A 58,522-nucleotide genomic window follows, 5' to 3' on the forward strand; every position below is an offset into this window, starting at 1 on the left:
TCAAACGCATGAAGAAGCTCCATGCAGATGGACTTTTAGAGTCTCTTGATTACGAATCATTTGACATGTGCGAACCATGCCTCATGGGTAAAATGACCAAGACTCCATTCTCAGGCACAATGGAGCGAGCAACCAACTTATTGGAAATCATACATACCGATGTGTGCGGTCCAATGAGTGTTGAGGCTCGCGGTGGCTATCGTTATGTTCTCACCCTCACTGATGACTTGAGTAGATATGGGTATGTCTACTTAATGAAACACAAGTCTGAGACCTTTGAAAAGTTCAAGGAATTTCAGAGTGAGGTTGAGAATCAACGTGACAGGAAAATCAAGTTCTTGCGATCAGATCGTGGGGGAGAATATTTGAGTCACGAATTTGGCACACACTTAAGAAAATGTGGAATAGTTTCACAACTCACGCCGCCTGGAACACCTCAGCGTAATGGTGTGTCCGAACGTCGTAATCGCACTCTATTAGATATGGTGCGATCTATGATGTCTCTTACCGATTTACTGCTATCATTTTGGGGCTATGCTTTAGAGACTGCCTCATTCACTTTAAATAGGGCTCCGTCAAAATCCGTTGAGACGACACCGTACGAATTATGGTTTGGGAACAAACCTAAGCTGTTGTTTCTAAAAGTTTGGGGATGCGATGCTTATGTCAAGAAACTTTAACCTGAAAAGCTCGAACCCAAGTCGAAAAAATGCGTCTTCATAGGATACCCTAAAGAAACTGTTGGGTATACCTTCTACCTCAGATCCGAAGGCAAGATCTTTGTTGCCAAGAATGGGTCCTTTCTAGAGAAAGAGTTTCTCTCGAAAGAAATAAGTGGGAGGAAGGTAGAACTTGATGAAGTATTACCTCTTGAACCGGTAAGTGGCGCAGCTCAAGAAAATGTTCCTGAGGTGCCTGCACCGACTAGAGAGGAAGTTGTTGATGATGATCATGAAACTTCAGATCAAGTTGCTACTGAACTTCGTAGGTCCACAAGGACACGTTCCGCACCAAACTGGTACGGCAACCCTGTCTTGGAAATCATGTTGTTAGACAACGATGAACCTTCTAACTATGAAGAAGCGATGGCGGGCCCGGATTCCGACAAATGGCTGGAAGCCATGAAATCCGAGATAGGATCCATGTATGAAAACGAAGTATGGACTTTGACTGACTTGCCCGTTGATCGGGGAGCCATAGAAAGTAAATGGATCTTTAACAAGAAGACACACGCGGATGGTAATGTGACCATCTATAAAGCACGGCTTGTCGCTAAGGGTTATCGACAAGTTCAAGGGGTTGACTATGATGAGACTTTCTCACTCGTAGCGAAGCTGAAGTCCGTCCGAATCATGTTAGCAATTGCCGCATTCTATGATTATGAAATATGGAAAATGGACGTCAAAACGGCATTCCTTAATGGTTTCCTTAAGGAAGAATTGTATATGATGCAACCGGAAGGTTTTGTCGATCCTAAGAATGCTGACAAGGTGTGCAAGCTCCAACGCTCGATTTATGGGCTGGTGCAAGCATCTCGGAGTTGGAACATTCGCTTTGATGAGATGATCAAAGCGTTTGGGTTTATGCAGACTTATGGAGAAGCCTGCATTTACAAGAAAGTGAGTGGGAGCTCTGTAGCATTTCTCATATTGTATGTGGATGACATAATGTTGATGGGAAATGATATAGAATTCTTGGAAAGCATAAAGGCCTATTTGAACAAGTGTTTTTCAATGAAGGACCTTGGAGAAGCTGCTTATATATTAGGCATCAAGATCTATAGAGATAGATCGAGACGCCTCATTGGTCTTTCACAGAGTACGTACCTTGACAAGATATTGAAGAAGTTCAAAATGGATCAGTCAAAGAAGGGGTTCTTGCCTGTATTGCAAGGTACCAGATTGAGCTTGGCTCAATGCCCGACCACGACAGAAGATAGAGAAAAGATGAGTGTCGTCCCCTATGCCTCGGCCATAGGGTCTATCATGTATGCTATGTTGTGTACCAGACCTGATGTAAACCTTGTCGTGAGTTTGGTAGGAAGGTACCAAAGTAATCCCGGCATGGAACACTGGACAGCGGTCAAAAATATCCTGAAGTACCTGAAAAGGACTAAGGAAATGTTTCTCGTTTATGGAGGTGACGAAGAGCTTGTCGTAAAGGGTTATGTCGATGCTAGCTTCGACATAGATCTGGATGACTCTAAGTCACAAACCGGATACGTGTATATTTTGAATGGTGGGGCAGTAAGCTGGTGCAGTTGCAAGCAAAGCGTTGTGGCGGGATCTACATGTGAAGCGGAGTACATGGCAGCCTCGGAGGCAGCACACGAAGCAGTCTGGGTGAAGGAGTTCATTACCGACCTAGGAGTCATACCCAATGCGTCAGGCCCGATGACTCTCTTCTGTGACAACACTGGAGCTATTGCCCTTTCCAAGGAGCCCAGGTTTCATAGGAAGACCAGGCATATCAAGCGTCGCTTCAACTCCATTCGTGAAAGTGTTCAAAATGGAGACATAGAGATTTGTAAAGTACATGCGGACCTGAATGTAGCAGATCCGTTGACTAAACCTCTCCCTAGAGCAAAACATGATCAACACCAGAATTCCATGGGTGTTCGATTCATCACAATGTAACTAGATGATTGACTCTAGTGCAAGTGGGAGACTGTTGGAAATATGCCCTAGAGGCAATAATAAAATGATTATTATATTTCCTTGTTCATGATAATTATCTATTATTCATGCTATAATTGTATTGTGCGGAAATCGTAATACATGTGTGAATACATAGACCATAATGTGTCCCTAGTGAGCCTCTAGTTGACTAGCTCGTTGATCAACAGATAGTCATGGTTTCCTGACTATGGACATGGGGATGTCATTGATAACGGGATCACATCATTAGGAGAATGATGTGATGGACAAGACCCAAACCTAAGCATAGCACAAAGATCGTGTAGTTCGTTTGCTGTAGCTTTTCTGGATGTCAAGTATCATTTCCTTAGACCATGAGATTGTGCAACTCCCGGATACCATAGGAGTGCCTTGGGTGTGCCAAACGTCACAATGTAACTGGGTGACTATAAAGGTACATTACAGGTATCTCCGAAAGTGTCTGTTGGGTTGGCACGAATCGAGACTGGGATTTGTCACTCCGTATGACGGAGAGGTATCTCTGGGCCCACTCGGTAATGCATCATCATAATGAGCTCAATGTGATCAAGTGGTTGATCACGGGATCATGCATTACGGTACGAGTAAAGTGACTTGCCGGTAACGAGACTGAACAAGGTATTGGGATACCGACGATCGAGTCTCGGGCAAGTAACGTACCGATTGACAAAGCGAATTGAGTACGGGATTGATTAGGTCCTCGACATCGTGGTTCATCCGATGAGATCATCGAGGAGCATGTGGGAGCCAACATGGGTATCCAGATCCCGATGTTGGTTATTGACGAGAGAGTCATCTCGGTCATGTCTGCTTGTCTCCCAAACCCGTAGGGTCTACACACTTAAGGTTCGGTGACGCTAGGGTTGTATAGATATGAGTATGCAGTAATCCGAAAGTTGTTCAGAGTCCCAGATGAGATCCTGGACGTCACGAGGAGTTCCGGAATAATCCGGAGGTAAAGAATTATATATGGGAAGTTGTCATACGGTCACCGGAAAGGTTCGGGGGCATATCGGTATTGTGCCGGGGCCACCGGAGGGGTTCCGGGGGTCCACCGGGAGGGGCCACCTCTCCCGGAGGGCCTTATGGGCTGTATGAGGAAGGGATCCAGCCCAAAGTGGGCTGGGGCGCCACTCCCCCTAGGGCCCATGCGCCTAGGGTTGGGGGAAACCCTAAGGGGGGCGCCCCCTTGCTTGGGGGGCAAGCCCCCCTCCCCTTGGCCGCCGCCCCCCCTCTAGATCTCATCTAGAGGGGGCCGGCCCCCTTCCCCCTTCCCCTATAAATAGAGGGGTGAGGGGAGGGCTGCAAAGCACATCCAAGGCGCAGCCCCTCCCCTCCCCAACACATCTCCTCCTCCGTCACGAGCTTGGCGAAGCCCTGCCGGAGTACTGCTGCTCCACCACCACCACGCCGTCGTGCTGCTGCTGGAGCCATCTTCCTCAACCTCTCCTTCCCCCTTGCTGGATCAAGAAGGAGGAGACGTCACGCTGACCGTACGTGTGTTGAACGCGGAGGTGCCGTCCGTTTGGCGCTACGATCTCCGGTGATTTGGATCACGTCGAGTACGACTTCCTCATCCCCGTTCTTTGAACGCTTCCGCATGTGATCTACAAAGGTATGTAGATGCAATCCGATCACTCGTTGCTAGATGAACTCATAGATGGATCTTGGTGAAACCGTAGGAAAATTTTTGTTTTCTGCAATGTTCCCCAACAGTAGTAGTAGTAGATGCAGAATCGTTTCGGTTTACTTGTCGTGGACATGATGCCTATATACATGATCATGCCTAGATATTCTCATAACTATGCGCTTTTCTATCAATTGCTCGACAGTAATTTGTTCACCCACCGTAGAATTTGCTATCTTGAGAGAAGCCACTAGTGAAACCTATGGCCCCCGGGTCTATTTTCCATCATATTATTTTCCTATCAACTTGCTATTGCTATCATTGTTTATTTTGCAATCTTTATTTTCCAATATATACAACAAAAATACCAAAAATATTTATCTCATTATCTCTATCAGACCGTGAAGGGATTGACAACCCCTTTATCACATTGGTTGCGAGGTTCTTGTTTGTTTGTGTAGGTACGAGGGACTTGCATGTAATCTCCTACTGGATTGATACCCTGGTTCTCAAAAACTGAGGAAAATACTTATGCTACTTTGCTGCATTACCCTTTCCTCTTTAAAGGAAAACCAACGCATGCTCAAGAGGTAGCAAGAAGGATTTATGGCGTCATTGCCGGGGAGATTTGCACCAAGTACCCATCACAAACTCTTATCCCTCGCATTACATTATTTGCCATTTGCCACTCGTTTTCCTCTCCCCCACTTCACCCTTGCTGTTTTATTCGCCCTCTTTTCCGTTCGCCTCTTTTCCGTCCGTCTCTTTTCGCCTGCTTCTTGTGTGCTTGTGTGTTGGATTGTTTGTCACGATGGCTCAAGACAATACTAAATTGTGTGATTTTTCCAATACCAACAATGATGATTTTATTAGCACTCCGATTGCTCCTCTTACCGATGCTGGATCTTGTTAAATTAATACTGCTATGCTGAACCTTGTTATGAAAGATCCGTTTTCTAGCCTTCCTAGTGAAGATGCCGCTACCCATCTAAATAACTTTGTTGATTTATGTGATATGCAAAAGAAGAAAGATGTGGATAATGATATTGTTAAATTGAAGTTATTTCCGTTTTCGCTTAGAGATCGTTCTAAAACTTGGTTTTCCTCTTTGCCTAAAAATAGTATTGATTCATGGAATAAGTGCAAAGATGCTTTTATCTCTAAGTATTTTCCTCCCGCTACTCTCTTAGAAACGATATTATGAATATTAAGCAACTTGATCACGAGCATGTTGCACAGTCTTGGGAGAGGATGAAATTAATGATACGTAATTGCCCTACTCATGGACTAAATTTATGGATGATCATACAAAAAATTTATGCTGGATTGAATTTTTCTTCTAGAAATCTTTTAGATTCGGCCGCGGGAGGCACTTTTATGGAAATCACTTTAAGAGAAGCTACTAACCTCCTAGATAATATTATGGTTAATTATTCTCAATGGCACACCGAAAGATCTACTAGTAAAAAGGTTCATGCTATAGAAGAAATTAATATTTTGAGTGGAAAGATGGATGAACTTATGAAATTGTTTGCTAATAAGAGTGTTTCTTCTGATCCTAATGATATGCCTTTGTCTACTTTGATTGAGAATAATAATGAATCTATGGATGTGAATTTTGTTGGTAGGAACAATTTTGGTAACAACGCGTATAGAGAAAACTTTAATCCTAGGCAGTTTCCTAGTAATTCCTCTAATAATTATGGTAATTCCTACAAAAACTCTTATGGAAATTTTAATAAGATGCCCTCTGATTTTGAGACTAGTGTTAAAGAATTTATGATTTCGCAAAAGAATTTCAATGCTTTGCTTTTATAAAAATTGCCTAAGATTGATGAGTTGGCTAGGAACGTGGATAGAATTTCTCTTGATGTTGATTCTTTGAAACTTAGATCTATTCCGCCTAAGCATGATATCAATGAGTCTCTCAAATCTATGAGAATTTCCATTGAAGACTGCAAAGAAAGAACCGCTAGGATGCGTGCTAAAAAAGATTGTTTATAAAAGCGTGTTCTTCTAGTTTTCACGATAATAAGGATGAAGATCTAAAAGTGATTGATGTGTCTCCTATTAAATCTTTGTTTTGCAATATGAATCTTGATAATGATGGGACTGGAGATGAGTCAACTTTAGTTAAAAGGCGTCCCAATGATTCAGAGTTTTTAGATCTTGATGAAAAAATTGGTAAAAGTGGCATTGAAGAGGTTAAAACTTTACATAGCAATGAACCCACTATTTTGGATTTCAAAGAATTTAATTATGATAATTTCTCTCTGATAGATTGTATTTCCTTGTTGCAATCCGTGCTAAATTCTCCTCATGCTTATGATCAAAATAAAGCTTTTACCAAACATATCGTTGATGCTTTAATGCAATCTTATGAAGAAAAGCTTGAATTACAACTTTCTATCCCTAGAAAACTTTATGATGAGTGGTAACCTACTATTAAAATTAAAATTAAAGATCATGAATGCTATGCTTTATGTGATTTGGGTGCTAGTGTTTCCATGATTCCAAAAACTTTGTGTGATGTGTTAGGTTTCCATGAATTTGATGATTGTTCTTTAAATTTGCATCTTGCGGATTCCACTATTAAGAAACCTATGGGAAGGATTAATGATGTTCTTATTGTTGCAAATAAGAATTATGTGCCCATAGATTTCATTGTTCTTGATATAGATTGCAATCGTACATGTCCTATTATTCTTGGTAGACCTTTCCTTAGAACGATTGGTGCAATTATTGATATGAAAGTAGGAAATATTAGATTCCAATTTCCGTTAGGAAAGGCATGGAACACTTTCCTAGAAAGAAAATTAAATTACCTTATGAATCTATTATGAGAGCCACTTATGGATTGCATACGAAAGATGACAATACCTAGATCTATTCTTGTTTTGATGCCTAGGTAGGGGCATTAAGCGATAGCGCTTGTTGGGAGGCAACCCAATTTTATTTTTGTTTCTTGTTTTTTGTTCCTGTTTAGTAATAAATAATTCATCTAGCTTCTGTTTAGAGTTGGTTTTATGTTTTTAATTAGTGTTTGTGCCAAGTAGAACCTTTGGGAAGACTTGGGGGGAGTCTTTGTGATCTTGCTGTAAACAACAGAAACTTTAGCGCTCACGAGATTTGCTGCCATTTCTTACTGGAGAGTGCAATTAGGTTGATTCTTTTTGCAGATGCTTAATAGACAAATTCCTCGCGTCCACCAATTTATTTCAAAATTGTTGGGGTTACATAAGTATCCGAAACCTACGGATTACTACAGACTGTTATGTTTTTGACAGATTCTGCTACACATTACTACAGACTGTTCTGTTTTTGACAGATTCTATTTTTCGTGTGTTGTTCGCTTTATTTTGATGAATCTGTGGCTACTATCGGGGGGTATGAACCATGGAGAAGTTGGAATACAGTAGGTTTAACACCAATATAAATAAAGAATGAGTTCATTACAGTGCCTTGAAGTGGTGGTTTGTTTTCTTATAATAACGGAGCTCGTGAGATTTTCTGTTGAGTTTTGTGTTGTGAAGTTTTCAAGTTTTGGGTAAAGATTTGATGGATTTTGGAATAAGGAGTGGCAAGAGACTAAGCTTGGGGATGGCCAAGGCACCCCAAGGTAAAATTCAAGTACAACCAAAAGCCTAAGCTTGGGGATGCCCCGGAAGGCATCCCCTTTTTCGTCTTCGTCCATCGGTAACTTTACTTGAGGCTATATTTTTATTCACCACATGATATGTGTTTTGCTTGGAGCGTCTTGTATGATTTGAGTCTTTGTCTTTTAGTTTACCACAATCATCCTTGCTGTACACATCTTTTGGAGAGACACACATGAATCGGAATTTATTAGAATACTCTATGTGCTTCACTTATATCTTTTGAGCTAGAAAATTTTGCTCTAGTACTTCACTTATACCTTTTTAAGAGCATGGTGATGGTTTTATTTTATAGAAATTATTCATCTCTCGTGCTTCACTTATATTATTTTGAGACTCTATTAGAACAACATGGTAATTTGCTTTGGTTATAAAATTAGTCCTAATATGATAGGCATCCAAGATGGGTATAATAAAAACTTTCATAAAATGTGCATTGAATACTATGAGAAGTTTGATACTTGATGATTGTTTTGAGATATGAAGATGGTGATATTAGAGTCATGCTAGTTGAGTAGTTGTGAATTTAAGAAATACTTGTTCTAAAGTTTGTGATTCCTGTAGCATGCACGTATGGTGAACCGTTATGTGATGAAGTCGGAGCATGATTTATTTATTGATTGTCTTCCTTATGAGTGGTGGTCGGGGACGAGCGATGGTCTTTTCCTACCAATCTATTGTAACTCCCCGAGAATCATGCTACAGTAATCTCATGCCTAATGATTTCATGTCATCATTATTAAGTTGCTAAACCTCACTTTGTTTCAACCAAGCTCAATTTCAAATTTAAAATAAAGTCAAATAAATTATTTCCTCAAAAAGTAAAACAAAAATGTTGGTCGTGTTGAAAATACTCGCTCAGGAATTATCATGTAGAAAGCAACATCATTTGACTCACAGATAAAATCTTAGGAAAATAATAAATTGTCCATCATCAATTATTTTGGCCTTCTCAAAATAAACAAATAGATAAGCCTTTCAAAATAATTTGAGAACTTGTGGGTGGTCCCTAAACTTTGTGCTTGAATTATGTGCTAAATTCCGTTCATAACAAAATTCATTTGGTACTAAACTAAAATACAAAACAATGGCAGAAAATACAAAATAGGAAAGAATTAAAGAAAATGAGAAATGGAAATGACACTAAGCACTTAAGCCCACAGCCTTAAAGAGGAGGCCCAGCCCACCCCCTCTCTCCTTCAACCTCCTGCTACAGGAGCAGAGGGAGGTCGTGGAGGCCATCCGCACGCCATGGTCGTGCATTGGGTGCCATGCCGGCCATCCAGCCCCTCCTCGACGCCCTACAAGTCGCTGCAAACCCCCTCGTCCGAACCCTAGCATTCTTTCCCTCTCCACCTCGCGCCTCTTTCCTCTTCCGCATGCATGGCCGAACCACAGCCGCCAAGCTCATCGTCGTTGTCGTGGCCACCGGCCTCCCCTCTCCGTGTTAGCAAGACGAGAAGAACCGCCACATCGCGCTGGCTGTCTCCACCCCTTGGGTTCATCGCCTCGCTGCCCCAACTCGTCGCCATCATCCCGTCTTCGTCGTTGGTGCCCGGAGCTACTCGTCGGCGATTCGCTGCGACCAAGTCGTCCCCGGCCTCGCCGTCCCCTATCCGCCATCGTAGTGAGCCCTTGCACCTTTCCCCTTTATACTCGCCGTCTCTTTCGTCCTCTAGGGCGTAGCTCCGCCATGACCGCAAGGTCCCTGTCTCCGTCCATGTCGTCGTCGTGGGGAGTGCATGACCTGGGCCAAATCGAGCACACAAGGGTGCTCATGGTGGTCCGTAGACGTCACCTAGCTGCTCCGCTTGCTCGGATTCGACTGCAGCACCACGCCCGCGTACATCCGAGTCTGCTCCCTCCTTGCAGCATCCCCGCCAGCCGCACCCCTCGGGCTCCCTTGCCGCACTCTGCGGCCGCCCTGGGCTCGCGCGCCCCCTACCTGGCCCGCTCACCACCACTACGCACCGCCGCTGCTTGCTGCCGTCGCCCGCGCTGCGCTTGCCCGGGCTCGCCGGCCGCGCCCGGGGCGTGCCCCGCGTCCCCTGCCGACTCGCCGGACGCGCCCTCACCCCCGCCCGCTGGCTCCCTTCTTCGGTCGCCCGGGCGTGCCTCCAGCCGTGGCCGCCGGCGACCATATGCGCCCACCCGCATATGGCCTCGTTTGCCGCTGTCGCACCACGCCTCCGCCTCAGGCCCCCGCGCTCCCGCCCGCTCGTCGGCCGTCGCTCGCGCTGGCCGTGCCCGTCGCCGCTCCGACGTGCCTCCATGCGTGCTCGCCGCCTCGGCCATGGCCTTTGCTGGCCGTGTGCGGCTGGCCAGCCGGCCCCCTGTTCATTAGTGGGGGGGCTAATCCCCCACTTTTACACTAACCCTACCCCACTGACCCACTTACCCGCGGGCCCTGCACTATTAGTTAAAATAAATGGCCATGTCAGTTTAGTCACTGTGCATGACAAGTGGGACCCCTTGTTAATTAAACCCTTTTAATTAAAACCTACTCCCTCCGTCCTATAATATAAGAACGGTTTTAACACTACTATTAGTTAAAGACTCATGGCCCCCTGTCAGTTTAACCAGTCAACTGGTCCATAGTTGACTGTTGACTAAGCAGTCAACTAGGCCCATTGTCAGCCACATATGCATCTCTCTGGGTACACTCTCTATGTACCCATAGCATTTTATTCTTTTATTTCGAAATAATATTTATTCCAAAAATTTGAGAAAATCATTTAAAACTTCAATAAATCATATAAAATAAACCATAACTCCGATGAAAAGGTTTTATATACGAAAGTTGCTCAGAACGACGAGACGAATCCGAATATGTTGCCCGTTCGTCCGCCACGCACCCCTAGCGTAGAAAACGTGCAACTTTCTCCCTCCGGTTCATTTGTCCGAAAACGCGAAACATCGGGGATACTTTCTCGGTTGTTTCCCCCCTTCGCCGGTATCACCTCCTACTGTGTTAGGGAACACATGGCACCGTTACTTGTCATGTCATGCATCGATATGCATATGTTTGCATCGTATTCATTGTTTCTTCCCCCTCTTCTCTCTGGTAGACTACGAGACTGACGCTGCTGCTGGTGCCCCGGTCGACTACGTTGTTAACGACCCCTACTTGCTAGAGCAACCAGGCAAGCCCCCCCTGATCACCAGATATCGCCTATTTTTCTCTCTACTGCTTGCATTAGAGTAGCGTAGCATGTTACTGCTTTCCGTTAATCCTATCTTGATGCATAGTCTGTCCTTGCTACTACTGTTGATACCTTTACCTGCAATCCTACATGCTTAGTATAGGATGCTAGTATTCCATTTGTGGCCCTACATTCTTGTCCGTCTGCCATGCTAGACTATCGGGCCGTGATCACTCAGGAGGTGATCACGGGTATATACTTATACATAATATATGATACTTGTGGTGACTAAAGTCGGGTCGGCTCGTAGAGTACCCACGAGTGATTCACGGATTAGGTCCGAAAGGATGTTCGTCATGAAGGCCCTCTGAGTGAACCTTTGTGGAGGAGCGACAGGGTAGGTTGAGACCACCTAGGAGAGAGGTGGGCCTAGCCCTGATCTTGGTATTTGATCCGAGTCTGGACACTGGCCTATATGCACTAATCAACTACGCGGGAACAGTTATGGGCACTCGACGTCGTGGTATCAGCCGAAGCCTTCGTGACGTCAGCGACTAAGCGGCGCGCGCCGGATTGGACCGTAAGCCTGCTCTTGTATTAAGGGGGCTAGGTCTGCTTCCGGCCGCCCACGCAACGTGCAAGTGTGCAATGGGCGATGGGCCCAGACCCCTGCGCCATAGGATTTAGACTGGCGTGCTAACCTCTCTGTTGTGCCTAGGTAGGGCTGCGACATGTTGATCTTCCGAGGCCGGGCATGACCTAGGAAAGTGTGTCCGACCAAAGGGGATCGAGCGTGTTGGGAAATATGATGCACCCGTGCAGGGAAGTTTATCTATTCAAATAGCCGTGTCCCTCGGTAAAAGGACGACCCGGAGTTGTACCTTGACATTATGACAACTAGAACCGGATACTTAATAAAATATACCCTTCCAAGTGCCAGATACAACCCGGTGATCGCTCTCTCATAGGGCGACGAGGGGAGGATCGCCGGGTAGGAATATGCTATGTGATGATACTTGGTGAACTTACCATCTACTCTCTTCTACATGCTGCAAGATGGAGGTTGCCAGAAGCGTAGTCTTCGATATGACTAGCTATCCCCCTCTTATTCTGGCATTCTGTAGTTCAATCCACATATGCTACCCTTTTCCATTTGATACCAATGCAAACATATGTAATGTAGCTCTTTGCTTGCGAGTACTTCGGATGAGTACTCATGGTTGCTTTGCTCCCCCTTTTTCCCCTTTCTATACCCGATTGTTGCGACCAGACGATGGAGTCCAGGAGCCAGACGCCATCATCGACGATGACTCCTACTACACTGGAGGTGCCTACTACTACGTGCAGGCCGCTGACGACGACCAGGAGTAGATTAGGAGGATCCCAGGCAGGAGGCCTGCGTCTCTTTCGATCTGTATCCTAGTTTGTGCTAGCGATCTTATGGCAACTTGTTTAAACTTATGTCTGTACTCAGATATTGTTGCTTCCGCTGACTCGTCTATGATCAAGCTCTTGTATTCGAGCCCTCGAGGCCCTGGCTTGTAATATGATGCTTGTATGACTTATTTTATTTTTAGAGTTGTGTTGTGATATCTTCCCGTGAATCCCTAATCTTGATCATACACGTTTGCGTGTATGATTAGTGTACGGTCAAATCGGGGACGTCACATCTATCCCCCTAGGAGCATGCGCGTAGTACTTTGTTTCGATAACTAATAGATTTTTGCAATAAGTATGTGAGTTTTTTATGACTAATGTTGAGTCCATGGATTATACGCACTCTCACTCTTCCACCATTGCTAGCCTCTCTAATACCGCGCAACTTTCGCTGGTATCATACACCCACCATATACCTTCCTCAAAACAGCCACCATACCTACTATTATGGCATTTCCATAGCCATTCCGAGATATATTGCCATGCAACTTACCACCGTTCCGTTTTTTATGACACGCTCCATCATTGTCATATTGCTTTGCATGATCATGTAGTTGACATCGTATTTGTGGCAAAGCCACCATTCATAATTCTTTCATACATGTCACTCATGAGTCATTGCACATTCCGGTACACCGCCGGAGGCATTCACATAGAGTCATATTTTGTTCTAGTATCGAGTTGTAATTTTTGAGTTGTAAGTAAATAAAAGTGTGATGATCATCATTAGAGCATTGTCCCAAGTGAGGAAAGGATGATGGAGACTATGATTCCCCCACAAGTCGGGATGAGACTCCGGATGAAAAAAAAAAAAAATAAAAAAGAAAAAAAGAGGCCATAAAAAGAACAAAAAAGGCCAAAATAAAAAATGAGAAAAACAGAGAAAAGGGACAATGTTACTATCCTTTTACCACACTTGTGCTTCAAAGTAGCACCATGATCTTCATGATAGAGAGTCTCCTATTTTGTCACTTTCATATACTAGTGGGAATTTTACATTATAGAACTTGGCTTGTATATTCCAATGATGGGCTTCCACAAAATGCCCTAGGTCTTCGTGAGCAAGCGAGTTGGATGCACACCCACTTAGTTTCTTTTTTGAGCTTTCATACACTTATAGATCTAGTGCATCTGTTGCATGGCAATCCCTACTCATTCACATTGATATCTATTGATGGGCATCTTCATAGCCCGTTGATACGCCTAGTTGATGTGAGACTATCTTCTCTTTTTTGTCTTCTCCACAACCACCATTCTATTCCATCTATAGTGTTATATCCATGGCTCACGCTCATATATTGCGTGAAGATTGAAAAAGTTTGATAACATCAAAAGTATGAAACAATTTCTTGGCTTGTCATCGGGGTTGTGCATGATTTAAATATTTTCTGTGGTGAAGATAGAGCATAACCAGACTATATGATTTTGTAGGGATAACTTTCTTTGGCCATGCTATTTTGAGAAGACATGATTGCTTTGTTAGTATGCTTGAAGTATTATTATTTTTATGTCAATATTAAAATTTTGTCTTGAATCTTTCGGATCTGAACATTCATGCCACGAGAAAGAAAATTACACTTAGAATTATGCTAGGTAGCATTCCACATCAAAAATTCTGTTTTTATCATTTACCTACTCGAGGACGAGCAGGAATTAAGCTTTGGGATGCTTGATACGTCTCAAATGCATTTATAATTTTTTATTGTTCCATGCTATTATATTATCTGTTTTGGATGTTTAATGGGCTTTGTTATGCACTTTTATATTATTTTTGGGACTAACCTACTAACCAAAGGCCCAGTGCAAATTGATGTTTTTTGTCTATTTCGGTGTTTCGCAGAAAAGGAATATCAAACGGAATCCAAACGGAATAAAACCTTCAGGAGAGTTATTTTTGGAACAAATGTGATCCAGGAGACTTGGAGTGGACGTCAAGAAAGAAGCGAGGAGGCCACGAGGCAGGAGGGTGCGCCCAGGGGGGTAGGCGCGCCCCCACCCTCGTGGGACCCTCGCAGCTCCACCGACTTACTTCTTCCTCCTATATATACCCATATGCCCTGAAAACATCCAGGAGCACCACGAAACCCTATTTCCGCCGCAACCTTCTGTACCCGTGAGATCCCATCTTGGGGCCTTTTCCGGCGCTCCGCCGGAGGGGGAATCGGTCACGGAGCGCTTCTACATCAACACCATAGCCTCTTCGATGATGTGTGAGTAGTTTACCACAGACCTTCGGGTCCATAGTTATTAGCTAGATGGCTTCTTCTCTCTCTTTGGATCTCAATACAAAGTTCTCCTCGATTCTCTTGGAGATCTATTCGATGTAATTCTTTTTGCAGTGTGTTTGTCGAGATCCGATGAATTTTGGGTTTATGATCAAGATTATCTATGAACAATATTTGATTCTTCTCTGAATTCTTATATGCATGATTTAATATGTTTGCATGTCTCTTAGAATTATCAGTTTGATTTGGCCTACTAGATTGATCTTTCTTGCAATGGGAGAAGTGCTTAGCTTTGGGTTCAATCTTGTGGTGTCCTTTCCCAGTGACAGCAGGGGCAGGAAGGCTCGTATTGTATTGTTGCAATCGAGGATAAAAATATGGGGTTTATATCATATTGCTTGAGTTTATCCCTCTACATCATGTCATCTTGCCTACTGCGTTACTCTGCTCTTATGAACTTAATACTCTAGATGCATGCTGGATAGCAGTCGATGTGTGGAGTAATAGTAGTAGATGCAGAATCATTTCGGTCTACTTGTCGCAGACGTGATGCCTATATACATGATCATGCCTAGATATTCTCATAACTATGCGCTTTTCTATCAATTGCTCGACAGTAATTTGTTCACCCACCGTAGAATTTGCTATCTTGAGAGAAGCCACTAGTGAAACCTATGACCCCCAGGTCTATTTTCCATCATATTATTTTCCTATCCACTCACTATTTCTATCATTGTTTATTTTGCAATCTTTATTTTCCAATCTATACAACAAAAATATCAAAAATATTTATCTTAGTATCTCTATCAGATCGCACTTTCGTAAGTGACCGTGAAGGGATTGACAACCCCTTTATCGCATTGGTTGCGATGTTCTTATTTGTTTGTGCAGGTACGAGGGACTTGCGTGTAATCTGCTACTGGATGGATACCTTGGTTCTCAAAAACTGAGGGAAATACTTACGCTACTTTGCTACATCACCCTTTCCCCTTCAAGGGAAAACTAACGCATGCTCAAGAGGTAGCAATGGGTAAAAAACGCCTTCATTTTCCTTATATTTTGAGTGTGAGGTAATCATGGAATTTTTTTGGCAAATGTGCAATGGTTGTGATTTCACGACGATTTGTGATTTGGGGAAATTAGCCCTAAATGGCGAACCATTTCTTGATAGTATGACGGGTGATTCTAGGACAAATGATATCGATCTCGAGGATGCATCATTGTCACTTTTTGATCATGCGTTCGGCCAGTATATGAAATTGGATCAATTTGAACCCTCTGACTCATGGAGGAAGGTTGCAATTCAGGGAGCAAACTTCATGCTCAATGAGGATATTGCTCTTGTCATGGCATGGGAAGATATCTCTCTCAATGAGGTCACTAGGAAAGATCAAACGAGTGCAAAGCATTGAAAGTGCATCGACGAGCATTTGAAACATCATCTTGGGCAGAGAACACATCGTACCCTCAAATCTCTCACAACCAATGAGGCGCAATTCAAGAGATGTGCAATCATTGGTCGGGTTGTTTGGAGCAAGCGAAGCACAATCCTCCTATCGGTGTCACCATTGACTAATACATAAGAAATAATGTTGCCTTTTGATTCCCACATTTGTATTACTTTAAGCATTCTCATCAATTTGAGCATCTGTTTGCTTTAGGTTAACATAGCCCTAGAGAGGTACCGACAAACAACTAAGTCAACGGGCCAATTTTTTGGCCTCCAACATTGTTGTAATTTGGTTGGAAGGCCAGGAGAAGTGGAAGATGAAGAATGATGACAACAGACCAAAAACTGGAAAGTGCGACAATTCATCTCCAGATATAGACGAAGGAGAATATAATGTTGGTGATACAGAGAAAAGGAAAAAAGATGTATAGAAGTCCCACTCCAGCATCTAGCACGGGTCGGCCCGTCTGGACGAAGGGAGGAAAGGAGAAGCTCAAGAGAGAAGAAGAGGTGGAGGTGACAAAAAATAAGATCGTGAGTTGATGAGGACAAGAAACGAGTACGTCGAGAAGTGCAAGCAAGAAAATCTAGAGATGAAGGAGAAGAAGAACCAAAAGAAAGGGCAAGATGAGATGGTATGTAAGAGAGGAGACGACGTCATGATGAGATGGCGGCACGTAAGCTCAAAATTCCAAATCGTCGGACGACAACTGAGTGCATAACCGAGGAGAATCGGTTCATCATGTTGGATCCGAACCCAATAGATAATGTGGCGCGAGAATTTTGGGACAAGCGTGTGTGGTGTCATGCACTCCATGAATCTCGAAGAAGGGGATAATGCACACGCCAGAGAAAGGAACTGTGCACACGCCTGCAACTTGTGATATGTAAACGTTGTCGGTTAAATGGTTTTGTTCATGCAACTTGTAAAAAACTATGTGCATCTTTACTTGATGTGCTAAACATTTTAAATTCGAAGGGAATCAAAGTGTTTGAATGAATAAACAAATTATTTTACAAAGGCTGGGATACGACAACATTGAGTTTGTGTGCCGCTTGCCGATCTCCAAATGTATATCGAGGGCTCCGTATGCGTCGTGACAACTGATGATATGGCAACTCTGGTAGAGTTGCTCTTATGATTGAGTATCCAATGGCTTATCTTGTGATTGAGTTGCTCTTATTATTTACATATATTAAGGTAAAAACACAACCATAATTTGGATCCCTGTGCAATCCCCTCCATGAAGAATCCATTCCTGGGAAACGGTTATGTCGCTCCTGCATCCCCTTCATCCTTCATCTTTCAGCTTGGCGATTTTGCTGATGCATCTTGGATCGGGCAGACATGCTTACTTAATATACTACGCACAGTTGTCCTGACGACTGCCATGGCAGCGACCGGCAGCAGGCTGGAGTGCCGGGCCGCGTTGCAGCAGATGGCAAATCTGAATCAGAGAGAAGTTAACTGATTCTTCGATCTAGATTAGGTATGGCTTTATTCAGGAATAATGGCTGAACAGAGAAAGCACTAGATGGTGGCATAAATAAAATTGGTTAGATGTCCCCATATACTTCGGGTCTCGTGCCAAAACGCCACTGCTGTCGTGATGCCTACACCTTGTTTATTTAGACTCTACTTACAGCGAGTCAAATCTGTGCAGTTAGCATAACCAACTCAGTAACTCAGTCGCCGATACGGAGTAGATCACCTGGAATATTTCGCTTTTTATTTAAAGTACCTAGAACTCATTTAGATGAGACATAATTTGGTCTCATTCACTTGAAAAACAAGAACATATACCATCCACGTCAGCACACACACATCTTATAGCATTACATCCAATGGCTATAAAAAATGAATGATACCAAATTATATCTCATCTAGATGAGTTCTCGCAAAACTGCTTTTATTTGGTCCGCGAGATACACGCGATGACCCAGACCGCGCCACAGTTGAATCCTGTGTAGGGCAGTTGCCTCGCTCCGCCTACGCGGCTACAAGTAGCACGCGCCCTAGCTGCTAGCTGACGACGAGCGCAAAGGGAAGTAAACCAGAGTGAGTACTGCCAACACCACGCTCGCTCCGCGACGTACGCGGGCGGCCATGTCGACCACGGAGGCGCTCCTCCCCGCCTCCGGCAGCGGCGGCGGCGAGCGCCTGAGCATCGACGACGCGCTGGCGCTGCACGCGGGGGAGTTCGGGCGGTGGCAGCTGTGGCACTTCCTGCTGGTGACGGCGGCGTGGGCGCTGGAGGCGATGCACACCATGGTGATGATCTTCGCCGACCGCGAGCCGGCCATGTGGTGCCCCGCGGGGGACGGGCGGTGCGGCGACCGCTGCGCCGGCGCCGCGGCCGGGTGGGAGTGGGAGCACGGGAGCGGCTCGTCGACGGTGGCCGAGTGGGGCCTCGTCTGCGGCGAGCGCTACAAGGTCGGCCTCGTCCAGGCCGTCTTCTTCGCCGGCTGCATGATCGGTGAGTACGTCACTCCTCTGCCTGCTCCCATCGGTTAAGCTTTGAATGGTTCCGCCGCTTCGATGGTTCGTCAATGCTATCTTAGCCGTCCTGATGGCGATCCGTGATTGTTCGCTAGCCGCTTACTAGTGCATCACAAGCGTTGTACACCTCTTGTGGTTGTGGACGCTAAGCCATATGCATCTGACTTCATATCTTGTTGGACTCTCTCGGCATATTTTTCTGCTGAACTGCAGCGGAATCTGTCAGCCCGTAACGTAGTATAAGCAGGTAATGTTGAATTTACTGTCACCAGCAGTGTTGCTTTTTTTTAGATTAACAAGTTGGTGTTCACAATTGCTGCAGAATTAACTACTCATAGTCTGCTCAGTGGCTTATACATGAACACCCATTATTAGAGGAAAACCCAGGAAAGTTCCGTAGGTAGCTGACGGTGACTGCGATCAGGTGTACGCCTCAAAAAGACAAAAACTGCTGACGATCGACATCTGCTTCATTAGAGCAACTCTAGCAGATAACCTCTGAATTTACGGTAACAGATAGCAATTCTAGCAAAACAAACACCGAATATATCCCGTAAAATTAATTTACAGTAGCAGATAGCAATTCTAGCAAAACACACACCGGATATATCCCGTAAAATAGCAGGTCCCACAAAAAAATTGCAGGTCACCGCATATTATCACCCACATATCCTATACCTGCAGTTTTCGAGCCAATTTTAAGGTGAACCGTAAAATAGTCCACGCCGGAGCAGGCGGCAAGAACGTCGCCAAAGCGAGCGGAGGAGCTCGGCAGCGGCGCCAGACCGTCCCTGGAGCGTTGCTGGAGCAGCGGCCACTGGAGCCTCGCCGGAGGGTCACCGGAGCAAGCGGAGGAGCGTCGCCGGAGCAAGCAGAGGGATCTTTTTTGGCAGTACAGTTTGCCGGTATCTGTTCTGGCAGATTCAATTTCATACGGCAAAGACAAGTTTATGGTGACCCGTAAACTGATTTTACAGTATCGCGTACAGACGATCTTCTAGAGTTGCTCTTAAGTTAGGCGACATACAAGTGGCTGACATTTGGGTCTATATGTTAGTTCGCCCACATGTTAGCACTGCTTAGTCACCTAAGTTAAGTTAGAGGATCCCAGTCCCTCTATCTACATGGGCCCTGACTCTTCTTCACTAGGATTTCACCTAATTAGGATATTGCTAGACTAAGTTATCAACTGGATTACAACACAAAACCTGGTTCAATCCAACAGTTTTTTTTTATGTTGGCGTTGTTTCATGTAGTTGTTCATTATACTATTTGCTTGTTGCAGGCGCCGGCGTTTTTGGTCATCTGTCAGACTCTTTTATGGGTCGGAAGGGGACCCTACACGTGGTGTGCTTCCTCAATGCCATCTTCGGCCTCCTCACCGCTCTCTCCCCGAATTATTGGGTCTACATGGCATTGCGCCTTCTCACAGGATTTAGCGCTGGAAGCGTTTGCCTTTGTGCCTTCGTCCTCGCCACGGAGCCGATAGGCCCATCCTATCGTGGGGTCACCGGCATGTCGACTTGCTACTTCTTCTCCGGAGGCATCGCAGCCCTTGCCGGCATAGCCGCAATGTGCCAGTCATCCTGGCGGTTGCTCTACGTCGTCACTTCCATGCCATCACTTGTCTTCGCGCTCGCCGTCATGCCGTTCGTATCCGAGTCCCCGCGTTGGTACCTCGTGCGGCGGCGCACCGACGACGCGGGGCGGATTCTACGAAACATTGCATCTAGTAATGGCAGAAGCATCCCGGATGGTGTCACCCTCAAGCTCGATGATGAAGATGACCTAAACAAGAAGGTCGAGGAGTCGTCGTCGACGATCTTGGATGTGTTCCGATCGCGGGCAACGCGGGGCAGGCTCGTGCTCTCGGTGATCATCAGCTTCCTTTGCTCCGCAGTGTACTTTGGGCTGAGCCTCAACGTGGTCAACCTAAAGCTTAACCTTTACATCAGCGTGGTTGCTAACTGTCTCGCTGAGATGCCCGGGTTCCTGCTTACTACAGTGCTCCTCCAACGTTTTGGCCGCAAACCACTCGCTATTGGCTCGATGATTCTCAGCGGCATTTTCTGCACATCTGCCAGTCTTATTGCCGGTGTCGGTGCCTTGAGGTAATTGAACCCTTCTTGATTTTGCATGTGCATGACAGACAGGGTGAGGTTTGCTTTAACCGCACACAATTGCGTGTCGTTGTAGGGTGGTGAGGATGGCATGCGGGATGGTAGGAATCTTTGGAATGGCAGCGACATACAGCCTGTTGGTCGTATACACTGCAGAGTTGTTCCCAACAGCAGTACGTACCGCGGCGATGGGATGTACAGCACAGGCGTCGCAGATGGGCGCCATACTGGCGCCCTTGGTGGTGGTGCTTGGGGAGCAAGTGCCATTCGCGGTGTTCGGCGTGTTTGGCATCATTGGTGGGCTGCTTGTGATCTGCCTCCCAGAGACTATGAACAAGCCCTTGTACGACACCATGTTCGGGCTGGAGAAAGGGGAGAGGGCACCTACAAGTGAAGAAGAAGTTATATCGGGGAACTCCGAAATTTGACTAGTGTTTGTAATTATCGTGACTGAAAGATGTTACCACGGAAATGTTGCACACAAGAGCGATTGGCACATGCTTGAACGAACTGTTATTTGGCGTTGTGCTAATGCATAGCTTACTTTTTAGGAATTCAGTTGATTGTTTCTACATGTAGTATGTTTCTAGTTTTGTGTGTCTGTGTATGCTATTCTTTTGGGTCTTCTTTTATAGTGCTAACAACCTCCTGTACTAGTTAATTTGTTTGTTGGAAAAAAATACTCCCTCCGTCAATTAAAACAACCTCATGTAGTCATGTGTAACGTACCCTCTCGTTTAGGGTTTCTCTCCTCTGGCGGCGACTCCATCACTGTTGTGAGTTTACCGGCCGCCGAACCTAGCCACCGGTGCAGTCTCTCGTGATTGCTGCTGGCCGGGCTATGGAGAGGCAGATCTGATCTGTAACCAAGATGGCGGCGCTGGAAGGATTGTCGTCTTCGGGGGGCTAGAGCGAGAAGAAACTCGAAGAGATGTTGCAGCACTTGGACCTGCAGTGTGACGAAATGGACGATGTGATCGTGGGGGAGAGGAGGAAATGAAGAAATTCGAGGCAGATGCAAGATGGCCAGTGATTGGCAGGTTGAACACGAGTCGTCCCTTTAGTTCATCAGCGATGTTCGAGACATTCAAATCGATCTGGGGGTTGGCTCATGTTCCAAAGTATAGGCAGGCAGGAGACAATCTGTTTGTCTTGCAGATGTTTTGTCTCGGTGTCTGGAAGAAGGTCCTCCATGGAGGCCCCTGGTTGTTCCGAGGTATGGGATTATTCGTGGAGGACTATGATGGAAAAACGGACCCTAATTCGGTGGTGTTCGATGGCCTGTATGTTTGGGCTCAGATTCATGGGATCCCGGATATGTAACGTGATGCGGGTAATAGTGGATCAGCTTGCTCGTCGCATTGGCCGTGTCAAAGAGGTTCAGTTGCCGCCAAGGTTATTCTATGAAGGCGACTATGTAAGGGTTCGGGCACGCGTTCGTGTGGCTAAAGCTCTTACCAGACTCACACCGTTGAATGTCACAGGTGAAGGACGTCGTGTGCTCCCAGTGAAGTATGAAAAAAATCCCTACTTCTAACAGGTATGCGGACTCATGGGCCACAATCGACATATGGAGGACTTTTCATGATTTATCCTTTGTCCTGAAGCCAAACAATAACTATCTAGTAGGTTTGATACTTCAACTTCCCCATCATTACTTGACTTAAAAAGCAACAGGCTGTTATCAGAAAAAAGAAGATGGTTCACAGCCGAAGTTGTAGGAGCCACCTTAATACCATCCAGTGATGACGAAGAACTGGATTTCAGGAGGCACGAAAGGCTCTCTGCTGCAATTAAGAAAATATATGGAGATATTAGATCTCCCTGCCGAATACCTCTGCTTGGCATGAATTGATCAAGTCCCTCTCCATTAAAAAGAACTGGGAAGGAAACTGATTGGACCATACCCATGACAATGTGCACCCATGATGGAGCAAAGCCCAACTTAAACATCATAGCTTCAAGGTAATTCCATTCGAGCTTATCATATGCCTGCATCATATCAAGTTTTACGCACAATAGTTGTTCGCCTTTGCCTTGCTGCGTTTCATAAAGTGAAGACACTCATATGCACTAACGATATTATCCGTGATGAGCCTATCGGGAACGAAGGCCGATTGCTCCTCCGATATGATGTCCGACAAAGTTTGTTTCAACCTATTTGCCACAACTTTGGATGCTATCTTGTATAGTATGTTGCATAAACTGGTAGGTCTAAATTGTGTTAGTAGAGATGAGTTCGTTACCTTTGGGATTAAGACCAACACTGTATCATTGATGCATTATGGATTTTCTTCTCCTCTCACAATACTCAGCACTGCCTTTGTCACATCGGCCCCACATATGTCCTGATGCCTTTGGTAAAAATGTGTTGGGAAGCCGTCTGGACCCGGGGATTCGGTCGGGAACATTTGGAAAAGAGCGGTCTTGACTTCTTCACATGTGTATGAAGCACACAACAGATTGTTCATCTCAGGCGTAACCTTGCTGGGTACGCTGTTAAGCACCGCATTCATATTGCTTACCCCCTCCGACGTATAGAGGTTTTTATAAAATTCATGCACCATATAGGCTCGGCTGGCAAGCCTCCCTAGTATCCAGTGCGGGGTCGATTCCCGCCACTGCAATTTTGTTTGTAGCCTGCGAATTGGGACAGCCCGTTTGCACTTGCCTTTAGCGAAAGCTTGAGCCAAGGCCCAAGCGGGCTAGCCAAGCGAGAATATATATCGGGAGAATCGCACACACTCACGCCCGAGGATCGGTAGTCGGGACAGACGAAGAAAACTAGTCCCACGGCGGACGAAAACATGCCTGGGTCCCACCGCAAAAAAAAAAAGAAACAATCCTCCTTTTAAAATTAGATATAGAAGAAGATTAACAAAATACAGTGTTCGATACTATATTTAAAATCAAAGATTAATGTAATAGTACTTCAAAACAAGACAAAACTTTTCATTCCAATGGAAAAAAGAAAAAAAATCATACCCTAAAAATATAGCATGAATCTTAAATCACCAGTGAATCATGGATCCATGCAAGGGATATACTCCCTCTGTTCCCAAATATAAGTAGATTCCACTAAAAACTACATATGAAGCAAAATGAATGAATCTATACTTTAAAGTGTGACGGTATACATTCATGTGTAGTCCGCATTGAAATCTTAAAAAAGATTTAGGCCTCCTTAGTTAGATTTAGGACCGGAGGGAGTAGAATGTCGTCATTCCTGAGGGGTGCTACTTTGTTTTGGTTTGCTGCGGGTCTTGGCCGGGTCCAGCGACTCTGTTTGATAAACAGAGGTGCCTCGCTACAAGCCTACAAGCAGCACACGATCAAGCTCATTGCCCCAACTAGTACACGCACGCACACACCACGAGCGCCAAAGGCAACTGCATAGCTACCACTCTCGCTCAGCGCGCAACGTACGGGCGGCCATGTCCACCACCGAGGCGCTCCTCGCCGCCTCTGGCAGCGGCGGCGGCGGCAGCAACCGCGTGAGCATCGACGACGCGCTGGCGCTGCACGCGGGGGAGTTCGGGCGGTGGCAGCTGCGGCACTTCGTGCTGGTGACGGCGGCGTGGATGCTGGAGGCGATGCACACCATGGTGATGATCTTCGCGGACCGCGAGCCGGCCATGTGGTGCCCTGCGGGGGACGGGCGGTGCGGCGACCGGTGCGCCGGCGCCGCGGCCGGGTGGGAGTGGGAGCAGGGGAGCGGCTCGTCGACGGTGGCCGAGTGGGGCCTCGTCTGCGGCGAGCGCTACAAGGTCGGCCTCGTCCAGGCCGTCTACTTCGCCGGCTGCATGATGGGTACGTCCAATCATTCCGGCATAGCTTAGACTGTCTCTAGTGGTGGCGCATTCCGGCATAAAAAAAGGAACCGATGCGATTTGCTAATTCTCTTTTCGCTGGTCCCTGTCCTACACAAGACTTTTCCGCTTCAGACAAAGAACTACTACTCATCTAAACGATCATATATTTCTTTAAGGATGGAGTAAATTTTTTCAGTCCATTCTAGAGCATGTACAATTGTATCTTATGCTATACTTCCTTCATTTTAAAACATAAGGTGTATTTTTTTAGTTAGAGATTTTTTTAAAGTTTGATCAAGTTTATACATTTATATCTACATATATAATATTAAACAAATAAATATGGAGTGATGGTACTATTTGGTGTTGTAGCTATTGAAATTTTGCTCTACAAATGGGTCAAACGTAGAGAAGTTTTCCTTTTAACAGAAATTAATGCACCTTATACTTTGAAGGTTGTTGCGTTTCCAAGTTCGGAGACGGGTACCTATGAAAATGAAAAGCATGATTATCACAAAAAAAAAGTGAAGGACATGAGCTCTTATATTTTTCGACAAAGGGTGAATTTATTGACTCAAAGTGAAGTATTAAGAGAATACAAACACAGTGAGCACATCCGGCCTCTGCATAGTTAGGATACACACAACCAACACCAACACACGGACATAAGAATATGCCAACAAATAACAAAGTCATATAAGACCAAAGCTACATGTAGGGCGAGGAAATAAAACTAAAGCGATCAAATCCATAATCGGCGAACTACATCAATGACCATATCCGCACCAACCATCTTATTACACCAAACGAACGACAAGATTCTTCAACAGCAACACCTTCAAAAAGGGAGCGACACTCGTTAGCCGCCATCACCGGATACAACCACTCAAGGCCAGAATCTAAATTTTCACCCTGAAGAACCAGTCCGAGCATATCTGAGCAATGCCTTCAATAACGTAACGACATAAAAACGTCATTATTGCTAGGTATAACCAACTCGGGTCACCTAGAATTTCACCTCAAAGCTCGAGACCGGGTGCGGAGTAGCACCACCATCAAGTCACTCAAGTGTTGTCCCCACCACTTTTCCACGAGCCCAGCAGCTACATGCAATGTGTGACTGCTGCCGCTACACCATCATCCCTCTACGCCAAGCCGATATTCATAGTTTGCATCTCATCATAATGTCAACCACCGGATTTTAAGGGAAAACCCTCATGAAAACCTTTTGGTGGCCACCGTGATCCACATCGAGGCCGCTGCCAGGCAAGATGGCCCAACCGTAAGAGGAGCCCAACAGGTAGCAGCGCATCAGATCTGGGCGTAACACCCACACCAGCGACGGCCGCTGCATCAAGCGCGGAGTTGTACGAGCTGGAAGGATGAAGGCCACGGACGGCTGTCATAGGATCCTGTCGGGATGACCCTATTGCCGGCCTGCCAGCCACCAGCAGCCATGGAAGCACCGCTGAAAGCCGTCTTCGTCGCCGTCGATGAGAACTCAGCGTGTACGTGCTAGGCTCAACCAAGCACATAGGCACCTTGACTAGCGACGCATGAACGTCTGGCCGACTGAAAATCTGGCTTTCACTAGTGACCATGGGATGGATTTAATCTCTTTGGGTCCTCGTGACCTAGGGAAGAATAGCCATAAGAAAGGACCGGTCGTCGCCGTCAGCCGCACTAGCTTTGCCGGCGGCGTCCTCCGGGGACGGCCAGAGGGGAAGGCAGGAGGAGAGGTAGGTTAGGCGGGTGATGGCGCCGCCACGCGTGTCGCCCAGGACGAGCGACACGGGGGCCAGACCTTTTAGAAAAGACTAAAATACATACGACACGATGAAGTATCTTCAGGTTTGTGGGATGAATAATTTCAAAATAAAAATACTCCCTCCCTCCATAAATTAATACAAGAGCATTTAGAACACTAAAGTAGTGATCTAAACGCTCTTATATCAGTTTACAGTGAAAATACTATCTAACAGTGGTATAATTGTTTTGTTTTTTTTTCCTAAGATATGATCTCTTAGCTACAAGAAGGCAATCTTTTTTCTCTTTTCTCTCACTCTTCCAATTTACTTTCTCCGTCTCATAATATAAGAACGTTTTTGACACTATATTAGTGTTGAAAACGTTTCTATATTATGGAATAGAGGAAGTAACACTTATTTTAGGTGACAGTGTTCAGATAGCATCATTGTGTATGTCTTAAGCCTTCTTCCAACAGCTTTTGACTCACATTAGAGATGACGTTAGCCAGAGAGCGGTGTCATACTCTGAAATATCAAAAATTGCCATCAAGTGGCTTATAGGATTTTTAGTAATACAACACTCTCAATTACTCCCTCCGTTTTATAATATAAAAACGTTTTTTACATTAGTGTAATGTCAAAATGCTCTTATATTATGGGCGGAGGGAGTATCTTTCAGCCGTTATTTGGTTTAATTAACGAGAGAAACGTGTCTTCGTCAATCATGTCTTGATCGTAATTGGCAGGTCGCATCACTGGATCGCCTGGACGGATGCATTAATAATTCAACAGGGTAGTTGTAGTTGTATTTTACTGTAGCCCTTGTTTCACTCTCACTGCACTCTTCTCTGTTACTCCCTCTGTAAACTAATATAAGAGCGTCTAGATCACTATTTTAATATTCTAAACGCTCTTATATTAGTTTACGGAGGAAGTACTAAACTGCAGCTAGAGAAGTATGTGTGCAGCAGAAACTATCTTACGGGTACAAATTACTAATTACTATGTTGGAATAGCTTTTTAATGTCATCCAGTACTGTTGTTGGGGCATCTTCAATGACAATCCGCAAATTTTCTTCCGCATTTGTCCGCGAATAGGGGTTTAGTCCGCATGCATCTCAACTATCATCTTTAAATAGCGGATTTCGATGAGTCCATGCGTCTGGGTGCGTCAATGCGCGACGCCAGAGTGGGTTCCTTGGCCGGCGAGCCTGCTTAATGACAGCATACGGACGGACAAAGCATTAAACAGACATGGTAGATATCTGTGTTGCCCGCCTAGTAACTCGTCTTCGGTATTGAACGCTTGCAAATGGCGAAGCAAGTGAGAGGTCGCGTTCGCTCTGGGCCGGCTTCAGAGTGGAGCGCCCGCTCTACAGCGGCATGAATGCGGGCAGGTGACGTCAGGCGGAAATGCATAGGCGAGGGAGGAGAGGATTTGGATGGGCCAGGATGATCAGAAGCGAGATTGAGTGCTGTCCGGACGCCCACAAAACACCCTCACATTTGTCTCCGGTTTGTGAAACAAAGTGCGTCCGGACTATCCTGCGGGTTGATACGAGACCGCCTTGGATTGCACAACATGTTCAAACCGTGCATCCGGACGATTGCGGGCGGGCGTTGAAAATGACCTTGCTTGCTAGTTGGGGTTACAACCACGGTTGTTATCTACTCATAATCTGCTCAGTGGCGTATAATAAGCACATGATTGAAAGTTTCCGAAGAGGGACTAGGATCCGGTGTATCTTATCTCTCCTACCTTAAAACAGACATAAAGTTCTATTCTCGACTGCTCATCCTTCGTCCAACATTCTTTACCTATGTCTCATTTTTTGCTCCTCATCTTTTTTTGATTGTTTTTCTTTTGCATCTATGTTTTTCACACAATCAAATTAAATTTAAAATTACAGGTAAATCACTGGCCTACAAAAATATATATACCTCCCTTGCAATGCACGGGTAATTATAAGTGATCATATCTGCAGGGTTTCCACCATGCGGCTCTGACTTTTCTTCACTTGGATTTGGCATAACTAGGGAATCTCTTCACTAAGTGATACTCCCTCCGTTTGGAATTACTTGTCTCGAAAATGGATGTATCTAGAACTAAAATACATCTAGATACATCCATTTCTGTGACAAGTAATTCCGAACGGAGGGAGTACATTATAATACAACCCAAAACACGGTTTATTAGCTTATCTATTTGTTTTTACAATGTTGCTTCGTGTGACTGATCATACCGTTGGTTTGTTGGTTGCAGGCTCCGGTGTCTTTGGACACATGTCGGATTCTTTTTTAGGTCGGAAAGGGTCCCTTCAGTTAGTATGCTTCCTTAGTGGAGGTTTCGGCCTTCTCACCTCGCTCTCCCCCAACTATTGGGTCTATGTAGCCTTCCGCCTACTCACGGGCTTTAGTGCAGGAAGCATTTGCTTTTGCTCCTTCGTCCTCGCCACAGAACCTATTGGGCCATCCTATCGAGGCGTCGTTGGCACATCCACTTGCTATTTCTTCTCCGGTGGTATTGCAGCCCTTGCCGGCATCGCAGCATTGTTCCAATCCTCTTGGCGCATCCTTTACATTGTCTCCTCGCTGCCCTCCCTCGCATTCATCCTCGTCGTCGTGCCATTTGTCTCTGAGTCCCCGCGTTGGTACCTCGTGCGGTGCCGGACGGATGATGCTATGCGTGTCCTACGAGAGATAGCGTCCACCAATGGCAAGAGCATCCCAGATTGCGTGGGGCTGAGGCTCGACGATGAGGACGACATCATCAAGAAGGTTGTGGAGACTTCATCAGTCTTAGATGTGTTTCGGTCACAGACAATGCGGGCTAGGCTCATGCTCTTAGTTATCATCACCTTTCTTTGCTCGGTGGTGTACTTTGGGTTGACCCTCAACGTGGTCAACCTAAAGATCAACCTTTACATCAGTGTGGTTGTTAACTCTCTTGCCGAGATGCCTGCATACCTGGTCACGGCGGTACTCCTTCAACACTTCGGCCGGAAGCCACTCACCATTGGCTCGATGCTTCTCAGCGGCGTCTTCTGCACAACTGCTAGTCTTATCCCCAACGTCGGTGCCATGAGGTAATTAAACCCTTCGTATTTTATGTAGAAAAAAGTATACTTTTCGTCCCTCAATTCTTCGCTAAATTTATTTTTCGTTCCTTAACTCTAAAACCAGACAGAGTGCACCTCGAACTCTCGAAACCGGTCATTTTTCGTCCCTGCGACTGAGTCAACCTGGTTTTGACCACACGTGAACAGTATACATGACGAACAGTAAATTCAAAAAAATAGCAAAAAAATCAGAAAATTTATGACATCAAAGATACTCAGTTAGCCACGTGTGTGCAAATTTTTGACATGTTTGAAAGTTCGAGGAGCTCGCAGCAAAAAAAGAAAAATTAAATCTACTATGAAGTGAACAGTACATTCAAAAAAAAAGAAAACAAGTCAAAAAAATTGAAATTTTTTGCCATCGAAGATGCTTGGGTGGTCAAGGTGCGTGCAAATTTTCGTGGTAAAATAAGATCCGAGGGTTTGGAAACCACCCGAAGCGGCACGCACACGTACGCTATTTTGTTTTTATTGGCATGACCTTCTCGGTTGTCATTTGACCACGAAAATATGTACGCACCTTGCACACCCGAGCATCTTTGATACCAAAAAATTTCAGATTTTTTTGCTATTTTTTTGATTTTACTGTTCACTTCATAGTAGATTAATTTTTTATTTTTGCTGCGAGCTCCTCGAACTTCCAAACATGATGAAAATTTGCACGCACATGGCACACCTGAGTATCTTCGATGTCATAACATTTCAGATATTTTTTTATGCTTTTTGCTCTATTTTTCGAATTTACTGTTCATCTGGTGTACTGTTCACACGTGGTCAAAACCGGGTTGACTCAGTCGCAGGGATGAAAAATAACCGGTTTCGAGAGTTCGGGGTGCACTCTGTCCGGTTTTAGAGTTGAGGGACGAAAAGTAAACTCAGCGAAGAGTTGAGGGACGAAAAGTATACTTTTCTCTTTTATGTATTTGAGTCACAAGCTGAGTTACAAGGGTTTGCTTTAACCACATGCAATTGCATGCCATTGTAGGGTGGCGAGGATGGCATGTGGGGTGGTCGGGATCTTTGGAATGGCGGGAACATACAACCTATTGCTCGTATATGCGTCAGAGTTGTTCCCTACGGTGGTGCGTACCGTCGCACTGGGGTGCAAGGCACAGGGGTCACAAATGGGGGCCATACTAGCGCCCATAGTGGTGTTACTCGGCGAGCGGGTGCCATTCGTGGTGTTTGGCGTGTTGGCCATCATCGGTGGGCTACTGGTGCTCTGCCTCCCGGAGACTATGAATAAGCCTTTGTATGACACCATGGCTGGTATGGAGAAAGGGGAGAGATCATCAAAAAGGGGAGATGAAGTTGCAACTAGTAATTCCCTAATCTAATCACTTACGCTAAAGCATTGGCGCACTCAAAATATCATTGTTGCCCATAAAACAATGTTGCACAAAAGAGCGAATCGCACAAATTGGATTGTCTACTTGCTTTAGCTTGGGATATGTCTATACATTGTTTCATTTGTTGATAAATCATATATTTTGTAAGTCTAAATTATTTTAGAATCGGTGACCCACACATGTCCATGCATTGATTTTTTCAGTGTTGCAAATATAAGATGAATTGTGGTATATTGTGTTGCAACTAACTGTCGATCCTGCAGCCCAAAACCCATGGGGGTTGCGAAATAATTGTCGCACGAGGTCAGATGATGACATATTTGGCCCATGGTAATGGTGATGTCACACTAACTAGGACGATTTATATTCATATATGTTTATGTATGTGTTTTTTAAAGTGTCTGTGCATTCGACACACAAGGAATCAGACCCCTGGTTTGATGCTTTGGTGTCTCATCGATGCGAACTATTCTTTTAGTTGGAAGCGATGTTCTAGTCAATAGTGAGGCATCAATGGTGATTTCATCAATCTTGAAGCTCCACAGTTTCGACTCGGCTTCAGTACACGATGCGTGAGCATGTGCGTCTACGTTGTAATTGGTATTCCTAAAAGAATTACTTATTTGTTTGTTATCACTTGGAATTTTTGCTTCATAGAGCATTATATATTATACAACTTCATGGGTTTTTCTTTCAAATAGTACACATACTATTTTGAATTTCATTGTCAAGTCTAGGAGGGTTCACGGGGGCATGTCCTCATGGGAGGATGGGAGCTAGTGTTTTTTGGTTTGGCTTTACGGTAATGGTATTGTTTTTCTAAGAACAAAATCTTCCATGAAGGATTTTTTAAGACTACGAAATATTTGGATGGGTTATTTTGGCAAGATTTACAAAAGAGGAAAAGTTGTATGTCTCATTTGCAAATATATATATATATATATATATGCTCTTATTTAAAGGATCATTATATTAGTGGGATACTTTGCAGCTCACCACTCAAAAAACAATGCAATCATGTAGGTTATGCTCGAAGGTGGCAAAGGACATCGAAAGCTTAGTGAGGGTTATGGGTCAGGGAGAGAGGATCCTAAAATTGAAATTGCCCCCCCCCCCCCTCTCCCCTCATTTTTTTCTATTTACCAAATTATAACACATAACTGGTTTGACCTATTGCCTATTGCAATAATAAAATTAAGCTTCAAAAGAAAAGGTTAACTCTAGTATAAAAACATGTGTTATGGCCTTGACCATCGGATTTCTATAATGTATTCCTACGAGTGGTGCGCCCCTATTGAAGGCCTTGTCTTGGTGTCCCGACTGCTACATGGCTTATTACATGTTTGTCAGTAATTGTTTGATTGTAAGTGTTTCATCTCGCTTTAGACAATGGCTAATAGTATAGCCAACTAATTGATATATGGAGTTGTCATATCATGTAGACACATCATTCATGGTTACTCACATACTCTCTCCATTCCAATGAATAAGGCGTGCACACATCTCAAATTCAACTTTGACCATAAATTGGCACTACAACAAAATTGAGATACTGTGACGAAAATCCGCGTGACGTTGGTGGACAACGTCACGAAAATAACTAATATGTGACATTTTCATAGGTGGCATCACTGATTACCGCAAAATCAGTGATGATAGATGTCACCAAATCGCCTTGCCCATAGAGCGCACCTGATTGCCGATTTGTATGACGTTTTGGTAATTTCCATGACCAACCTACTAGAGTCACCAAATATTACAAATGTCTGACGATCGACTTTTTGTTCTGTAATGTCAAGTAGTAGCACCCCCCATAGCTACATTATGGTTTATTGAGCGGCAGGACCCAGACGTCAGTGTTGGTAGTGGGGAGCGATGCAATTATTCTGTTTCATCTAATATAAATATGTATAGTGCCCAGGTAAAAACTTATTGTGCTCTATCTTTTTTTTACGTTGTGTTCTATCTAATATAAATAGGTAGTTGCTGGGCAAAAATGTTCAACCTGACGTTCGTGAGCTGATGTTGTTTTGTTCAGTCTAAAAAAATAAAAAAATAGAAATAGGAGATTGAACGGAAAATGAGAAAACTTAGAAATAGGTTTCGTTCTATCTGAAAAATAAGTTTTTTTGTCCACCCACTCTGAATCGGGCGCTTGTGAGCTGAGGTTTCGTTCTATCTAAAAATAAAAAAAACAAAGGACATAGGAGAGTCGATGGGAAAAGTATGGCACCGGAAGTTCGACCCCAAGGGAGTTGACAATGGGAGTTTTTTTTTTTTGCAGGAATGGGAGTACAATTTATGTTGTGCTATAATATATGTATTATTCCCCCACAAAATAAATACTCCGTATGTATTAATGTTCGGGCGACTATATGCCTATATCAACAGTTGAGTTATTTCTTTATTGAAATGAAAAGTTTAGTAATTTCTAGTTATTTCTATCCGGACCTGTGTGACTCGCTCTGGAAAAAATTAAGGGACGCATTACCTTTTTTGGATTATGAAGAGATGTAGTACGGGAAATAGCGACCTGCGGCTCGTGTGCGCACAAGTCTTTTACACCTCAAAAAGAAAAATTGTGTGCCCACCAAGTAACCATCAGACAAGATGTTCCACATATAAACTATATATAGAAGATAATTATTTTTGGTAAGAAACTAATTGACCGAACAAAGGATTTATCTTTTTTGCCCACAAAAGATAGGATTTATTTTTTGCAATCTAGCAAAAGCATGGAGACGGGAGAAAAAATTCAAGAAAAGAGGGGCAGGTCGTGAAGTCTATGTGGGGCTAGAAATATCAATGACACGTTCTCCTAACACAAATATCTCCTCCCACGATTTCTAGAAAAAAAAGAACTCCCACGATCCCACATCTCTTCTCAAGATACAAAGCCAAATCGCTACCTAGTACTAGTAGATTAGACGCCGCCGCCACCGCGCTGAAATCTCGGCAGCGGCGTCATCCTCGGCTGCGAGCGACATAGTTGGCCACCTCTCCGCATCATCCCTCCTTCACTCCAGCGCCTCAAACTCGCCCCCTTCCTGCAAGTTGCGAAAGCCACCGACAGGGCGTTCATCCACCTTCGAGCTCACAACCAATCTGACCGCCCCGGATTCCATTGCCGCCCGGCCAACGACAGATCGACGCCACCAACGCCCGGCCTGATCTGGGTGCCACGAACACCGCCACCGCCACACCGTCTTCCTCGCCAGTCCAGATCCACTTTTCCCCTATCTCACTCATGGTACAGGTGCCAGTCGCAGCGGAGAACTATGAGGCATCGACGATCCAGCCGCGTCTTGTTTTTTTGTCTCTCCAGGTAACCCCTATTCCAGCCGCCGATCTAACATCATTCCTCTCTACACAGGATGAACAATGCGGCACTCCCTCCATCCGGATCCAACAGCGCATGGTAGCTGCGACTCCATCTTCGTCCTCAACCATGTTGTTCCAAATTTTTCGATTTTTACAATCCACACCGTACATGGTTCTGCATTGTTGCGTGTGTGCCAAAGTGCTAAATAAGCCACAAGTTTGTTCCCTGTGTGATTAGACCCCTCATCAGCCAATCGATCATTGTTTTGCAGGTGGAGTAGCGCTCATGCCAGAATCGAACATAATCTGAAACAGTTGTCATTCTCTGTAGATGCTAACAGGTACCAGTGAGATTGCTCACCTCCCCGGTCTGTCTTCCCACTATACGTAAACCAAAATTGCTCTTGCTCGCAAGTAATGGATCTGCATGGATTTATATATGTGCTGATAGTTGTAATGTGATTTATGTATGTGCTGATAGTTGTAATGGGTCTATAAGTCTGTTAGCTGCACATGCACGATATAACAAGTCACTACTAGCCTTATAATCACATCATGCCTCTTCTTTTGAGTTGTTTACGAGTTTGCTGCAAATTCTAATCCTATGCTAGCTTTTGACAGGATGATATGCAAGTCACCTTTGAAGAAGTCGCGATGGACAAAGAAGGGTTACAACAACTTCAGTTGCCTTCAAGAAATTAGGAGAAGAGACACCAAAAAATGTTCCTTCCTTTGATGAAGACGGAAGCTATACATGTGTTTGGGGACCAAGAAAATACTTATTTGTTAATGTAGTCCTTAGTGCCCATTGATGCTACTTGTTTCATCACGTTTCTATGTAAATCGTGTTATTTTTGCTTATGTAGTATGTGAACTATGATTGCCATGTTTTGTTTTTAATAAAAACTATGATCATGACGTGTGCTATGAAATCATATGAAGAAAAAGTAGTATGTGTGGACAATCGAAAGATGGATTGAATGAGTAGAAAAAAATATTAAAATAATTGGTGGAAAATGGATATGGCCCAATAAAAATTGAGTACTGTATCAAACTATATTGGGCTGCAAATCAGCCATGGCCTAGAAAATGGATATAAAATGTAAACCAAACAAATTATCGGGCTTGGCCCATATAGAAATATGGTGTGTACTGGGCCATGAAGAATCGAGTGACGTCAAACGTCACTGAAGGTCCCTTATTGAGTGACGTTCTGTGCGTGCGCCGTCACTAGGAGTAATCTGTGACAGGGATTCCGTGACGATGCTTGTGACGCATGGAAAATGTCATGCAGGGGTATTTTGTGACGTTAATGGATGTTCCATGACATTTTTAGCTCGTCATAGCAGGCCCGATCTCTTGTAGTGTGGACCAACCAAATGTGGGTTATATGTAATACAAAATATACAGTTGAATTCGTATTGAAAAGAAGTTTTCGATGGTACAATTTTTAAGTCACAAAAATCCATGTTATTGATGTAATTAATTGTAAAAGTTGGATTTTAAAAAGTGTGTTTGTATGTCTTATTCCTTATTCATTGGAATGGAGGGAGTAGTACGGTTGGCTCTTATATTAGTACTTTTTACAACCTTCTCTCTATCTCTTTCCTTATATGTATTACATTTGCATAGGATCACGTGTAAAGGTTGGATCTTACATGAGAGCCACTCCCCTCATTTTTCATCTCTATCTCCTCCACATAAGTAAAAGTGTTATGTAAGAGGGTTATAGGCTCCTTACTATACTTGTTCTATTGATGGTTAGATTCACGATGGTAGCTAACATATGGCATACTCTTGCCTCGATGTCTTTGACAACATTTTAATAAAATATTGGTTGTGTACATCTTGCAGATACAAAAGGTCGGGAGGCTAATCCTTCCATAATATACTTCTATATAAAACACGTGCTCTGGTAAATTTAAATATTTAAGGGTATGGCACATGTGTTAGGTGGCTCTAAGGGGCCATTTGGTTTGTCCCAATGCTTGCTTTGCTAATCATGGCCTCGCTAAATATTTGATGAAATATTTGGCCACCCATGCCTTGCCAAAAAAGATGGCTAAGAATTGAGTTGAGGCTGTTGTAGAGGCACAGGCGAACCAATTATTTGGTATCCATACAAATGAACATCCAAGGCTATTCAACATCCAATTTTCTAACATCTCATTAGAGGGCAATGATCCAAACAGCCCGAAGAATCCACAAGAATTTGCTAGGCTCCATAATAGAAGCAATTTTACAAGGTCTTGGGCATCATAATCTAAATCCCTATCTCATTTAAAAATTGGACCCAATCAAAGTTCTAAGTCCATTCTTGTATCTACATGATGGTGCCATTATATCTATATAAAAAAGTAAGGGCTTCTTTGATTAAGGAATTTCTTCCTTACACTACTACAGAGTGGAATAGCACTAACTGGCCAAATCTTATCATCACTGACGCGGTTTTGGCCCATCTGTGGCTGGGGTTAATGATGACTTCCCCAAGGTAGGTGGGCCACTTGGCCGATCAGTGATGACCTCTAAACACATATTGCTGACAAGTTAGTGATAACATCTCCAATAATTTACATGCAAATGCTCATCACTGACATGTGGTCACTGGCCAGCCAATAATGAGGGGCAGTGCTAGTCGGATATTTAGTAATGCTAGAAATATCTACATATCAAGACGCTTTGGATCATAGGATTGGTGCTACCAAACTACTATAAAATCCCCATACATGACCTACATCATTTCATAGGAATCTAAACATGAGCTTCAACTTCCTTTTTCTTTGGGAAGTCTAATTCACTTACAATGCATCTCCTCAATCATGTGTTTATTTTTTTATGCATCGTCCAAAGGGACTTCTTGCAAACAAACATGTGTGGCCAATTGGCTGGCATGGACCCGCATGGGCTTCATGCATCTCTTGCGGTGAGGGTGTCGTTGGTGGTTGTTTGCGGTGAATCGCAGACGTTAGCTCGTGGTGGAGTGACGACAGCGATGCTTGCACACAAGATTGGTGATGGTCTTCCTCTCAACTGTGTGTGTGGTTGTGTGTTGGTCCATAACATTGGATATGTGGGCGAGTCGCAGCAGTTTTCGACTATTTTTTCTACAAATTGCTAATTCTCTTGTGCTTTCTGTGTGCTTTAAGCTCCTACAATTCAAACAGGTCAGATCATAGTACAAATAGAGATCTAGGCCTATTTAGCCATTTTTATTCCTAACTAGGCGTTATGGGGGGGCCGGGGGGGGGGGGGGGGAAATGTACCTATATTACTATCTGGTATGGGCTCAAAACTACCTTCTGAACCATTGCCCACCACTACCACTCAAAAAACAAAAACATTTCCCAGCGTGATAGCGGCCCATGTTCATCGGTCACTGTCAAAGAGAAAGCGTGGTTTCCCTCCTGAAAAGAAATAGATAAGGGCTTCCGCCGTGGGAGCTATTTCTCGCCTTCAGCGAAATCTAGGAGATGTCTCGCTGAAGGGGTCTACAGTAATGGGCAGGCCCCAAACGCGCACAGTAAGTAGAGTAAAAGGAGGAGAAAAGGACGCGCGGCCAAGATTCAAACCGTGGCATCCTTGCTGCGGGAACACGCGACTAGCCACTCGGCTTGGCTCGGGTATGTGATGTACTAGTAGGGCGGCCTTACTTAAGTCGAAACAATTCGGTTTTTCCACTGTTTCTTCTCCGTTTTTTTCTTTTTTTCACTGGTTTTTCTCTATTTCTATTTTATTTCTTTTTTATTTCTGTTTTTGTTATTTTTCTTTATTTCTGTGTTCCTTATTTCGTTTTCTTCTCCGATTTTTTTCATTCTTTTCTTTTTTTCTTCTCCTTTTTGTTTCAATTGTTTGTCTTTCCTTTGTTTCTTTTTGTTTTTTCATTCTTATATACATGATCAATATTTTTTCAAATACTTGTTCAATATTTCTTAAATACTTGATCAACATTTTCCAAAAACTTGTTCAACATTTCTTAAAATACTTGTTCAACATTTTTCAAATACTTTTTCATTTTTTCAAACACTTGTTCAACATTTTTTATATACATAATCAATATTTTTTGAAATACTTGTTCAACAGTTTTCAAATACTTGTTCAACATCTTTAAAATACTTGTTCAACATTTCTTAAAATACTTGTTCAACATTTTTCAACTACTTTTTCATTTCTTCAAACACTTGTTCAATATTTTTTTATATACATTATCAATATTTTTTTGAAATACTTGTTCAACATTTTTCAAATACTTTTTCATTTCTTCAAACACTTGTTCAACATTTTAAAGTATAAAAATGTAAAGATAAAGCAAAAACAGAAAATACAAAATACAAAAAAAAAACTATGGCTTCCTGGCCGCATGGGCCGGCCCACCTTACTTACACCCTTCAGTGAGTTAGACTCGCTGAAGGCGAGTAATAGGGACGCCCGCGCTGTGGAGGATAAAAAGGCTTCACTAGCGATGCGATTCAGACCAATGGGCATCAGCCAAGCCGTTCTCCCTCTTGCTGCGGGGATGATCGCCACTCTATAAGGCATTGTACAATGCTACTCCATCCGTTCGAAATTACTTGTCACAGAAATGGACATATGTAGATTTATTTTAGTTCTAAATACAATAAGTTTCAAAATAAGTAATTCCGATCAAAGGGAGTAGATGCTTTGGGATGTACTTAGAAAAATAAATCATATTTTTTTAAGCATCGGTGTTTATTTTTACAGAAAAACGTCTAATTAAGTGTCTATAATGTCACCGATGCTTGAGAAAAATCGATTTTCTTTCTCTAAGCACGTTGCATTGTATAAGTGTCAAAAAGATACCAGATTGTATAATTGCATTTCGTGTGTGTCGACTCAGCCACCGCTCAAAAGAAAAATGTGTGTTGATTCAGCCGTAAACTCGAGCTGCCCCTTCCAATCCGCCGGTGGTTGTACCGAGAGGTAATATCACTAGCAGTCACAAAACTTGCGTCGGATGTGCATTTTAGTGCTAGAACTTGCAAAATATATCGTTGTGGTCGCATAACTTGCGTTTACGTGCACATACGGTCACAAATCCCGTCTGCCTTCATACGACGTGCTGGCGTGGCATACCTGGCCCGCTGGCAGCCTCTGATTCCGTCCGGCGCGGCGCGCGCGCGTCTTCTTTGCAGAAAACCCCTTAGCCCGTTCAGTCAATCGATTATTTTGATCAAATTTCTGCTGTTTTATAAATCATTTTTGACAAAAATCTCAGCAACTATTTTGACCAAATTGGACAGGATATCTGCTGTTTTATAAATCCGTTTTGGCAAAAAATCGCAGCAACTTTTTTGACCAAGTTGGACAACATTTCTGCTGTTTTATTAAGCTTTTGGCCAAGATTTGTAATATAGCAGACTTGCAACAAGGATCTAGCACGGACAAATTGACCTTAAGTGAACAGGAACAGACCATAATTGAAATGACATATTTGGCACTAACATAAGTAGTTTCTTAGTCGTACGAACCAAACCAAAAGTGACATAACTGTTATCACATCGTCTTCTAAATAAGTACTGAACTAGAGACCACAAGTTCATTCATGAACTCCATCACCAAACCAACAAGTTCATTCAAGAACTCCATCAGACTTTCACCTAAAGATGCATGTAATGTAAACTACAAAGACAAAAAGTCATGCAGATCATCAAGACAACCTTCATCATAGAGATAAGGATCCTGGCTAGCTCCTGGTGCATTTTGGCTAAAAATGACCTCCTCCTCACCCTGCATGACAAGTGGCGGTTCATGTATTGTGGATCCATCGGGTCCAAATAGCAAGTTGAAGAAACCTGGAGCAGCAGCTCTTGCTCCTCTTGGATTGCCACCTCCTCTTGCATTGGCCCCTCCTCTTGCATTGCCACCTCCTCTTGCAATGCCACCTCCTCTTGCATTGGCCCCTCCTCTTGCATTGCCACCTCCTCTTGCATTGGCCCCACTTGTTGGAGCATTGCTTCCAGTTGTTGCAACATTGCTTCCCATTGCAATATTGCCTTCCCTTGCCTGCTTTTTCCTTGGCCTTGCAACTTTCTCATTAGCAGTCTTTCTCACCCTGCCTCTTGACATGGCTGTTGTAACTCTAACCATAGGAATTGAGTCTCTGGCATTGGCAATGAAGCTAGACTCAGGTAGGGGGGCAAATTCCCTAGGTGCTGGATATGTAAACTTCTCCTGCTCACACAAGTACAATATAAAAAGGTGGGTATGTAAGCACTTAAATGGTAATTACATCTGCATAATTTTGTCACCGAATATATTACCATTTCTTGCATATTGTAAACCATTGAGTCAGGGGTTTGTGTTGGATCGAGCTGAGGGTAGACTCTGTGTGGCATGATGTTCTGCAACAGGTGAAGCCAATGTATCAATGTTTAAGTATAGTTTGAAGATTAGAGGGGAAAATATACAAGCAAAGGATGGTACAGCAATTATGCTTGGGTCGTCATATTCTTCTTCAATTGTTGTTTCCTCAGATGTTGTTTGATTAACATGATTGTGGTGGCCCTTCTTGTTATGGTCAGCAGCTCCACAAACAGAACAATGCATGGTCACACCATGTTTGCTCAATTTTTTCACCCCAGTCTTGTCTTTCTTCTCTTCTGGATCTTTTTTCCTGTTCTTCTTAGGCCTGCCCATTACTTTTGTGTACAGGGGTGGGTGAACAGCAATGCCATGCATTTTTTCCCATTGCTGTGGGTCCCTCATTGGCATCATATTAAATCCATAACACTTCTTATATTCCTCAACAGTGTAGCATGAATGGACCATGCTCTCTGGCTCAATTCTCTCATGCCTAAAACATGCAATTGCATGATGGCAAGGTATGCCAGATAGTACCCACCTTTTGCATTCACAAGAAAGCATTTTCAGGTCAACAATGTATGTGTTGTTCAAAGAGAAAACCTTGCAAACACCTTGCCCATACTCTTGCACCCTGCAGTTCTTTGCCCACTCCACATACTTGTCCAATTTCTTCTGTATCTTGGGACATAATCTGCCTGTCCATTTCTCTGCCTCTCTCTGCTTACCAACAATCCTGTTTGTTAGCTTCCACATTATCTGGTCCAACATTGACTTAATTGGCATTTCCCTCGCATCCAAAATGTAACTGCAAAATAGTACCAAATATGTAAGCACACAGTTGGCATTTGATTTTTTGTTGACAAGAAAATAACAAGAGAGGAAAAAGTAACAAGAGAGTAACCTATTGAACACTTCTGACATATTGTTTAGTAATATGTCACACTTGCAAAACGGGTCAAAGAATGCTTTGATCCATGTTCTTGGCTCCAATTTCTCAACCCAGGTGTAGGCACCCAAGCTGTGTTCTTTCATTAGATCCATGTTCCTGGTGTATGCAGCTTTATTAGTGGACCTTGCTATAGACCATAGATCATTCTTGAGCTGCTCTCCCTTGTGTACTTTATGGAAATTTTGATAAATGTGCCTAACACAGTTTCTATGTTCTGAATGAGGGAAAACCTTTTTCACTGCGTTTATTAATCCCTGCAAAACAGAACACATTAATCTCTGCAAAACAGCACACACTTATGTTGTTGCAATGAAGAAATTGAATAATCTAGTACTAACCTTCTGCTTGTCACTCATAATGGTGTATGGTGAGGTGTTCATTATGTTCAGGTCATCTTTTAAGGATGCTAAGAACCACTTCCAGCTATGGGTTGACTCCATTTCACATAACCCAAATGCTACTGGAAAGATACAATCATTGGGATTGATTCCAACGGCTGTTAGTAATGTTCCCTTGTATCTCGTTTTAATGTGACAACCATCCAGGAAAATGATTGGTCTACATCCCTTAAGGAATCCCGTCTTGCATGCATCATACGACCAGTACAATGTGGAAAAGTGGTCTTGTACCTTCTTTGTCTTCTCATCAAATACTTCCTTAGTGCACAAGAAGAACTGGCTTCCTGGATTGCTCCTTCTAAGCTCCTGACCATAGTCCCACAAAGTATTATATTGGTCATCATCTACTCCCCTTATTTGATTCACTGTTGCTCTCCTAGCTCTTCCCAACTTACTCCTGTGTGGAACCAAATTATATTCTGTCTCCACCTTATCTGAAAATTTCTTCAGAGGCATTTTTTCATTGTCTCTGAATTCTTCTCTGAACTTGTTAGTAAGAAAAGGAGCAGTCAGAACTCTCAGGTCCCATGCTTTTGTGCAAGTGTGATTGTCAACATACTTCTTGATCTGTATGCTACTTGACCTGTTATCTTTACCTGCCTTCAAGTACCAAGTGCAACCAGGCTTGCATACAGCCTCTAGTGATACTGAAGTATTTCGGAGCTTGTTCACTTTCACCCTATTCCTTACACTGTATGCAGTGAGAGCATGCCTCAATTCCTTCATATCTGCAAACACCAACCCAATCTTAAACACAGGTGCATTCAGATCAGTTGTTGGGTTGAAAGTACTGAATTTGTGCTTCAACTTCTCTTTCTCTTCTTTCGACATATTTAAGTGGCTGTCCTCCAAAGCATCTTCTGGAAGTTCTTCTTCAAAGTCTGGCAATATGTTCTTCTCTCTGTGATCATCAACATCTTTGTCTACATTTGCGTCAAACAAATCATCATCACCTTCTGCAACTTCATAGTCACTCTCATAGAACTCCTCGTCTGTTTCTGACCCTGCATCCTCATCATTTCCCTCTTCTTCACTATTGTTAACATCCTCAATATTCTCCTCCTCCATAGCATTCCTTGAGCTACATCCTTCTCCAAATGACATAGATCTCCTTGTTGTCCTTGACATTTTCTCTCTAGGACTCTGCTCTTTCTCTGGATAACTGACATTTTCTTTTCCATGCCTCTTTGGAGTAATAACCTTAGGTGGATCCTTCACTCCATTTGTCAGAACATCATCTTTGTTTAATGACTGCAGGGTATCACCATGGTCTACTATCAGCAGCAGGTTCTTGTGCTCTAATGTTGCACAAATCATAAGAACAATGTCGGCATCACAGGTTAAGAGCTTCAGGCCATCACTAACTGTCTTTCTTGGTTCACACCAGTAAACATCAATCTTTGAAGCTTGTCTATCATAGCCCAGCTGCAGAAGAAAGTCATCAATCCAGAGTAAGGACCAAGTGTCAGTCTGACAATTGTCAAACCAATCAACCTCATAGTCCATGTATGTTCTGTTTATGTCACTGCCACAAAAGAAACCACTATGGTGGATCTCAACACTGAACAGACCATCAAAATCTCCTGCAATGTAAAAGAGTTCATAACAAATCAGTACATCATGTTAAAATGTCAGATTCAGTTAACAAGTACATCAGTCCTTCCAACAAGTTCAGAGAAAAAATTCAGTTAACAAGTACATCAGTCCTCCCAACAAGTTCAGAGAAAAAATTCAGCAAATGCCAACTTCAGTTAACTGCAGCAATGTCAAACAGCGGTAGCAAGTTCGTTTCTCGGTCAGTGCACAAATAATGTTGGCTTTTGGCTTTTGATCGCTAGACCAAAAATCCCAGGAGCCGATACACGTATGATGTGCAAAGCTAGCTAGCAGGCAAGCAGCTTAATTGATTCCTGTACGTAGAGCTGGCGAGCTTGCAACTAGCGAAGCTAGCGATCGGCTGTCTCGGCGAAACCTCTCGGCAGAACAAAACTGATCGATGGATTGATAGCCAAAGGCTCTTGACGCGCCTTGCTCTTTTATTGCTTTTCTTCTGATCGGTACAAGTTACAGGGATTATACGTGCGTATATATAGCAGCTTGGACTAGCACTCAAACCTACTCGGTTTGGACTTCTAATCCTACAACTACTACAAGTGCTCATCTGTGTCCGGCTAGGACTCTAACACCACACGTCGTGGTTACTCCTACAAATAAGCTCATGCACTAGCCGTTTTATTCCTAACTGAATTTAACTAACGACTAAACTAGGCGCAGGATAACACTGCACACATTCAGACTTTTGAAAGATTCAACTAGCAGCAGTACACATTGTCAAATATCTAATAAATAATTTTCCCCAATTAAACACTAGAACAATTTACATGGAGGCATCTCGTTCCTCTGATCATCAATTTCTATGGATAAAGCGACCTCCTCAATAACCCCTAATTAAACCCTAGCACGATTCCGCAAGCAGGGCCCCAACAACCATCCGTACGTAATGCCTAAGTCCAGAACGGGCTACGCACGGCGCCAACGTACATCAATCAGACTTGGTCGCCCTACCCCATGAACCCTAACTATGTCGGAGACGGCGAACATAACAACGAACAGATGCAGAGTCAAAAACGACAGAGGACAGTGGGACTAACCATACGGCGGCGCTGGATCGCCTCGCACCCGACGATGCGGGTCATCCATGTCCTACGACGACGGCCGCCGTGCCGCCACCGTGTTGGAAAAATCGACGGAGACAGAGGAGCGACACAGAGGAGGGAGACGAAGCGGTGAGGATGAGTGGGAATGAATGGGTAGCATTTTTGGGGACCCTTTGGGCAAAAAGAGCAGGCCTGCCTGTTTCCCCTGTTGGAGGGGTTTTTCAGCTAATTACGAAACGGGCTAAGGGGTTTTGTGTAAAGAAGACGCGCGCGCGCCGCGCCGGACGGAATCAGAGGCTGCCAGCGGGCCAGGTATGCCACGCCAGCACGTCGTATGAAGGCAGACGGGATTTGTGACCGTATGTGCACGTAAACGCAAGTTATGCGACTACAACGATGTATTTTGCAAGTTTTAGCACTAAAATGCACATCCAACGCAAGTTTTGTGACTGCTAGTGATATTACCTCTTGTACCGATCACCGGGTACACGGCACGTAACGTCCGAGCTCCAGCCAAATCCAGCGTTGCATGGTACGTACTCGGTGTGAACCTCCGAGACTCTCAAACCGCAACGGAATCCATGCATATCAGGTGCTACCGTGGCTCACGTGCTACCGTGATACGGGCTTCTGGGCCATCGGATTTTCAAATTGGACGGCTCCTAGTAACTTCGTAACATTTACAGAAAAGACTTTTAGGAGTCCAAAAATTACACATATGTGTAGCAGATCCAAAAACTCTCATGCACCGTCCGATCTAGAAATTCGACGGCTCAGAAGCCCGTATCACGGTAGCACCTGAGCCGCGGTAGCACCAGATACTCTCACCGGGTACACGGCACGTAACGCATAGACGTTGGAGCAACTACGCACAGGCAATCATACCGTGGCAGACCGGCACGTCACTAGGAGTAGGAGGCCAATGCGGACGGCGTGAGCCCACAGCCATTGATGCAGACAGACGAGCCACGTTTCAGAAATGGGGTTCCTCCATCCATCGTCCTCCTCACAACCTCTCTCATGCCATTGGCGTGCGAGGACTGAGGGAGTTTATTGCGCTGCTGGCCGGAGCGATGCGATGGCGATGTGACGTGACATGGCCACGCCAGCGTAATAATTTTGCACGCGCGCCCGGCCGGGGGTCATTCATTCATGGCCTTGCTCACTCCACTGCACCGCACATCCGTCGGGCCATCATTTCAGTACACATCATCATGCATCATACACCATGGCATGTCCGAAACTGCCAATGCCCGAAAGAAACCCCAACCTGCCACGCGGGCCACTCGTCGTCTGTCACATGTTAAATGGTCTGCACTGCCCAGAGTAGCTCATAGTGACGGGGTAGAGTTGAGCGTATGGGCGAGTGTACGAGGGTTTGCGTCTGTGATATTTTGAAAAACAATGTCTGTACTGCACGAAGTAGCATCGCTATATGGTCTTAGGTGTGGTTAGGTCTCATTCAACCGAGAGTTAATCAAGTCTCAGTTAAATGATATATTGTAGTTATATGTAAGAAGAAGAAAGAACTGAAAATAATATTTTTGTACGAATCTTCATGTAAAATCAAAGAAAGATACTATCGACTGAGACGTTTCAATCGATCGAGACATAGCAAAAACTGATGTTCTTAATCAACCTTACACAGTGAACCAATCACATCACGTATACTTACTGGAGGATCGGCCCAAGTTACCGGGCCACCGGGGCATTTTACTGCAGGGGCACACACGACACGAGATCGATCCACACACTAGTAGGACTACGACGGGAATTATCTGCTCACGGAAAGAGAGAGAGAGAGAGGACGAAGCGCCCACAAACCAACGCTGCATCGCCCACAAGTCGCTGTCGATCGGCCGAGCGCGCGCACAGTGGAGACGAATCCGTGACGAGCGCAAACGGACGCGAGCCACTGCCGCCTGCTCCTGGCTAGGGCCCGGCGCGAGAGGTAGAAACGGAGAATTTTACCCATGATTCGAGAGATGGGCGTCGTGAGGCAAAATCTGGCAAAGGGTCACGTCGATTGGACGGCCATCCATGGGGACGTTCCTCATACGCGGCCATGCTCTGACAGCCACAGGCTCCCAGATGTCTCCTTTTTTTACTGGCCATCCAAGAGTACTTTCGACGGTAAGAGATCTGCGGACAGCGTCCAGCTGGACAATTACCGCACGGCACGGGACAGCTGTCGTGTGTACACTGCACCGTAGCACTGGACTGGAGACCGTTACAGTGTTGCCCCATTGTTCGTATTAGGGACTAGGGAGTATGTACGTGTAAGCGTAGGTACACTCATGTGTCGCACTTGTGGCTGGCCGCTAGTACTGCGAGCCTACAGCTACTGGACAAGCAGAAGCAGGGCAGGAGCGCTACGCTACTTGTTGCTGTTGATTCACAGGCAGGAGTACGTGCGTACGTACTCAGCCAACTCCACCACGCGGGCCTATTCTGTCCAGCCCCGCTCGTTTGAGGTAAAAAAAACAAATAAGACGGCCCAGCGCGCGACGGCCCGGACACATCTGGTTCGTTTTGTGTCCGGGTCGACCCATTTCGAACGCAAACTTACACCGGGTTTGTGTCGCGGCAGACACCAGACGGACGCGCGCCTCGTCCGCATCGAGGCCGCGTGGCAGGCGGCCACCTACCTCCCCCCCGCCCACATGAATGCGCACGCGCGGGCGGTCCCGCCTGTCATCCGCCTAGGCGAGGGGTCGCGGTCCTTCTTAAATGAGAACCGTGGACCGGTCGTCGTCAACACTGTCCCGCGGCCTCCGCGAAACCCGACAGCCCCAGACCCCCAAACCCTAGCCTCGAGCTCGCCGGCCGGCCGCCCGCAGCCATGGGGCTATGGAACTACGGCCGCAAAGGCAAGCACGACCGCGAGCTGGCTCGTCGTCGGGACGCCGCCGCGGCTTGGTGAAGAAGGAGCAGCCCGCGTGTCCATCGCCACCACGTCGGGTCCCCCGCGCCGCCCGCGTTCTCCATCGCGCCCACGGCCGTCAGCGCGCGCGATCGACACTACATCGAGGCGGCCATCTGTCGTCGTTACTGGGAGACGAGGACGCCGCTGCCCTGGAGCGACGTCCACCTCCCCAATAACTGGCACCTATCGGCCGACTGTGTGTCGATCCCGCCCGTCCCGCAGAGCGGCCGTGCTCGCCGCCAGGAGATCCAGCGCCGCCGCCTCCTCCTCTCGGACGACCTCTACTACGACGAGAGGTACTCCCGCGACTCGCCAATGTGGGACACTTGGCTCCGCGATGAGCACGACGTGCGGCGGGCGTCGTTCTTCGCCGGCACGTCGACGGGGCCGCGACGGCCACGTGAGCCCCGAGCGGCTCCCCGGGCGTGCGGGCGCACGCGGGTGCGCGGCCTGACGCCCACGCCGTCGCCGTCGCCATATCCATCGCCACCCCCACCTCCTCGCATGACGGCGGAGGAGGAGGCCCGGCTCATGGTGCGTGTGCTGGAGGACTCCATGCACACGCACGACGAGCGCCAATGGGAGGGCCTCGAGGAGATGACGGCCCTCTCTGCGGCCGGCGACGTCGCCATCCCCGAGCCGGAGATGGTGCCGAAGGAGGAGGTGGTGGAGGAGCCGCCGGTGGCCACGTTCCACCCTGACCTGGTGGGCCAGGGGTGCAGCTGGTCGTGCTTCGCTGAGCAGATGGCGGCCGCCCCCGGGGGCGTGAACTGGTGCCCCACGCAGCCGCGGTCGCCGGAGCAGGAGGACTCGCCTCGGGAGGAGGTGGTGCAGGCCCCGCCTACTATCCAGTCCGCCGCCCCCGTGCACCACGGGTCGCCGACCCACCTGTGGACGCCGCCGGACAATGTCGACCTCGTCAGCGACGACGACAACACTGACGGCCAGTGAAGATGGCGACGGCCAAGCCATCGACGGGCGCGACAGGAGCGCGCGGGACGCGTTTTTTTATTTTGGTTTTAAGTTAATTATGAAACTGGGCTGTTTAAGTGGACTGAGAAACTGGGCCGTTTTATGGCCGTAACCCCTATATATGTTTTATGTTTTTTTAACTGCGTTTATTTACTTTTTTAGTCATTTCATTTAAGTTTTTAGAGCAACTCTAACGGGCCGACCCAAACGGACGGCGATTTCTTTCGCTTTTTGTCTGTTTGGGTCTGCCGCCCGCCCGGCGTCCGCTCTGTTTTTCATATGGGTCGGCAACGCGCCCAACATGCCGACCCATATGTGCAGGCGTGGCCGGCTAACCACCCAATTTTGCATTGCATTCAACATATTGTGAAATGAAAATTTAACAAGCAAAATAGTCCCCCAAATAAATAGTATAGTTTTACAGGCCAAATAAAAAAAATGTTTCACATAGTTTTGCAAACGAATAAAAGAAGATACATCTATTGGTTGCCAACATGAGTCCACATATGCTCAACCAAATCATTTTGCAGTTGCACGTGAGTCTCCCAATCACGCATATCTTCATTAAACTGAGTGAACTGCTCAAATGTTGCCGCTACTCTATGCTCAGGAACAACATTCTCACTCTGAAACTGAAAGCCTTGATCGTACAGACATTCCGGTCTCGTCTTCTACGATCATATTGTGTCGGGGGTTGGGTGCGACATATGCCAAAGGATGGCTTATCATGGTGGGGGCAAGACTGCTGCCGGAATATCCGGGGACGGGTATGCGAGTAGCACGCTCTAGTTTACCCAGGTTCGGGCTCTCCGGAGAGATAATACCCCTACTCCTGCATGCCTGAGTATATGTGGAGTATATCGCAACACAAAGCGCTCGTGGAGCTGTATTGGACTGAGAGTAATAGCAATGAGTTAGCTAGCTAGTGGCGTGGTGGCCGTGGCCTCTAGCCGAATGGGTGTATGCTCATACATGTGTGGATGGCTTGCTAGCTAGCTTGCTTGTGTGTGTGTCTGAGTCCATCCTCCTGGATGGATGGACAAGGCCTCCTTTTATAGTGTGAGCTAGCTTAGAGAGTAAGCCAAGTAGTGGCATGGGCAAGGCATGGTGGGTGTCATCCTTGTCCCCTAGGTCACTTCATAAATAGTGCCAGGGGACAAGTGACACTATACATGATGGCTGGGGTGACATATAAACAGTGCTCAGGTACAGTCATCTCGTCGGTGTCTTGTCGGTGTCGGGTCGGGCTGCAGTCGGCTGTCGGCTGGTTGGCGCAGCCGGCAGCCGACTGGGCAGAGCAGTCGGATGGGAAGCCGGCAGGAGCGGCCAGGCAATTGGACTGAGGGGCTTTGCTAGCCCCGATGTCTTGAAATATCGCCTTGCCATCTTCGGAGTATCCGTGGCCAATAACTTTGACAGTTGCCCCCGAGCCTTCGGGCAACTTGGCAAAGTTGGGCGGAGGTTCCTTGGCAGGTGTTAATATAGTCTCTGAGCCTGCGAGCCAGGAGGGGGTTTCCCACAGAAATGATCATGCAAAAAAGACGAAGTTAGTCCACGCAGATATATCAAATGTTTGCTTTTAGCATTGCAAGTTTTATGCGGAGGGTGCCGACTCGGTTCCGTCCGAGCCCCATTAATCTTTTTCGTGTCCCCTCCGCTTTTTGGCTTGTGCTCTTGCTTGCCGGACAGCCGCTCTGCGGTCTGTGGCTGAGAGTGGGCCACAAAGTGGAGAGTACAGTACTCAGAGTCTGGGAGCAGATTTAACCGAGTAGATACTTGTAAAGTAAACGGCCGGGTCGCCCAATCCGTTTTTCACGTGGGTGGCCTCCAGCGTTCACTCTAGCTAGCCGGACAGCCGCTCTGTGGTCTGTGACTGAGAGTGGGCATTTGGTACTGCACACGCTACTAAGCCGTCTACAGGAAAAAAACATCTCAGGCCAAGCGGCCAGCCCCCGGGCCAACTCTGGCTGGCACCAGGGCGAACAGTGGTGCAACTGTAATAAAAATGCGGAGATAACCCCCGAGCATCGTTCGGGGTTATCTGTACTTGCGTGATGCAAAAAATATGCGGGTGAGGAGCTCACATTGATTTTCATGTAGTCGCGGTCGTCGCCGACTGCCGGCACAACTCGGCGCTCGCGAAGCGCGTCGGCGCACCCACTAGGTGTAGCCTTCGAGCCTCCGGGTACTCGAAGGGGGGTCCCAGCCGGTCAGGCTCGACCGGCCAGGCGGCGAGGCGTCTTGCAACACCCTTTTTCTTCTGCCGGCTGCTGGCAGCCGGACAAAACTCTTCTCTTGTCTCTTGTTTTTGTTTCTTACAATCTTTCGTGGGGGCGCACCAACACATCCACTGGGTGTAGCCCCCGAGATTCGGGCCGACTGCTGAGCGGTCGGGCCGGATCTCCCGGCAGCTACTTTGTCTTCTTCCTCGCGGGGGCGCGTTAACGCACCCGCTGGGTGTAGCCCCCGAGATTCGGGCCGACTGCTGAGCAGTCGGGCCGGATCTCCCGGTGACTACTTTGTCTTCTTCCTCGCGGGGGCGCGTCAGCGCACCCGCTGGGTGTAGCCCCCGAGATTCAGGCCGACAGCTGAGCAGTCGGGCCGGATCTCTCGACGACTACTTTGTCTTCTTCCTCGCGGGGGCGTGTCAGCGCACCCGCTGGGTGTAGCCCCCGAGATTCGGGCTGACTGTTGAGCAGTCAGGCCGCATCTCCCGGCGACTATTTTGTCTTCTTCTTCGCGGGGACGTGTCAGCGCACCCGCTGGTTTTAGCCCCCGTGATTTGGGCCGGCTGCTGAGCAGTCGGGCCGGATCTCCCGGTGACTACTTTGTCTTCTTTCTTCATCTCTTTGTCCGGTTGTTGACAGCCGGACGCGGGACGTATAGGCTGCTCTCTCTCTCTTTTTTTTTCACAGCCGGCCTCTCTCTCTATTTGGACAGCCGGCAGCTCTTCTTCATCCGCCCCCATTTCTTCTCTATTTTGTTTTCAGGAAGCCGGCGACAGGTAGTCGGCCGTTGACTTGGACAGCCGGCCTCTTATTTTTCCTTACTTTCTCATCAGCCGACCTCATGTTTCTTTTTCTCTTGGGCAGCCGGCCCCCTCCAGCACGAGCAGCCATCCGCAGCAGCCGAGCGGCGGAAGGCGGCGCGGGAGCACGTAGTCACCTGGCAGCCGGACCAGCCGGGTGGCCGGGGAGTCGGCCAACGTGGGAGCCGGCCATGCCGCGAGTGAAGGAAATATGCCCTAGAGGCAATAATAAAGTTATTTATTTCCTTATATATCATGATAAAAGTTTATTATTCATGCTAGAATTGTATTAAACCGGAAACATGATACATGTGTGAATACATAGACAAACAGAGTGTCACTAGTATGCCTCTACTAGACTAGCTTATTAATCAAATATGGTTATGTTTCCTAACCATGGACAAAGAGTTGTCATTTGATTAACAGGATCACATCATTAGTTGAATGATCTGATTGACATGACCCATTCCATTAGCTTAGCACCCGATCGTTTAGTATGTTGCTATTGCTTTCTTCATGACTTATACATGTTCCTATGACTATGAGATTATGCAACTCCCGTTTGCTAGAGGAACACTTTGTGTGCTACCAAACGTCACAACGTAACTGGGTGATTATAAAGGAGCTCTACAGGTGTCTCCAAAGGTACATGTTGGGTTGGTGTATTTCAAGATTAGGATTTGTCACTCCGATTGTCGGAGAGGTATCTCTGGGCCCTCTCGGTAATGCACATCACTTAAGCCTTGCAAGCATTGCAACTAATGAGTTAGTTGCGGGATGATGTATTACAGAACGAGTAAAGAGACTTGGCGGTAACGAGATTGAACTAGGTATGGGATACCGACGATCGAATCTCGGGCAAGTAACATATCGATGACAAAGGGAACAACGTATGTTGTTATGCGGTCTGACCGATAAAAGATCTTCGTAGAATATGTAGGAGCCAATATGAGCATCCAGGTTCCGCTATTGGTTATTGACCGGAGACGTGTCTCGGTCATGTCTACATTGTTCTCGAACCCGTAAGGTCCGCACGCTTAAGGGTTACGATGACAGTTATATTATGAGTTTATGCATTTTGATGTACCGAAGGTTGTTCGGAGTCCCGGATGTGATCACGGACATGACGAGGAGTCTCGAAATGGTCGAGACATAAAGATTGATATATTGGAAGCCTATGTTTGGATATCGGAAGTGTTCCGGGTGAAATCGGGATTTTACCGGAGTACCGGGAGGTTACCGGAACCCCCCGGGAGGTATATGGGCCTTAGTGGGCCTTAGTGGAAGAAGAGAAGAGGCAGCCAGGGCTGGGCCGCGCGCCCCTCCACCCCTAGTCCGAATAGGACAAGGAGAGAGGGGGCCGGCGCCCCCCTCCTTCTCTCTCTCTCTTTTCCCACCTCACGAATCCTATTCCAACTAGGAAAGGGGGGAGTCCTACTCCCAGAGGGAGTAGGACTCCTCCTGGCGCGCCTCTCCTGGCCGGCCAGCCCCCCTCCCTTGAACCTTTATATACGGAGGCAGGGGCACCCCCTAGAGACACAAGTTGATCCACGTGATCATATTCTTAGCCGTGTGCGGTGCCCCCTTCCACCATAGTCCTCGATAATATTGTAGCGGTGCTTAGGCGAAGCCCTGCAACAGTAGTACATCAAGATCGTCACCACGCCGTCGTGCTGACGGAACTCTTCCCCGACACTTTGCTGGATCGGAGTCCGGGGATCGTCATTGAGCTGAACGTGTGCTAGAACTCGGAGGTGCCGTAGTTTCGGTGCTTGATCGGTCAGGCCGTGGAGACGTACGACTACATCAACCAAACGCTTCCGTTGTCGATCTACAAGGGTACGTAGATCACACTCTCCCCCTCTCGTTGCTATGCATCACCATGATCTTGCGTGTGCGTAGGAAATTTTTTGAAATTACAACGAAACCCAACAGTGGCATCCGAGCCTAGGTTTTATATGTTGATGTTATATGCACGAGTAGAACACAAGTGAGTTGTGGGCGATATAAGTCATACTGCTTACCAGCATGTCATACTTTGGTTCGGCGGTATTGTTGGACGAAGCAGCCCGGACCGACATTACGCGTACGCTTACGCGAGACCGGTTCTCCCGACGTGCTTTGCACATAGGTGGCTTGCGGGTGACAGTTTCTCCAACTTTAGTTGAACCGAGTGTGGCTACGTCCGGTCCTTGCGAAGGTTAAAACAGCACCAACTTGACAAACTATCGTTGTGGTTTTGATGCGTAGGTAAGATTGGTTCTTGCTTAAGCCCGTAGCAGCCACGTAAAACATGCAACAACAAAGTAGAGGACGTCTAACTTGTTTTTGCAGGGCATGTTGTGATGTGATATGGTCAAGACATGATGCTAAATTTTATTGTATGAGATGATCATGTTTTGTAACTGAGTTATCGGCAACTGGCAGGAGCCATATGGTTGTCGCTTTATTGTATGCAATGCAATCACGCTGTAATGCTTTACTTTATCACTAAGCGGCAGCGATAGTCATGGAAGCATAAGATTGGCGAGGCGACAACGATGCTACAATGGAGATCAAGGTGTCGCGCCGGTGACGATGGTGATCATGACGGTGCTTCGGAGATGGAGATCACAAGCACAAGATGATGATGGCCATATCATATCACTTATATTGATTGCATGTGATGTTTATCTTTTATGCATCTTATCTTGCTTTGATTGACGGTAGCATTATAAGATGATCTCTCACTAAATTATCAAGAAGTGTTCTCCCTGAGTATGCGCAGTTGCGAAAGTTCTTCGTGCTAAGACATCACGTGATGATCGGGTGTGATAGGCTCTACGTTCAAATACAACGGGTGCAAAACAGTTGCACACGCGGAATACTCAGGTTATACTTGACGAGCCAAGCATATACAGATATGGCCTCGGAACACGGAGACCGAAAGGTCGAGCGTGAATCATATAGTAGATATGATCAACATAGTGATGTTCACCAATGAAACTACTCCATCTCACGTGATGATCGGCCATGATTTAGTTGATTTGGATCACGTAATCACTTAGAGGATTAGAGGGATGTCTATCTAAGTGGGAGTTCTTTAAGTAATATGATTAATTGAACTTAAAATTATCATGAACTTAGTACCTGATAGTATCTTGCTTGTTTATGTATGATTGTAGATAAATGGCCCGTGCTGTTGTTCCGTTGAATTTTAATGCGTTCCTTGAGAAAGCAAAGTTGAAAGATGATGGTAGAAATTACACGGACTGGGTCCGTAACTTGAGGATTATCCTCATTGCTGCACAGAAGAATTACGTCCTGGAAGCACCGCTGGGTGCCAGGCCTGCTGCCTGAGCAACACCAGATGTTGTGAACGTCTGGCAGAGCAAAGCTGATGACTACTTGATAGTTCAGTGTGCCATGCTTTACGGCTTAGAACCGGGACTTCAACGACGTTTTGAACGTCATGGAGCATATGAGATGTTCCAGGAGTTGAAGTTAATATTTCAAGCAAATGCCCGGATTGAGAGATATGAAGTCTCCAATAAGTTCTATAGCTGCAAGATGGAGGAGAACAGTTCTGTCAGTGAGCATATACTCAAAATGTCTGGGTATAATAATCACTTGATTCAAATGGGAGTTAATCTTCCAGATGATTGCGTCATTGACAGAATTCTCCAATCACTGCCACCAAGCTACAAGAGCTTCGTGACGAACTACAATATGCAAGGGATGAATAAGACTATTCCCGAGCTCTTCGCAATGTTGAAAGCTGCGGAGGTAGAAATCAAAAAGGAGCATCAAGTGTTGATGGTCAACAAGACCACTAGTTTCAAGAAAAAGGGCAAAGGGAAGAAGAAGGGGAACTTCAAGAAGAACAGCAAGCAAGTTGCTGCTCAAGAGAAGAAACCCAAGTCTGGACCTAAGCCTGAAACTGAGTACTTCTACTGCAAGCAGACTGGTCACTGGAAGCAGAACTAACCCAAGTATTTGGCGGATAAGAAGGATGGCAAGGTGAACAAAGGTATATGTAATATACATGTTATTGATGTGTACCTTACTAATGCTCGCAGTAGCACCTGGGTATTTGATACTGGTTCTGTTGCTAATATTTGCAACTCGAAACAGGGACTACGGATTAAGCGAAGATTGGCTAAGGACGAGGTGACGATGCGCGTGGGAAACGGTTCCAAAGTCGATGTGATCGCAGTCGGCACGCTACCTCTACATCTACCTTCGGGATTAATATTAGACCTAAATAATTGTTATTTGGTGTCAGCGTTAAGCATGAACATTATATCTGGATTTTGTTTGATGCGAGACGGTTATTCATTTAAATCAGAGAATAATGGTTGTTCTATTTATATGAGTAATATCTTTTATGGTCATGCACCCTTGAAGAGTGGTCTATTCTTATTGAATCTCGATAGTAGTAACACACATATTCATAATGTTGAAGCCAAAAGATGCAGAGTTGATAATGATAGTGCAACTTATTTGTGGCACTGCCGTTTGGGTCATATCGGTGTAAAGCTCATGAAGAAACTCCATACTGATGGACTTTTGGAACCACTTGATTATCAATCACTTGGTACTTGCGAACCGTGCGTCATGGGCAAGATGACTAAAACGTCGTTCTCCGGTACTATGGAGAGAGCAACAGATTTGTTGGAAATCATACATACAGATGTATGTGGTCCGATGAATATTGAGGCTCGTGGCGGATATCGTTATTTTCTCACCTTCACAGATGACTTAAGCAGATATGGGTATATCTACTTAATGAAACATAAGTCTGAGACATTTGAAAAGTTCAAAGAATTTCAGAGTGAAGTTGAAAATCATCGTAACAAGAAAATAAAGTTTCTACGATCTGATCATGGAGGAGAATATTTGAGTTACGAGTTTGGTGTACATTTGAAACAATGCGGAATAGTTTCGCAACTCACGCCACCCGGAACACCACAGCGTAATGGTGTGTCCGAACGTCGTAATCGTACTTTACTAGATATGGTGCGATCTATGATGTCTCTTACTGATTTACCGCTATCATTTTGGGGTTATGCTTTGGAGACGGCCGCATTCACGTTAAATAGGGCACCATCAAAATCCGTTGAGACGACGCCTTATGAACTATGGTTTGGCAAGAAACCAAAGTTGTCGTTTCTGAAAGTTTGGGGCTGCGATGCTTATGTGAAAAAGCTTCAACCTGATAAGCTCGAACCCAAATCGGAGAAATGTGTCTTCATAGGATATCCAAAGGAGACTATTGGATACACCTTCTATCACAGATCCGAAGGCAAGACTTTTGTTGCTAAGTTCGGAAACTTTCTAGAGAAGGAGTTTCTCTTGAAAGAAGTGAGTGGGAGGAAAGTAGAACTTGACGAGGTAACTGTACCTGCTCCCTTATTGGAAAGTAGTGCATCACAGAAAACTGTTTCTGTGACACCTACACCAATTAGTGAGGAAGCTAACGATAATGATCATGAAATTTCAGAACAAGATACTACTGAACCTCGTAGATCAACCAGAGTAAGATGCGCACCAGAGTGGTACGGTAATCCTATTCTGGAAATCATGCTACTAGATCATGATGAACCTACGAACTATGAAGAAGTGATGGTGAGCCCAGATTCCGCAAAATGGCTTGAAGCCATGAAATCTGAGATGGGGTCCATGTATGAGAACAAAGTGTGGACTTTGGTTGACTTGCCCAATGATCGGCAAAACTGCATTCCTGAATGGATTTCTGGAAGAAGAGTTGTATATGATGCAACCGGAAGGTTTTGTCGATCCAAAGGGAGCTAACAAAGTGTGCAAGCTCCAGCGATCCATTTATGGACTGGTGCAAGCCTTTCGGAGTTGGAATAAACGCTTTGATAATGTGATCAAAGCATTTGGTTTTATACAGACTTTTGGAGAAGCCAGTATTTACAAGAAAGTGAGTGGGAGCTCTATAGCATTTCTGATATTATATGTGGATGACATATTACTGATCGGAAATGATATAGAATTTTTGGATAGCATAAAGAGATACTTGAATAAGAGTTTTTCAATGAAAGACCTCGGTGAAGCTGCTTACATATTAGGTGTAAATATCTATAGAGATAGATCAAGACGTTTAATTGGACTTCCACAAAGCACATACCTTGACAAGATTTTGAAGAAGTTCAAAATGGATCAAGCAAAGAAAGGGAACTTGCCTGTGTTACAAGGTGTGAAGTTGAGTCAGACTCAATGCCCGACCACTGCAGAAGATAGAGAGAAAATGAAACATGTTCCCTATGCTTCAGCCATAGGCTCTATCATGTATGCAATGCTGTGTACCAGACCTGATGTGTGCCTTGCTATAAGTCTAGCAGGGAGGTACCAAATTAATCCAGGAGTGGATCACTGGACAGCGGTCAAGAACATCCTGAAGTACCTGAAAAGGACTAAGGATATGTTTCTCGTATATGGAGGTGACAAAGAGCTCATCGTAAACGGTTACGTTGATGCAAGCTTTGACACTGATCCGGACGATTCTAAATTGCAACCGGATACGTGTTTACATTAAACGGTGGAGCTGTCAGTTGGTGCAGTTCTAAACAAAGCGCCGTGGCGGGATCTACGTGTGAAGTGGAATACATAGCTGCTTCGGAAGCAGCAAATGAAGGAGTCTGGATGAAGGAGTTCATATCCGATCTAGGTGTCGTACCTAGTGCATCGGGTCCAATGAAAATCTTTTGTGACAATCCTGGTGCAATTGCCTTGGCGAAGGAATTCAGATTTCACAAGAGAACCAAGCACATCAAGAGACGCTTCAATTCCATCCGGGATCTAGTACAGGTGGGAGACATAGAGATTTGCTAGATACATACGGATCTGAATGTTGCAGACCCGTTGACTAAGCCTCTTCCACGAGCAAAACATGATCAGCACCAAGGCTCCATGGGTGTTAGAATCATTACTGTGTAATCTAGATTATTGACTCTAGTGCAAGTGGGAGACTGAAGGAAATATGCCCTAGAGGCAATAATAAAGTTATTTATTTCCTTATATATCATGATAAAAGTTTATTATTCATGCTAGAATTGTATTAAACCGGAAACATGATACATGTGT

The 58,522-nt window shown here is 45.3% G+C and overlaps 3 protein-coding genes across 3 annotated transcripts; 2 read left to right on the forward strand and 1 right to left on the reverse strand.

Moving 5' to 3' along the window:
* Positions 1 to 18,088: 18,088 nt before the first annotated feature.
* Positions 18,089 to 21,451, forward strand: LOC125539832 (organic cation/carnitine transporter 4-like). The gene is made up of 3 exons (XM_048703347.1): positions 18,089 to 18,690; positions 19,999 to 20,824; positions 20,910 to 21,451. The coding sequence occupies exons 1-3, from the start codon at positions 18,321 to 18,323 to the stop codon at positions 21,259 to 21,261; spliced, it is 1,548 nt and encodes a 515-aa protein (XP_048559304.1). The 5' UTR covers positions 18,089 to 18,320; the 3' UTR covers positions 21,262 to 21,451.
* Positions 21,452 to 24,044: 2,593 nt separating this feature from the next.
* Positions 24,045 to 30,944, forward strand: LOC125539833 (organic cation/carnitine transporter 4-like). Its single transcript, XM_048703348.1, has 3 exons — positions 24,045 to 24,643; positions 28,657 to 29,479; positions 30,498 to 30,944. Exons 1-3 carry the CDS (start codon positions 24,268 to 24,270, stop codon positions 30,847 to 30,849), a joined length of 1,551 nt encoding a protein of 516 aa, XP_048559305.1. The 5' UTR covers positions 24,045 to 24,267; the 3' UTR covers positions 30,850 to 30,944.
* Positions 30,945 to 39,705: 8,761 nt separating this feature from the next.
* On the reverse strand, positions 39,706 to 44,646 carry LOC125537970. The gene is made up of 7 exons (XM_048701289.1): positions 44,502 to 44,646; positions 42,082 to 43,433; positions 41,405 to 41,706; positions 40,624 to 41,308; positions 40,461 to 40,541; positions 39,916 to 40,371; positions 39,706 to 39,819 (listed from the first exon to the last, which is right to left on the reverse strand). Exons 1-7 carry the CDS (start codon positions 44,548 to 44,550, stop codon positions 39,706 to 39,708), a joined length of 3,039 nt encoding a protein of 1,012 aa, XP_048557246.1. The 5' UTR covers positions 44,551 to 44,646.
* Between the last annotated feature and the right edge of the window lie 13,876 nt (positions 44,647 to 58,522).

The sequence above is a fragment of the Triticum urartu genome, chromosome 2, assembly GCF_003073215.2.
Source record: "Triticum urartu cultivar G1812 chromosome 2, Tu2.1, whole genome shotgun sequence".
Lineage (NCBI taxonomy): Eukaryota > Viridiplantae > Streptophyta > Magnoliopsida > Poales > Poaceae > Triticum > Triticum urartu.

Bases quoted from the DNA above. Each gene is read 5' to 3' on its own strand.
- LOC125537970 (XM_048701289.1), bottom strand. From the start codon at position 44,550: ATGGATGACCCGCATCGTCGGGTGCGAGGCGATCCAGCGCCGCCGTAT. The intron at 43,434-44,501 runs GTTAGTCCCACT...TTTACATTGCAG, and splicing joins CGATCCAGCGCCGCCGTATG to GAGATTTTGATGGTCTGTTC. The intron at 41,707-42,081 runs GTACAAGACCAC...TCTGTTTTGCAG, and splicing joins TTGATGAGAAGACAAAGAAG to GGATTAATAAACGCAGTGAA.
- LOC125539832 (XM_048703347.1), top strand. From the start codon at position 18,321: ATGTCGACCACGGAGGCGCTCCTCCCCGCCTCCGGCAGCGGCGGCGGC. The intron at 18,691-19,998 runs GTGAGTACGTCA...TGCTTGTTGCAG, and splicing joins CTTCGCCGGCTGCATGATCG to GCGCCGGCGTTTTTGGTCAT. The intron at 20,825-20,909 runs GTAATTGAACCC...GTGTCGTTGTAG, and splicing joins GCCGGTGTCGGTGCCTTGAG to GGTGGTGAGGATGGCATGCG.
- LOC125539833 (XM_048703348.1), top strand. From the start codon at position 24,268: ATGTCCACCACCGAGGCGCTCCTCGCCGCCTCTGGCAGCGGCGGCGGC. The intron at 24,644-28,656 runs GTACGTCCAATC...TGTTGGTTGCAG, and splicing joins CTTCGCCGGCTGCATGATGG to GCTCCGGTGTCTTTGGACAC. The intron at 29,480-30,497 runs GTAATTAAACCC...ATGCCATTGTAG, and splicing joins CCCAACGTCGGTGCCATGAG to GGTGGCGAGGATGGCATGTG.